Genomic DNA, 72089 nt, shown 5'->3' on the forward strand with positions numbered 1-72089 from the left:
GAGCTAGTTAATGGATGTTTAACAACTTTGACAATTTACCTAGTCCATACCTGCTCATGAGTGGTGTCCAACATATTCCGTAGCAGACTGGAGAAACTTCCAAAGCAAGTGAATGTCCATGGCTTATTGATACGTATAACTTTAGCCTATTTTAATCATACCTACTTAAGAAGAGAAGTTCTTGGCTGTTTGCATTTTTATTTATATCCCAGTTGCAAAATGATATAACTACAGGAAACAAGAATTTTTTAAATTCTTTACTGCACTGAAAAAAAATATCTACTCATAGTGTGTTTTTTAGCAGAATAGTTACAACTTTCTTTTGACCTTGTTGATTGAGCATGACTACTACATATTATGTAATACAAAGCATTTATCATAACAAGGGAACAGTAATTTAAAGTTTATTAAGAACTAAACCTTTTGAGACCCAGTTGCGTTAACAACACCCCCTTAGCATGCCCCCTACAGAATAATTACATCATTCTCTATGATTGCATCTTTTCTACCCTACGCAAGGTCAAAGTTAACAGCTGTCTTTTTAGTGCTTACTGTGAGCTCAGTGTTTTTCTCACTGTGATATGAGTCAACTCATAGAATCTCCTCATGTCTATGTGATTGGTGCTAGTCTCGTGTCCATTTCTCGCATATGGAAACTAAGGCACTGCTTGAGTAACATCGCCAAGGTTCTCCATTAGAGCCGATACGGAAACCTAGGGGTTTTCTCCAGAGTTAGAGTGCTCTCGTCACTGCAGTGCTACCCTGCCACACTCATGGGGCATGGTTCCGAGGGGAGACCTCTTAGAGGAGATTGTACTGGGCTGGGTCTTGGAGGATCTGACCTGGCCTTGGAGTTTCTGCTGGCCAGTCTTTCTCCTACAATCATATTGACAGGAGGTCACTATGGCTGGAAATTGTCTCCTTTTTTTTTTTCATGCACACACTCATATTCATGTCTAGCAAATTTGGAGTTGCTTCCTCCTCTCTGTTTAGCCCTGCTCTTCCCACATCAGGTCAGGTTTTGTGGTGACAGTGCAACACACTCCTCGAGCAGGGCATCGGATGTTTGCACCAGAGTGTTTCAGTCTGATATCTGGTGGGAGGCGGTGTTTCTCTACTGCACTGAATAACTAACACACTATGGCCATGACCGTGGTTCTGTTCAGCTCTCAGTCCTCAGTGCACATCGCCTAGTGCATGAGAACTTCTGGGACCTTCTTCCTGTTTCAAATCCCAAACACAAACATAAGTAAGAGTCCTTGCTGCCCTCTGCATGCTTCCATTCCTTTTTCGGATCCTTTTTAGGATTGAGATATTTATCATCACAAATCCATTTTCTTTTTAATGTCTTTTAAAGTGTTTTGCACGTTTACAATGGAAGAGGAGTGTGATGTCAGGATGCTCAGTAAACACATTCTGCCATCTTGGCTAAAGTTTACGTCATTGTGGTTTGCATTGTATGATGCTTCTTTCTCAGACTTATCTCCATTAATTATAAAAGCCTGATAGATTAGATATTATTGCTTTTTAAAAAATTATGTCTTAATTAAAGTTCATGTACAATATTATATTAGTTTCCGGTATACAACACAGTGATTAGACATGTATTTCCTTTCCAAGTCATCACCCCAATGAGCCTGGTACCCATCTGACACCAGACATAGTTGTTACCGTATATTCCTTATGCTGCGCTTTACACCCGCCATGACTGTTCTTAAAAATGGCAACGTGTACTTCTTAATACCTTTCACCCTCATTGCCCATCTCCCCTCTCATCTGGTGACCATCAGTTTATTCTCTGTATCCATGAGTTTGTTTCTGTTTTGTCTGTTAATTTATATTGTTTTTTTAGATTCCAGTTATAAGTGAAATCATACACAATTTGTCTTTTTCTGCCTGACTTATTTCACTTAGCATAATATCCTCTAGGTCCATCCATGTTGTCACAAATGGCAGGGTTTCATTCTTTTTTATGGCCAAGTAGTGTTCCATTGTACATAAGTACCAGGTCTTCTTTATCCAGCCATCTGTTGGTGGACACTTAAGTTCCTTCCACAGGTAATACTGCTTTTGTCTTAAGAGTTGGAGAGACTGGCTCAGACCCCTTATGGTTAAATCTGCAGAGTGGTATGGCTGGGGCCGAGATACACATCTTCTTACAATTAGGTTTAAGTTACAGTGGTCAGGAGCCTGGGGCAGGAATTCAAACGATGGGGGATTGATTACACTCGGACTCTACTGCTCATTGGCTCTGAGGCCATCAGCATTCCCAGTCAGCACCTCCGTGTTTTCATCTATGAAATGGAGTAATAATTCCTGTGACAGACCACTGCTTATGTGAAATTTTAGCACAATGCTGGGCAATGTGCAAATGTTCTCCAAATGATAATTATTATCAGTTTCTGTAGTCAGCTGTCTCTTCATGTTCATAGGTAAGGGAAATTTCCAATTCAGCCTAGAATCAAAGTATATTAATCTATAATTACTATAGTAATTACTATAATTACTATAAATGTGAAATACTCTTAAAAGTAATACCTATCTATTTCCTTTCATTATTTCAGCATTGAATAAATTCCCCTTGGCCTTTCACTGGCATCAACATATTGAGATTGGTTTTTGATTCAGGGAGATGCAGGTTTACATCAGGATTGGATCTGGGGTCATGAGAGGTTATTTTATGATCAATGGTGACATTCACCCTCCCCTTGCTTTCCCATACAATTTTATGAAAGCTGATCATATTTTACATTAATAATAAATCTTTGATTTGCCATGTGGGACAGACTTGAAAAGAATAATTCATTGGTACATGTTTTTATGTAAATTCCCTTTGTTCCTTAATGGTGCTTTTTAAGCCTACCGTATATTTCTGATGGTCATTAATGATACTAACTTCTGTGTTTCTGAAAGACTTCCTCTAGCCCGGAGCAGTGCTGTTTAATTTAACATGTAGAGGAATCACTTGGGGGTCTTGTGACATTGCAGGTTCTGATTTTGTAGGTCTGTGATGAAATTCTGCATTTCTAACCAATACCCAAACATGGAGCGCAGGACCGATAAGTCCTTAAACTAAGAGCTTTTAAAATACATGCATTCCTGTGTCCTACTCTTGGAGATTCTGACTCAATAAGACTGAGATCGGAGGTCTATATTTTTGAATATCTGCAGAGGTGATTTTAATGGCATGCCTTGTTTTAGAACTGCCAAAAGATATTCCAAGTATGCATGTTTTGATTCATATGGATCCAGTCTATCTTCATAGTCTCCTCTTGTATGCCCTGTTCTTTGTCTACACTGCAGGCACATAAAAGAAATTCCCTGGATATGCCATCTCTTAATGTGCTGTTTCCTTTTCTTTAAAAATAATATTTTCATTCTATTTATTGAGGAAACGACCACTTATCCTTTGAGGTCCAGTTCTGGTGTAACCTTATCTTGGCAAGTACCTTTTCTGATGCTCTCGTCTACTGGTTCTCAAATGGGAGTGATTTGTGTCTCCCTCTCAAGACCTTGAAAGACAAAGGATAATGTCAGAAGATATTTTTGGTTGTTATAGTTTGGGGGGTGCTGTTGGTATCTAGTGGGTAGAGGTCAGTGATGCCGCTAAAATTTCTACAATAAATAGAATGGCCACAAGGGATCATCTAGCCCAAAATGTTAATAGCTGAGGTTGAAAATCCTGTCCTATGCTGAGATAGATGCTCCTCTCTTCCTTTTCTTCTGAGTAATTCTACGTTATTATTTATCAAACTTATTTTTTTTATTATCTATTTTTCTGCTCACCTAGTAACCTGTTATGTCTTTGGACAGCTGATTTTCCTTTTTATTTCTATTTCCTCATAGCCAGTAGATTGTGTGTGTGTGTGTATGTGTGTGAAAATAAATTGTGAAATGTCTCCTAGAATATGTAACTGAATTTAGAAATAAACTCCTATGCAGTATTTTTGGTAGGCAGATGGGCCAACCCAAGATCTAGGTAGATTCATGGATCCTGGTTAGGGGTGCATTGTTACCCCAGCCTGAAAAGTATAATATCAAGTCATCAATCACTAGCTGCAGAGTCAACCTCCTGAGAAAAACCCCATTTATCGTTTGCCAATTGGAAGGAATACAATTGACTAGAACCAGCTGGCTTTGGCCTCTCCATGAGGCTGTGACCCATTTAATCAGTTTGGAATGCATTCATAACTTTGAAGGTGGGTCAGGAAGGGTGGCGAGCATGGACACAGTCGGCTAAGACGAGCCATCTCCCCATTGAAAGTGTTTGATGTAGGAGACACAATGATTAAAAAAGAAAAAGCTATGTGAGTGGGGTCAAGGGTAAGGGTAGGGAGATGGGTCATTCTTTATGATTTTGAAAACTGACGAGCCGTGTTTGGTTTGGAAAGACCTGAAAAACCTCACATAACTCAGCCCGTGCCTCATTTCATCAACCGTGTGGGGAAATAATGAAATCTGCAGTTTCTGCTTTCTGTCTGTCGTCTCAGCCATTCCAGGGACAGTAATCCTGGGGAGTGTCTTTCAGTTGGAGCCCTGTCCCTGGAGACATGGAGTTATTAGTAAGACATACATTGAAAGCACATATACTTTCTCCTACCTGGTTTTGATTTTTCCTCTTCCTAATGCAATTTCACTGATCTCTTGGAAACCAGACAAACACGGGTGGCTCTTCTCTGCTCACGCTTTCCAAATGTGCTCCCCAAATTGAAATGCTATACCGTGTGCAAAACTCAGGTCTAGGAGATTGGAAATAAACTCTTAACATTTGTGTGGGATATTATTTCTGAAGAGCAAACATTACATTTGTGTTATTTTATACTTAACCTCACTCGAACGATTCACTTTCTTTTTCATTACCCCGAAGGGCAACTGGTCCATAGTTTTAATTTCAGGCATCTTCTTTCTTCTCCTGCCTTTAGTGCTCATTTCCTTTAATACCCCAATGTAATAAATCCAGAAACGCACTAAGACTTAGGATCCAGTGATACTGCATTTTACTGTCACTCTTCCCCTCATGACCTCGCTTGATCAGCATAGATTCCAAGGTCCGTTATGCAGTCCCTTATACCCTCCTCAACCCTCTCCTATTCTTTTCCTTTATGGTGTGTTTCTGGCTGAACACCCACCCTGGTTAATTCCAACTCTCTTCCCTTCCCACTCTTTTCCTTGAACAGTTGAAGGTGTCTGGAGAGAATTTCCCTTTCTCAGTCCCCACTCCCTGCCACCACCTCCACGCACAGTCACATCTGTACTTACCAGTTCCTTTGAATTAATGACTGAGACCTTGATGACTCTTAACACTGATTCAAAATCCAACTCAACTCTCTAGACTAGGGGTTGGCAAATGGTTTCTGGAAGGGGCCAGGGAGAAAGTGTTTTTAGCTTTGCTAGCCATACGGTTTCTGTCACGATTCAGTCATCTACCCGGAAAGCAGCCATAGACAGTACATGTGTGAACAGGTGTGGCTGTCCTCACCTGCTCGAGTGTGGACAAAGCAAGCTGTGGGCTGGATTTGGCCCATCGGCTATAGTTTGATTACCCAGCTCTAGACCGTTTAATCTTCCACAATCCTAGATGACTATTTTATATCTTCTCACTTTCCTAAACCTTCTGTGCTCACTCCGCACCCCACGCCAAGTCTTTGCTATTAAACTTGCTCTCTGTTGTATGAAAACATCAAAAAGGATCAGGAAGAAAGAATCAGACCCTCTCTTTTCTCTGGAGGTGAGCCCACTTTACTCTGCACTCCCTCCCTGTGCGGCGGAGGAAACATCCATGGTTCTCTTTGAGGCCAATGCCACCCTTGAGCACCGGGTCCCCTCCCATCTCCTCTACGCAAGGGAAATTTCCAGCAACCATCTTCTCTTTGCTGGATTGTTTATATCAGCCTATAAATATGCTATAACAGATGCCCTCTTTGAGAAAGGAAAGAAGAGAAGAAGATCCCTCAACTTCAGTTGCTCTGGAACTACAGCCCCATCTCTCTGCTCCCCTCACAGCATGAGTTATCTGTACTCACTATCTGCCTCCTCTCTCCTTCGTCCTGTCTTGAAGCCACTCCCATCCGATTCCACCCCATCCCTCCACTATAGCAACTCATTGTGGTTCACCTGCACCAGTTACTTTCTCATCGTCAGCTCCACTATTTATGTTTGTTTGTTTTTTTGCTGTCTCTGATCCTTTTTAAAAACTTTTTATTTTTTACTTTATTTTTTGGTGTTCAAGTACAGTTGTCTCCATTTTCACCCCACTACACCCCCCACCCCACCCATGTCTGCCTCCCACCCTTGAACCTACCCCCTTTGGCTTTGTCCGTGTGTCCTTTAGACACGTTCCTTGATGACCCTTCCCCTATGTCTCCCCACTGTCCCTCTCCACCCTCCACTCTGGTTACTGTCAGTTTGTTCTTTATGTCAGTGGCTCTGGTTCTATTTTGCTTGCTTGTTTATTTTGTTGATTAATTTCCACTTATATGTGAGATCATATGGTATTTGTCTTCCTTTTTTCCCCACATTTTTTATTGTTGTTCAAGTACAGTTGTCTCCATTTCCCCCACCCCTCCCCCCAGCCATCCCCACTTCCCACCCTGGATCCTACCCCTCTTTGCTTTCATCCATGTGTCCTGTATACATGTTCCTGAAAACCCTTCCCCCATCCCCCCATTATCCCCTCCCATCTCCCCTCTGTTTACTGTCAGTTTGTTCTTAGTTTCAATGTCTCTATTTATTGTTATTTCATGTCCCAGCAACATTTAAAAGATGGGTCATTGTTTCCTGTTTACCCCATCACTTTCGTGTAGCTCCTAGGGTTCACTCTGTCTTGTTGACTCCTAGGTATCTGGATGTTCTTCTCTGGCTTGTGACTTCATGATTGGCGGACACCTTCCCTGCTCACCTCACATAAAGCAGCAGTCCCACTGTGTTCCCCCTCCTCTATCTGCTTTATCGTGCACGGGGCACTGATTACCACAAAGCATCACATATGCACATAATTTTGTACTTATTGTCTTTACCTCTCGTCACTAGAACGTAAGCTCCATGAGTGCATGGCTGGTGTTGTGTTCCCCATTGTACCATGACACCCAGATGGTTTCTGGTATGCAGTAGACATTCACTAAGTAGTTGTGGAATGAATAGGTGACTCTTTTAAAATCCTCCACATTTGCAATTACACAAGATGTTCAATGACTCCTCTTGAGTGTGCAATCCTGTTTTTTATTTCTGCAGAGACGCTTGACCCTCAAAGTGGCTAAGCGATCTGTGCTAAATAACATCACAGGTGAGAAGCAAGCATGCAAAGAGAGACACATCTCCCCACTTGTTTGTGTGTTTGGTTTTCAAGAGATGGCTAGCCAACTTCTCCTTAACACCCCCGCGATGAGAGCCTAGCACAGCGGAAGCCTATCCTGTTCAGCCGCTGAGGGGTGCCACCCATCAGAGAGTTCCAGCTTAATGTTCTCTCCACAGCCCCTACTCCAGCCAATCAAAGACTCCCTATTTCTGACTCAACTATTAAAGCCCACCCTAAAATGCATGCCTCAATTTTCATCAGCTGTTTCTGCTGCCTTTATTTCCCTCAAGGTGCTCATTCTTTTCTGTGTCCCCAAAGGACCGTGTGACCTGAGTTCCAGTGTTCAGTCCTGGAATGTCTGCCTGCCTACTAGCAGGGGTGTCTCTAATCTACCCCATCTCCTCTCAAGCTTGGAACAAAGGCTGCTAATAAAATCAATACCTGTAGAGTTTGACACTGTACTTGGCATTTTTACCTGCATGATTTTGTTTAATCTTCACAATGTTATAAGTACAAATACATGACCATTTTATAGATCAAGAGCATGAGGATTAAAAAAAATGCTAGTGTTGTCCTCATGACATCTGCAGCTTTATTAAGGAATAACTGGATAGTCAAAGTGTACAACATAATGATACAATATACAGATACATTTTAGAATGATTATTTAGAGGAAGATAATGCATCCAGCACCTCACGTAGTTAACGTAGTTTTCTTTCTTTCTTTCTTTCTTTCTTTCTTTCTTTCTTTCTTTCTTTCTTTCTTTCTTTCTTTCTTTCTTTTTTTCTTTTTCTTTCTTTTTGTGGTGAGGATGCTTCAGATCTACTCACAGCAACTTTCAAGTACACATTATTGTGTTATTAACTATAATCATCTTGCTGCACATTAGACCCTCAGAATTTTTCTTATAACTGAAAATTTGTACCATTTGACCTGCATCTCCTCATTTTCCCCTTTCCTCAGCCCCTGGCAACTACCACTCAATTCTTTCCTATTTTCTGCTTTTATAAAATAAGCCTTTAAAATTTTTCCTTTTCAATTCCACATGTAAGTGATTCCATACAGTATTTGTGTTGCTCTGTCTGGCTTATTTCACTTAGCATAATATTCTCCAGATTTATTCATGCTGTTACCGATGACAGAATTTTCTTCTTTATTTATGGCTAAAAGTTATTCATACATATGTGCATATGCATATGGACATACCAAAAATAGACATTTTTTCCAAAGAAGACATACAAACAGCCAATAGGTATATGAAAAGGCACTCAACATCACTGATCATCAGGAAACTGCAAGTCAAAACCACAATGAGATTTCACCTCTCATCTGTTAGTATGGCTGCCATCAAAGACATAAGACATAAATGCTGGCAAGGAGGTGGGATACAAGGAATGCTTGTGCGCTGTTGGTGGGGATGGAAATTGGTACAGCCACTGTGGAAAACAGTGTGGAGTTTCCTCAAAATATTTAGAACTCCAACTGTGACGTGACACACAGCCTCACTTCTGGGTGTACATGCAAAGGCAATGAAACCAGTATCTTGAGATATCTGCACACCACGCTCACTGAAACCTGAACCACAGCACTCAGGATGGAAAATGACCCAAGTGACCTTCGATGGATGGGTGGATGAAGAAAGTGCAGCAGCTGCAGCTTCTAAACGCAAGAGCATGGACCACCCGCATCCACCTCTGCTGGACTCTGGGGACCATGCTCTTTCCTACCAAGTGATGCTCACGGTAATTTTGAATCGAGGGAGGCAAAAATAGCCAAACAGGAGAATGAATAAAATACCACGTCTATCTTCCACCATTTGAGCTAGCCTGGCCTGCTGAAGAAGCAGGGAGTGATTCTGCAAAGGAGGAGCTGTGATCTTACCAGATAGCTTTGGAAAAAACTCTTCTGCAAAATCATCTCATTGTCTGGGCCACCACTGGACTGCAGGACTTCCAGCTGGTTGGTGGTTCCAGACGGTGCAATGTCCGAAGGGGCCACTGGGAGCTGAGCTGCGTGACCTGATGGCAGTGGGTCTGAGGTTAAAGAGTGCCTGAGAGCTGGATGGTCCTGAGTGATTCTAGCCCCAGCACCCACTAGATGTCCACTTTGCTCTCAGTGACTTAACTTTTTTGTCAATCAGTTTCTTCATCTGTAAAATGGGGTTAATAACATGCCTCAAGGATCATTAAGAGGATTAAGCTACTTAGTATTAAGTAAAGTGTCTGGTGCAGTGTAAACTCTAATGAATTATTTGCTTCATAAAGCTGCCTTCTTCCTGCCTGTCTTGCATTCGACTTCAGCAATGCAGCAGAAGTGGCAGTGAGTTTTGTGGTAGGTGATTTTTAACTTTTCCTTGGAAAGAGCACAGAGAAACAATTTAGGCTTTGTTTCCTCAGGCCTAGCAGTTTCCTCTGACTGATGTGACCTGTCAATTCAGAGAAGAAAAAGGGGGAGAAAAACTAGTGCACGCTTAGTCATTCGGTTCCACATCACTTTAGCTGACCATTTTACTGATTGATCTGGCTGCCAGTAATTTCTAATTGGCTGCGTGGAAGAGGAGTATCTGTGATGACACCAATGCGGGCAGGACAACCGACCACGTGTAACAGGAAGCTTTGCAATGCAGCAAACACACCCACCCGAGAGTGCCTGACCCCGAAGCACTCATGTCAGGGTGCTTCCGGACCAACGGTGTTCAAATTCCTTCCCTTCTCCTGTTCCTCTCACCCTGATCTGTCAGGAAATACCATTTGTTTTCTAAGCATTCATTTTATTTTTCCATTTCTCAAACAGCAATAATACTGCTACCTGATTTCAAAGCTGTTGTGAGGATTAAATGGAAAAAAAAAAACTACCTGTAGAGGGTTCTGTGATGACACCTGGACCAATAAACAGTGACAGCCCAATGAATAAACTTTATTTAAGGAGGTGAAGAAGGCTTCCGTGGCTGGAGCCTTGCAGGTGAGGGGGCGGAAGCGAAGGCATGAGGTAGTAGACAAGGAAGCCAGCGGCCAGGTTGCGTATGGTCTTGTAAGACAGGACTGTTTGGAGGCTCCGTTCAATGACAAGTAACTGGAGGGTTGGAAGCCAGTGTGTGACATCATCTGATGTAGGTTTTAGAAAGATTGATCTGCCTTGCAGAGGGGAGGGAGTATGAGCACGAGTCATGGCTGAGAGACGAGGTGTGAGATGTCCAGGTGTTAGATGATGGAGCTTGGGCGATGGTTCTACGGTGACAGATGGTCGGAAGTAGTCAGATGCAGGCCACAGCCTGGAGACAGTGATCGGAGGGCTGGCTGAGAGGCTGCTGAGCACTGGGAAAGAAAGGGACCGGGGATGGCTTTCAGGCCTAAGTGAGTGAGTGAGTGAGTGAGTGGATGGGGTGTGATTTACTGAAGTGTGGGCACTGTAAAGGTTCAGATTTTGGGAAGAAAAGCAGTGTTTTTGTTTAGGCATACAAAGTTGTGAATGTTAATTTGATGCATAGGAAGAGATATTGAGAAAGTAAAGAGGCTGAAGCTCAGAGAGTAGCTCAGAACTTGTGATTCCACATTTAGGAACCATGAACATTTAGGTCAATGACCTGCAGCAGGAGGGATTTCCTGAAGTGCGAATACAGGGAAGAGATCACCTCTCAGTCCGTGGATGCCTGCACGCCGCGAAGTGCATGCTGCAGGTCTAGCTGAAGGTAGGGACTTGTACCCCTTAAGACAACACCTGAGGAGGTGGTAGCACCTGGGAGAAACGGCCCACGGGGGCGTGGCAAGGATGGGTCTTCTGTCCAGGACGCCCAGCTAAATCAAGGATTTCTGCACCAGACATGGCAGAGGAACCAAACTGTTGGTGATAGGTCACCAAAGATGCTTGCCTGATGCCTCAGCATTGAGCAAGACCCTGCTCTTAGCCCAACCTCAAGGGGTAGAATTTACCCTTCAAGTGCCATTGGCTCTGCAAGAATGCACCAAGAAGAGCTGAAATTCCCATGACCTAGTCCAGGAATGCCTTACTTAACCAAAACCAAGTTGATCTAAAGAACATAGCAAAGTAAGATTTGTTTCACGTGACCTGAGATTTGCACTCACTGAGTTGTGATTCTGATGGCTGATCCTGTAAACACCCTCCCCTGGAGGGTGAGAGATTTTGCTCATCATTTTCTCATTCCCAGGAAATGCTTGCATTTGCCTAGTGCACCAGTTTGGGAGAATGATCTTCTAAAAATATGTAGTTTCTGCACAGGGACTAGGGAAGGAAACGTCTCTCCCTGCCCGGAGTCACAGACCCGACACAGTCAGCACCGTGAAGTCTGCCGTACATGTAATCAGAGGTGGCTAATTTGATTTTCTAATATGAAGCGGAGCGTCAGTTTGTCATTAGGTCTGAGAAGGGCTGCATTTCCCAAGTCACTCTGCATACCCCAGCAGAGCTTTATTGGGTGTGAATAAGAACAACCTACAAGCATATTGATGATAATGAGCATCTGAGTGTTCTGTAAGGAAAAAAGTAGAAAGAAAAAATCCCTGACAAGCATGCATGGTGACTCATGATGACCAGAATTTTTAAAATTTATGATCATGGCAACATGAAAAATAATTATGAATAATAAAAATCTGTTACAATAATTAGCTGTAATGAATGCTCATGGTGAGCTAAATGAACTGGAACAATTTAAGGCAATGATACATAATTTGCATTTTGTGTTATGTCTGATCATTTTATCATTAGAGAAAGAGGCCAAAGAGAGAAGGGTAAGAGATAGAGGAGACGGAAGGGGAGCTGATGGAAAGAAAGCAAAATCAACTTCTCAGCTTGCTGTATTCCTGCATTCTAAAAAAAGTGAAAAATGCCGCGTTTCTTTTTACATCAGTTTTTGCAGTCATTCCAGCATTTTCTGTGAGGGTGCCTGTCCACAGTGCGGGAGAATAGGTGATAGTCCGTGTAGCAGACATTCAGATCTGACAGATGCGTTTGAGCCTCTGCCTGCTTTTCTGGGCATCCCACAACATAGACACCTTCCTTAACGGACCCAAGTCTCAGTTAAATTCTTAAGATGGAATATAAGCAGATACTGCAGGAAGTCGCGGTGAGGAGTGGACATGTCGCCACAGTAGCTGACTCCCCGTAACTGCTCACTAGGTCCCCGGCACTCCCCTAGATTCCTTCACATGAACTTTCTTTTCATTCCCCTGGTGACCCTGATCAGTGAGTGCTGCAATTATCTCATTTACAGACGAGAAAACGAGACACGGAATGATGGACTACAAATACCAAGGGAGGGTGTGGGATTTGTTACCCATGCTGTTGGTCTCCAGAGCTCGCCTTTGCTGCAGGCAGCCAGCGATCGCCAGCGTCTGTCAGCACATACCTGGGACCCAGATCAATAAAGCCAGGTGTCACCATTTTTCGTATCCCCTTTGTGGCACTGATAGAGGGAGCATTTACATTTCTGAGCAGGCCTTGTTGTAATGAATTCAACTCTGCAGGCTGAAAGGCAACAATCGGGGATGGTTTTCAGGTTCCCCTGGTGCAAACAGTGCTCCCCAGCAGGGACCCCTGCGTTGTGAGGTGCAAGGTGACTGCAAAGTGACTTGCTCAGGTGGAGGGTAACAAGCAGCTCCCAGAGCCAGGTTCGCCCTGACGTTGGGCAGGATCAGAGGGCTATGCCTCACCAAGCCATCACCTGGGGACCTGGGATGATTCCCACCCCACCTACCCCCACAGGGCCTATCTCTGACTCAGCTGGGCAGGCTTTCCTGGTGGCCAGACTCAGTGCCTCTCTTGGTGCGCCCAGTGTGCTAGGGAGGGCTGGAAGGAGGTGTCCTAATTTGCACAAATCTCCTTTTCTCTACTTGGGCATTGTTTGCTAGTCAAGTTGCATATACACTCCCAATCCGTGTCTGCTTAGATGATACTGGAAGAGGCGCTCATGTTATGCCTTCAATTTTTAAAAGCGGGCATTGAAAATAGGGTCCCATTTTCATAACTTTATTGTGTACTTCTTCATTTCATAGTATATCAGGACCTTTGTCAAATGGAAATGTCTTGGGCTTGCAGTATTCTGGGAGGAAGCTGTCCCAGTTTATCCTAAGTGAAGTGCATGATGTATCAGGATACAGGTGGGCTGGCTGGCCCTGTCCATTGTGTTGAGACATAAAATACATGCAAAACCAAAACACAGAATGGGCAAACGTGGAGGGGGATTCTTCATCCTGAACACTGGCCCCTTTTCCTCGATGTGCATTCTTTAGAGAGAAATGCAATGACTGGGACCCCAGCCCCAGCCGCCTCTCCTGTACCCATAGCCCACCTCTTCCCTTATTCCTCCTGGTCCCCTCACTCACTCACTCACCATCTCCCGTGCTTCTGTTTGCTCTCTGGTGGTCTGCCTGCGGGAGGTTATCACGTGACTGTGCACAGCGCTGGGAGCTCCCTTCTTCTGCAGCTCCCTCCGGCCTGCAGTTAGTTCCCTAATTTCCTCCTGGAGCCCTCCTGGAGCCCTCCTGGCACAGGGGTAGTTTGTTTCACTGCTTGTCCCTCCTGAGACTCTGCCTCCACCTTTCAGACAAATGCCTCCAGGCTGTGCAGGAGCCTATAGGAATTCGAGGAACAAGAGAACAGAAAGCAAGAGGTAGAAAAGTTCTTTGTGCAGCATTTTTCTTTTGGTCAAATGGCCCCAGCTCCCAGGTCCCTGCACAGAGCCCACGGAGGCTGCTGAGTTTAAGGCACCTACATCATACGTATCTACAGATAGCAAGTCAGATAGGAAGCTGGCCTGGGCTGTGCACGTCTCACTCACTGAAAGGGCACATTTGTTATCTAGTGGTTGCTAGAGTCTTACATATGGAATGTGGTGTTTGATTATAATCAGAAAGGACTGGGTTTCTTTACCGTGCACGGGGGTCCTTACTCATAGTTGGAGTTAGCTTCAGGCAAAACAGAAATATGGGGAAAAGATAGCCCTGGGTAGCCAATTATCTCAGGGCTCAACCAAGAATTATTTTGCTTTCATTTCCTTGTCTATTGCTTTGTTTGGGGGGGGGGTAGGGGGGAGAGAGAGAGACAGAGAGAGAGAGAGAGAGAGAGAGAGAGAGAGAGAGAGAGTGATTGAGTTAATTGCTTAAAAATTTTAGTCAGGCAATGAGGACAGCTGTTTTTGCCACAGCAATGGATTTAGTGGTCTTCCAGGGACCGAAAGAATACTGGAGATTCAACTTCCAGTTTTGCCATGTTCTCAGAGGACTTAGTGAAACAATTGTATTGCTAGTTCACAAATTGGAGTTTCTTTACAAAGCAATCCATAGTCAGTTTGTTTGAACTGACTTTAATCGAAGGGTTCAGAGTCCCCTATTCCAAGGTCTAGATTTGTTGTTTTTACATTAGTTGTGTGTGCCTACCATTTCTGGGTCAAAGTAGATTTTTGTCTAACCAAATACTTTCGTGTAAGGCAAGGACAGTCAGACATCAAAATATATATTCCCCCAGGAGCAGTTTTAAACTACTTCTTTTGATAACATTCTGCCTGACACGTTCAGTGCCCCATCACATCAAAGCTGACTCTGTCTTAAAAAAACAAAGAGCCAAAATGCAAAACAAAACAACAACAAAAAACAATGAAGAAGCTGTTTAATTTGTTTTTATTAGAAAATGCATCTTGCAGTTTTCTCTCGATTTGTATTTTTAAAGCTATCGATGCACTTACCAAAGAGGATAGTCAATAACCTTGAGGAGACCTGTGGAACGCACAATTCTTGTTTTGAACGCACAGGACCTGACAGATTTAGGGAGGGTTGTTAGAGGGGGTCACTTTGGGGCGTTTCTGTAAAATGTTTACTGCTGACCTCAGTGGCCATGCGCAGAATGAAAGCCTTCACATCCCCCTCTCTCCTCGGACAGTGATAAGTTGACATAGTGCCTGGAGTGCCCCTTCCTTTCTACAGTCATTGCCAAACTCCTGAGTTCTGTCCTTCCGATAACTGAGCCATCAAACGAGGTTTTTTATTGTATAAGCAATGGATCGCTGAAATCAGAAGCAAAGGAATTTTTTTTGGAAGGACCCACAAAATACTGATTAAAATGTTATTATTCATGAAAACACATTTAGGATGAAAAGTACACAGGTGGAATGTAGGTTTATGTCCCTTTGTATTTTGTCCAAAATGTCTTTTAGAAGGTTGGCTTGGAAGTGGGATTTCAGGGCTGCTGCAATGTTTGTACTTCGGTGGAACTAGTGATAATAGCTGTGGTGAAATACGTGACCCGCTGCTGAGATTTCTTGTGCTTATTGGTGTCGTACTGGTTTTCGAGCATCTAGTAAATGCCAGGTGAATAGTGGGGCTACTGACATGAATGCTATAGTTACTGTCCTCATGGGTCAAAAAATCTGCTGGGACAGGCAGGGAGGAAACTGTCCGCTGTTCTTGTAGAGATATGCTCAAGGGGTGCACTTTCAAGTAAGAGAGTGAGGAGTGATTAGGAGGGCTTCGTGGAAGAGGAAGCCATTGAGTCTACTTTGACATCTGAAGTATCCTTAGGGAGAGCAATATGCAAGGTGGGGCAAAAGTAGGGTTACAGTTGTTCAGATGGAAAATAATGCAAAACTAACAAATAGTAATTAATACAAGAATAAGCTGTTTTGCATACTTACAACTGTAAACAATTAAAAATGTGATTAAGTTGGTCAGTGTGGACAAGTTTGCCTCACAAGCTCAGTTTTCACTCTTTTAGCTAAAACTTCCCTAATTTAAGCATGAAATTTGGGAAAGAGACCTGGGTTTGCTTTCTTTCTTTTTCTTTCTTTCTCTTTCTTTCTTTCTTTCTTTCTTTCTTTCTTTCTTTCTTTCTTTCTTTCTTTCTCTCTTTCTCTCTTTCTCTCTTTCTTTGTGTGGATGTGCCCTATTTAAACCAGGGGTGGCACTGGACCCAAGACCTGTCAGTGTTGAAAAGAGTCTCAGTTGGACCCTGGGCGTCTTTATTTCTCCCTCTCTGTTCCCTGCCCAGGTTGCTGCTCACACACAATGTGTCTGTCATTGGTTGTGTTTAGGTGCACGCAAGGATCTCCAGCCCATACTTCTTCTCTGGGTTGCAGACAGATACAGCCTACCATCTTGTCTCCAGCTCTTCTTCTCCAGAGAGTCTTGGAGGAATCTTTACAGTCAGGCAGAACTCATTTTGACCCGAGTCAGTCTAATCCAATTAGGGTCAACTAGAAATCCTTGTTTTGCCTTAACCCACTCATTCCCAAGTTTCTTCCACATCCAGTTCATCACCAAATTCTGTTGACTTCACTTACTAAATTTGTCTGAAATTTGGCAATTTTTCTTAATATCTCTCACCAAGGATATCCAACTTACAATAAACCCTTGCTGGTTTGAGTATGAAATTGTTCGTTGTCCCTCATATCAGTCATAGTTGTCGGGATTCTCCAGTGAAATATGTGCACATGTATATGAAGGTGTATGCACTTATTTTGAGGAATTGGCTCTCACAGCTGTGGGGGTTGGCAAGTCTGAAATCCAGAGGGAAGTCCAGTGGCAGGCTGGAGACTCAAGCAGCGTTGATGTTAAGTCCTGAGGCTGAAATCTGTAGGGAAGACCATCAGGGTAGATAGAAACTTAGGCAGCAGTTCTATGTAAAAGTCTTGAGGATGAAGTCATTACTTTCTAGGAAACCTCAGTTTCTTCTCTTAAGTTCTTCTAATGATGAGAGGAGACCCACGCACATAGTGGAGGGTAACCTCCTTTACTTTAAATCAGCAGATATTAGATGTTAACTACATCCACAAAATACCCTCATAGCAGTGCCTAGACTAGTATTTAAGTAACTGGACACATATCCTAGCCGAGTTAATGCATCGAATTTAACCCTCGCACCTCCAATGCCTTCTAATCCCTTCTCAGTACTGCAGCCAGAGCTGTGTTTTCAAAGCATACATTGGATGATACCACTGTTAACTTACACCTGAAAAACATCAAATGTTACAGTTATTCTTCCTGGTCTACAGAGTGGAACGGGCTACACCTGGCTGAGCCATAACTTTGCTTCTCACAAGCTTACACCCTGGGGACCAGTCCCAGTGGGTTTTTGTATTTCTTTGGTTGAACCCCCTTTCTCCTGCTGCAGGGATTTTGCAGACTGTTTTTTTCTGCTACATGCAATGTTCTTCCTCTCCTTGTCGGGTTCCTCCTGTGCACCTGTATTTCAGCTCAATTGCTCCATGTTCAATAAAAATTTTCTGACTTCCTCGACAAGGGCAAGTGCATTAGGTGCTGTACAGTGCTATGAACTTCTCCTTTACAACGTGTTCTGTATTTACCTATTCAAGTTTGCGTGATTCCTTGACTAAAGTCTCACCCTCCTCTAAACAGTCAACCTCAGCACTTCTCCAAGAACAGAGACTGTTTCTGTGTATGACGGTATCCTGTGCATTCACGCAGTGCTAGATTAACAGCAGATGGTCAGCAAATACTTATGGAAAGAAAGAAGAAGTTCATATGAATGAATAATTTATTGGGCAACTCTTTCCCAACGAACATTGAGTTCTTTGTGGGCAAAGACACTTCTTGGTTTGCTATTTTATCAATATCCCAGGATTTTACTAGAAATGTGAGAATTTTCCCCTTGAGAAATTTAGCTTAGAGATATTGATACAATAGTCATTAAATGGCTGGTCCTAAGACTGAGAGTTCAGTACATAGAGTTGTAGTTGTTGGTAATGCATTGCCTTTAACAAGGCAATAGAATGAGTTGAGGCAGCTGTCGGGGAGAGGGATGAGTTGGACAGCTGATACGGAAGGGACCACGTGGCCCTCAGAGGTGAAGGGAGTGGCAGCTTCAGTTGACACATTACTGTGGTTTTTTTGTTTTTGTTTTTTAAGATTTTATTTATTTACTTTTTTTTAGAGAGAGCAAAAGAGAGAGAAAGAGAGGGAGAGAAACATTAATGTGTGGTTGCCTCTCGTGCACCCCCTACCAGGGGCGCACAGGCCCTGCAACCCAGGCATGTGCCCTAGACTGAGAATTGAACCAGAGACGCTTTGATTCTCAAGCTGGCACTCAACCACTGAACCACAACAGCCAGGGCATTATTACTATGTTTTTAAAATTTTCTTTGTTTTAAGTCTGGAAATACTTTACTTCAGTACTTGGATTCTAAGAAATTTCCATATCCCTGTAATAAATCTCAAACCTACTCATCCCTTTTAATATTTAGTTTGTTTATCTGAGTTTTTACTTCAAAGGAACTCTGAATTACACAGCGTGCGTCTAGCGGATGCTGACTGGATTACTCTCTACCCTGCCTTTCTCGACTTTTTCCTCTTGTCCTTTACCCCCTTCCCCATTTTCTGTCGAAAGTGCATATAAAGAACAACAGTATAGGGTAAATTTTGTTGGCCTAGTCTAAGAATGAACAATGAGATTTGTAGCTAGATTTAAACAAAAGTGCAATAAGCTTAAAAATCCACAAAAAGAAAAACTGCTTATTTATTGTTTATTGGTTCCTTGCATTGTGCCTGGTACTCTGCTAGGTTTTCTTGAGAACTTCCCTGACTGTGGCTCGCCCTCTACCCCTGGTTGGGTTGGGTACCCCTCTTAGCCTTTGTTTCCATCATATTTGCATACTTACCAGTGTTATTTTTTTAATTTTGTCATTGCTATTCAATTAGAGTTGTCCTGATTTTCCCCCATTGCTCTCTCCTGCCCTGCCCATGCTGCCCCCCATTCAATCCTCCTCTCCCGTTGTCCTTGTCCGTGGGTCCTTTATATACATGATCCTTGACTTGGCCCTTCCCCTGCTTTCCCCTGTTCTCTCCCTCCCCCTCTGTAATTGCTCATCAGTCATTCTCACTATGTGGTGATCTGTTTTGAATTCGGAGACCCTAACACAATCATTTTTAAAGCCCAAATGTTGAATCTGTCTTCTATTTGGATAAACAAATAGGTGAAAATACATTACCTGTAATAATTTCAACAGAATTAACATCTACATAGTACTTATTAGCTTCCAGTTAGTTTTCTAAGTGCTTTTAATCTGTTAAACTAATTCATAGAGTCTGTTTTTGAACTGCAATGTAGGGGTTTCTAGATTCCTAAAGTGGTAGTCTTTCCACCAAGTTTTGTCTCCTTGAGGAAGCTGGATTTTAAATTATGACTCTGTGCCTTATTTGTTTTGATATTGGGTGTATCACAGTTCTGCAAAGAAACAAAATGAATAAAATATATCTATATAGATCGATATAGATAGATAGATGTAGAAATAGATATAGATATAGATAGATATATAGATATAGATACAGATAGATATATAGATAGATATATATAGGTAGATATACAGATAGATATGTAGATATAGATATAACTGGTATAGATATAGACATATAGATACAGATATATAGAAAGAGATTTATGATGAGGGATTGGCTCACATGATCATGGAGGCTGAGAAGTCTCACAATTTGATGTCCGCAAGCTGGAGGCCCAGGGGAGGTGGTCGTGTAATTCCAGTTCAGATCCAAAGACCCCAGAACCGGGCAGGCCAGTGTCTTGGGGTAGGAAAAAATAGATGTTCCAGCACAAGCAAGAAATAAATTCACACTTGTTCTGCCTTTTTGTTTTATTGAGGCCCTCAGCGGATTAGGTGATGCCCACCTGCACACCCGAAGGTAATCTTCACTCAGTCTACCACTCAAATGCTAATCTTTTCCAGAAACACCCTTACAGACCCACCCAGAAATAATGTTTTTCAGCTCTCAGGCATCCCTTATTAGCTCAGTCAAGTCAGTATGTGAAATTAACCACCTCATTGAGCAAGTCACTTAATCCCTTGAGAATCAGTTTTCTCTCAATAAAATGAGAATTGAGTCACTCACTTCTCCGCATGCTGGGACGGTAGACTTGTGTTTTCCTAGCTCTCTGTGCCAATGACGTATATTATAAATCCTCAACATCCTTCACCTTCATTTTTCAGATCAATGTAACAAAATGATAAAAGAAAGAGGCCAGGAAATTCGGGGTATAGAGAAAATAACGACTGTGGCTGCTGAGCACTCGCAGGTAAAGAAGAGCGGGAGTAGGATCAATGGACCGTACGTAGGTCATGGTGCTGCACAGGGACTAGTGGGGAGCTGGAATACTAGACCGAGGACGCTGGGAAGAAAGGAGGTGCTGGTCGAAGTGGGGAGTGCACAGACTGAAGATTTGGAACAGTCACCGCAGTCGGAAATGACGAGGTTGAGGTGGAACCACGGGGATGAGGGGCTGTGGTAGGTGACCTGGCGTCAGGGCTGGAGGAGCGGTATATACAGGGGACTGAGGGCTAAGGAGGGGGAGAATAATTTGCACAAGGAAACTGGAATTATCTAGAAGACAAAACAAATACCTTGTGTTAGAAAGAGTATAAGCGGCCTTGGAGTTTCTGTGGTCAAAAATGACCCACATATTTCTGGTGGATAATTACATCATGGAATCAGAAAACTCGAACCTCACTTTTTCCCTCAGTGTATCTCAGTTTACATTACAGTGAGTTGCTTCATTTTTATTTTTTTTTCCTCTAGCTAGGTTCAGAAAAATACACACGTTTGCTTACAACCTAGATAATCTTCCATTGACAGAAAAATTCTATTGTGTCCCAGGTTCAACATCCTACCCTCTTACTCAATGACAAGACACACCTGGTGGGGTGGATTACATGAAATAGAAAAAAAGCAAGCAAGCAAGTAAACACACAAAGTAAACATAATCATATTAGAAGATTTGAGCATGCAGAGTATTTCTAACTAATTATAAAAGACCTTGAGTTATGTATAATTTTATATAATGTTTTAATTTTGTACTTTGAGTCAAAGATCAATAAAATTAATTGTTTTGTAATTGTCATTACTGAAAGTTATGACCACTCTTACAGATGGAACCAAATATATAAGGCTCTGCTCTGATGATAATTTCAGTCTCTAAGATGTCTGTATTTGCCAACAAATGTTAAATTCTTACAGAGCAAGGGGTATGCCAATTTTGTATTTTTAGTCCTAAGACTGTACACAATAGGTCCTCAGTAAATGTTAGTTGCTTTTCTTTAATTAAATTTTTTTAAAATTTTAATTGTTGTTCAAGTATATTTTTCTGCCTTTTTCCCCCATCCCAGCCCACTGCCCCAGCCCTCTCCACCTCCCTCCTCTTTCCACCCCCACCTTGTTATTGTTCATGTGTCCTTTATACTTGTTGCTGCAAACCCTTCACCCTTTTCCCCTGAAATTCCCTCCCCTCTCCCCTCTGGTCTCTGTCAGTCTGTTCTTAATTTCAGTGTCTTTGGTTATATTTTGCTTGTTTGTTTGTTTTGTTGATTAGATTCCTGTTACAGGTGAGATCAATGGTATTTGTCCCTCACCACCTGGCTTATTTCACTTAGCATAATGCTCTCCAGTTCCATCCATGCTTTCACAAAGTGTAGGAGCTCCTTTCTTTCTGGTGCATAGAATTCCACTGTGTAATTGTACCATAGTTTTTTGATCCATTCATTTACTGATGGGCACCTAGGTTGCTTCCAACACTTGGCTATTGTGAATTGTGCTGCTATGAACATTGGGGTGCATAGGTTCTTCTGGATTGGTGTTTCAGGGTTCTTAGGATATAATCCTAGCAGTGGAATTATTGGGTCAAAAGGCAGATCCATTTTTAGTTTTCTGAGGAAGTTCCATACCGTTTTCCACAGCGGCTGCACCAGCCTGCCTTCCCACCAGCAGTGCACCAGGGTGCCCTTTTCTCCACAACCTCTCCAACACTTGTTTGTTGCTTTGTTTATGATGGCCATTCTGATGGGTGTAAGGTGGAATCTCATTGTGGTTTTAATTTGCATCTCTCTGACGGCTAGCGATACTGAGCATCTTTCCATGTGGCTCTGGACCCTCTGTATGTCCTCCTTGGAGAACTGTCTGTTCAAGTCCTTTGTCCATTTTTTTAATTGGGTTGCTTGTCTTGTTCGAGTGGAGCCATGTGAGTTCTTTATATATTTTGGCGATTAAACCCTTGTCTGAGGTATCATTGGCAAATACATTTTCCCATATGGTTGGTTCTCTTTTTATTTTAATACTGTCTTTTTTAGCCATGCAAAAGCTTTTTATTTTGATGAGATCCCATTTGTTTATTCTTTCCTTTATATCCCTTGCTCTAGGGGACATATCAGTGAAAATATTACTGCATGAAATATCTGAGATTTTCCTGCCTATGTTTTTCCTCTAGGACTTTAATGGTGTCACGACTTATATTTAAATCTTTTATCCACCTTGAATTTATTTTTGTGATGTTAGCTGCTTTTAATTAAATTAAAAAACAGATGGAATTTATTAGAATAAAGTGATGTTTGCATTGAATTATAAACCTCAAACCAAAACAAGTTAACACTTTAAAAATATTAAAATACTGGTAGCTGAGGCCACCTGAGTGGCCGCCACCACAGACACCTCTGGAGGGGTTCGGCTGAGGAGGAGGCAGAGGTGTTGGTCACCCCAGCTTTGGATTCGGCTCTCCATGGACACCCAATGGGGCACTACAGTACGCCCCCCTTTGGTGCTGAAGGAGTTGTTGCCCACACCAAAATGAGTCTACAGGGTGCTGGTGGGGGGCATAAAAAGATCAAGACACAGACATCAAGAGATAGACGAAGGTCAAGTGACGGATCACGAGATTCATCCCATGAAAGAACAGAATCTGAGCTCACTCCTAGTATTAGAAATTTTATTTCTCCAACACAACAGCAACCATGTTGAAGGAGAAAAAGATCCCAGTTTCTCTTGTCCGAACAGTCTTCTTCCACCAAAAGCATCTCCAATGGTCCCAGTAGCGGTGCTGGGAACAACAGCAGATACATTAGTCAGTCAAGTTCAGACCGTAGCTGTAAGATGTCTGGGAAGGCGGTGTTTGTATATGAAAATGCAAAAGAAGGAGCTCGGAATGTAAGAATGTCAGAATGAGTGACACTAATGGCGGTACCACTAGATGTGTCGTGGACCCACCCATTTCTATTGCACAGCCAAATACAGTGTTGGGCAGGATGTTTGGATCTAGCAGAGAACATAGCTTGACACATCCCCATGAGAAGGGAGAGTATGAGGTGGCAGAGGGAATTGGCTCCAGCTATTCTGGATCACTCTAAAATAGGAGTCACCTGATGCCCTGGTGGCTTGCCTGCTCCTGAGCTGAGAGAAGCCTGTGACTCTCTTTGTGTCTGTTTTGAATATAGTAATAAATGTAGAGATCCTAATGCTCTGATGCAGGAGCTATCAAATGATGGTGCTCGTAGACCATTTGGATGCTACCTAGAAATGATTCTGCCTCTCACGGGAGCTAGTGCCCAGAGGGGGGAACGAGAATGCCACATAGCAGTGCTTACGGATGATGGTGTGGTTGATTGAGATAAAGAGTATCCACCCTAGCTGGGAGAAGAGTATTCACAAATTATTTATAGCACAAGTTATATAGATTTTTCAAGTGCCAGTACATTGAAAACAGAGATATGGTCAAACCAGTTTTAAAAGAGAGGGGTCTTAAGAAGATTAGATTCAGAACAGGAGGTTATCCTGCCTATAAAGAAAAGCAAAGAGAAGGTCTGGGGGCCCCCCAGAAGTGATGTACAACTATGTATTGTCCAGAGACCCTTGATTCGCATGTGCTGGGAGAAGGAAGAAGGAAAGAGTTGCATGTAGCCTTTCAGTGTGTGAAGAGTAAATCTATCACCAGCCTTGCGGCAGCTGCCTGACATTCCCCGGGAACGGCTGGTAGTCGTGCACCCAGCTCCGAAAGTAGATGAGCTGGATATCCTCCCCATCCATCCCCCTTCAGACAACAATGACCTTGATCCTGGTGCACAGAATCCAGTGCTGTGCTGCTGATGTTCCCTGAAACCGTAGCATGCTGCTCCTCCCAGTGGCACTGCCCTCTCCTCATTCTGCACTTCAAGGCCATTCTCTTCATGGCGAGATGCACACACATAACAATGTTTAGGATATTGCAGTGGAGCCTTCTGTCAAGAGCAAAGGTAGCTGAATTTTTTTTTAAATATCAGCATTGTTTTTTTTTAAGATTTTATTTATTTATTTTATTTTTAGGGAGGGAAGGAAGGGGAAGAGAGAGAGAGAGAGAGAGAGAAACATCAATGTGTGGTTGCTGGGGGTTATGTCCTGCAACCCAGGAATATACCCTGGCTGGGAATCGAACCTGGGACACTTTGGTTCCCAGCCCACGCTCAATCCACTGAGCTATGCCAGCCAGGGCTTGAATTTTTTTTTTAATGAGTACAACTCTAGCAGCCTGAGGTTCCAGTTATATAAATGTAGCTGTTCACTAGTGGGTTTGTGAAATTGGTTCTTTGGATGGGGGACAGTCCTTGTTCATACATCTAGGTCTTTTCAGAAGTGGTGGAGACTGGCAGCTGGGCACTTTCAATTTAGACTGATGTTTGTCACACCCCAGGTAACATGCCGAATATTACATAACCACACTTTATAAATGGTGGTTAAAGGGGACTTTTCAAGCCATTTTTATAGTTGCGATGCACAAAGTAACTTAAATAAATGCTTCTATCAAAGTTTTCCTTCAGTAAAATGTGTATATTTACTGCCCATGATGAGCAAAACAGTAAGTATCTATCACTGGGCTTATTTGAATGATTAGAATGAGATTCAATTCTCTTAACAGTTCAGTTATTGCCTGTGCCATTTTCACCCTTTTAGAGTGAGTCACATGCAGGGAATGTGAAAATTACGGGTGCTTTATTATCCAGCCTGCCTCACCCTTAATCTGTTCACAGATATTTATTTACTAATGATTTTTTCCTTAGGAGTTATGGGATAGGAAAATGAAGTGTTTGCTCTTCATTTACTAAATGACTGTGAACTCGAGTTTTCCATCAAAATAAAATTCTATTGTTTTCATGTTTCTAGTCAACGTCAAATAATAAAATATGAAAATAAGTATTATTTCTAAATTAATCTTATAAAAACCATACATCAAAACTGTAGTGTCTCAAGTAGTTTTATCTTTGGTTTTGAAACAAGCCACAGCTATGCAAAATGTTTCTAAATGTTAAGAACATGTTTATGAGGAATAAGTAATTTACCATGTCTGACATTGCACGGTAGTTTAGCTGACCCCTCCACCCTTCAAACATCTGGTATGTCTCCCATAAATAGGGCGGTGTAAGAGGTAATAGAGAAGAAAAACCCACTCAGGGGGTTAACGATGTAAGTTTGTTGGGCTGTGGGATTATGGATGTATGTGCTTTTAATCATGAAAGATTATGGACATATAATCAGAACGTTTTTTATTAAAAATAGAAATAGCTTCTGAACAACAATTGGAACCTGTAATGGAAGCAGTGAGCTCCAAGGGCAGTATAATTTTCTTAACAATAAGAGCGTCCATTGGATAATAATTGTTATTTCTCTGGGCATGGTGATAGGCAAGCTGAGTTCGTTACCTTTCACCCTTAAAATCATCTTAAAAGATAGTTATGGTCCTCCATTGAATCATGAAAACAGCGCAGTGCCAAGAATTGAACCGACCCCCGGGGCAAATCACAACCTAGACTGGCAGAACAAGATTTGATTTCAGGTCTCACAGATGCTAAGGCCCAAGCTCTTCTTGTTACCTGCCCTGTAGAGTAGTTGTGGGACTAAGATGATGATGCTGTAAACGTTTTACACATATTAACATAGTTAGTCCTTTCTGCTGCCCTAGGGAAAAACTAAGGAACAGAAAAGCTAGGTGACTTAGCCCAGGGCAAACAGCTGCCATGTGAGACAGGGCTCTTCAGCACAGAAGTGCACTGTTTTCTTGAAATCACATAAATTGTGGACAGCTCCTTGCTCAAAACATGACACATCTGACACAGCAAATAAATGTGAACTCCTTTCTTTCTGGATTTCTAATGCCTACCGTAGCGTGAACACTTAATGTTTTGTTAAATGAATAATCAAAATGATATTACATGTATGTTACATATAAATATATCTAAAAACAAACCAAACACTAGGTAGATGAAGGATAGCCCCCCAGACCATTGCATGATTTGATATTTCAGTCTTCCCACTTACCAGAGAGTTATGATTTTCTGTATTTTGTAAAAATATCTGGCACAGTCATCACTTTTGGGTTATGTCTGTTTCATAAACTCTTGTAGTCGGGACATTTTCATCTAAATGCCAGGCAATGTATGATTACTCTTTGTTTTATGACCTTTCAGTTCGTGTGCAATCTCTTTGACAGTGCTCATCCAACACCTAACGCAATTTCACCTAATACGAAAGCAAGTTTTCCTGAGACACTAACTTGGGCCTGAATAAATCAAATACAATCCAATACTTCTGCAGTGCTTCTTTAATCAACGTATCTTCAAATGGCACTACAAAAAGAGTCATGTTTTCTGGCATGATTTGTTTCTTTGGAAATCTATGCTAATTCCAGCTCATGGTCTCTTGCTTTTTCTCCCCTATAACCATTTTTATGAATAGGTAGTTCATCATTCTAGTGAAGCTAGAAATAAATATGCCTATGAAGAGAAGAGTTTCATGCCATCATCATGTGGCAGATCATTGAACTTCATCACTTGCCTTCATTTAATCTAGATAAAATTGGTAGGGAGACTATTTAGGAGATTTTTATTTGGGTTTTAGTCATTTTTCTGCCCCTCCTGAACACACATGCAATTGAGGATTTGTGTATATATTCTTTGCCTCCCTTTACATACTGTATCTGTTTGCAAGAGTTTCAGGTAATGCTCTTTATAACTATTTTATTAGCTCCTGCGCCTAGTACTATAAGAGGCACATAGTAGGTACTCAGCAATTTTAGTTGGTTCATGTTCTCAGTCAAGTGAACCAACGAAAAAGAAGGAAGCTGTTTTCACCATGCACTACTTAATAATATACCTCTCTATTAAGTAAATTACCATCCCAATAATGTGCACTTAAAATAGTTTCTGTTGGAGAGGTATGTCTGTGTGTATATGTGTCTATATGTGCGAATATTTAATCTGGCAGTTTTTCACAGTGATAGTGGAAAAGGTACTTAACCTCTATTGAGCCCTATGATCCTCATCTGTAAAATAGAATAGTTACTTCTGACTCACAAACAATAAAATGGTTGAACCCCCATGACTTCTTAGTTTAGATTCTTGCCCTGGATTACCCTGGTAACTCTCATATGCAAGGCATTTCTGTGTTTGGGAAGTATCATGGCTGCTTATGGGATCTGGACTACATGCTTTGGTTTCAGCATGGTGAAAGGCTCTTTTCCACCTAAAGTAAAATTTTACTAAAATAGGCAGGTCAGAGTCTCAACTGCATGAGATTTCTTAGGTATCCACAGTCCTCGCCTCTTGTTTCTCTGTCATTCCCCGGGATTTTTCCTTGTCTGCTTGACAAAGTTGGTTCACCACCCGAATGGCCACAGGCCAGCCCCTGGGGAAAAGGAAAGAGGACAGAGAAAGTCAGAAATGTCCTTGTAAGGACACCATTCAGGAGTTTAACATTCACAATCCACTGACCAGAACTTAGTCAAGGGGTCTTAACTAGTTGCTAGGGGGTCTGGGATAAGTAGCCTTTAACCAGGATGCTATGCTGCACCCCAGAAACTTAATTATTTAAAGGAAGAAAGGAAGAATGGATATTAGGGGGTAATTAGCAATCGATCACATGCATGCATTCCCAACAGTTCTCTATGGGTGACCTTATTGTCCATCATCAATGGATAAGACCGTTGTAATTTCAAGAGAGGAGATTACTTGTCAAACACACTTAAATGTGTAGATTGAGGAGAAAGGATGATTACAATCAAGGCAGAACTGCACTAGGTTTTCAGCTATCAAAACAGAATGAAAAAAAATTTGCTACTTAATGTTGCTTTGCAATCTGTCAGAAAATAGGTAGCAATGATGTGCAGGAGCCATTGGCAAGACTGTGCTTTAGGGACAATCTTGTGTGTGAGATGACATAACAGGAGGGAAATTAAATCACTGAAAGTAGTAGCTAGAGTTAAGTCTTTAGGGTGGGAAAAACAGAAGCATGATTTGTTTTCAATTACTTGATTACACAGGTCTGAAAGATTCTCCTCTATGCCTTAGGTAGTTGAAGTCTCCATTCTTTTTAAACATCAGCTACGGTTGAATTTTTAGTTTGAGAGCACAACCTTGGAAACACAAGTAATATGAATTTACACACAAAACAAATTCAACCCTGAAAATGAGAGGATGACAAGATAATAAAAAATGTAGGAGCAAAAACGATTGGACAAAGCCTATCTATTTGCCAACATTTTGAAGTCAGATGTCTACAAACCATGAAACTGTTCTGGACAAATAAATATATGTTTGGAAGAATTGCTTACACAATGATTCTTGAGCTTTCTCTCTAGGAAAATGACAAGAAAATTTAGGAGAGAGAAAAAATTCTTTAGGGCCAGTATCATGGATACAAAGAAATATATCCATGCATACAGATGACTTATTCAGTGACACAAAATCACTGCTCTTACTTCCCTCATTCATGGGAATAAATTTCTTTTTTTTTAAAACTGTCTGTGCATAAATTTTTGTATTTTTAAAAATTTTTTTTTAATTTATTTTTTTAGAGAGGGAAGGGAGGGAGACAGAGAGAGAGAGAGAGAGAAGCATCAATGTGCGGTTGCTGGGGGTCATGACCTGCAACCCAGGCATGTACCCTGACTGGGAATTGAACCTGTGACACTGGGAATAAATTTCTAAGCAGCCTCAATTATTCTAAAACAAACTTAAATACTTCTTTTACTCATTAAATTTTTTCAGTCAATCACTTAAATTTATTTTAGAGTTCTTACCTTTTTTTTTTTACTATATTAGAAAGATTCAATTAAATGCTGCTGGTATTGACATTCTTATTTTACCTGATAAAAAAAAATTCGCCTATAGGCTTTGGTGGTAGGTAACTTTGGAGGGAAGTAGAGAGATTTTGCTTGGAAGTGACAAATATTCCACAATAAGAACCTAGAATTTGAAAACAGAAAATATTCCTATATATTAAACATCATGGTTAGGGAACCTCAATAGATTTCATTGGCATGTAATGAATTGATTACAGCAGCAACAACAAAAAGAATGATACGATCTCAGCATCTCAAGTTACAGCCATCACCCTCTGCAGATTCCTTCTTGCCTGTTAACGCCCTTGCACACCAAAAACTGGTGAATAAAGTCAGAATCCTGGTCTAAGGAGCCTTTGGGGAGTCTTCTCTCCTTGGCCCTCAGTCAATGGCTGAGTAATAAACACCCAGCAAGACATGTAATGCATTAATTGTCTAGCATGCAGAAGGAAGCAGAACATTTAGCTATGATGATGGAAAAATGAAGTTAGACTCTATAAGACGAATTTTAGTAATTTATAAAATGCACATGAGAGCATGGTATATTTACCTTGGCTTTGAGGACATCTGAAATTCCCACCGTTTTATTCAGTGCTTTCGGTAAGGCTGTGTGTTTGTCTGCTCAAGCTACCACGGCAGAACACCACAGATGGGCTGGCTTGAAAAACCGAAATCCATTTCTCTTTGGTACTGCAGACTGAAAGTCCAGTATGGAGGTGCCATCAGGGTTGGGGTCTGGTTACACCTCTCTGGATTGCAGACAGTTGCCTTTTTACTGCATCGTCACATGGTCTTTCCTTTTGTGTGCATATGAAGGGGGGGGGTGAGATGAGAGAGAGGGAGGGGTGGAGAGAGAGAGAGAGAGAGAGAGAGAGAGGGAGTAACTTTAGTCCTATCCAACTTGCCTCTAGCCTCATTTAACCCTAAGTAAAGGTTAAATGTCCTATCTCTAAAAACAGTCACATTGGGGGTTAGGGGTTCCAACATGTGAATTTTGAGGAGACCCCGTTCAGTTGAAAACCAACTGTGTCCATGAAACACTGTGAGAAAACAAATCTATAGCCTGAGTTGGAGTGGACTGTTTTATTATATGTATTAGCCATCATTTTAGAAATCACAAAGCAGGATTCTGGTAGTATGGGTCCTGGTACAGAGCTTTTCTTTTTTTTTTTTTAATTTTTTTAAAGATTTTATTTATTTATTTCTAGAGAGGGAAGGGAGGGAGAAAGAGAGAGAGAGAGAAACATCAACGTGCGGTTGCTGGGAGCCATGGCCTGCAACCCAGGTATGTGGCCTGACTGGGAATCAAACATGCGACACTTTGGTTCACAGCCCGTGCTCAATCCACTGAGCTATGCCAGCCAGGCAGAGCTTTTCTGATAGCGGTGGTGTGATGGCCTCAGAAAAGACAATATACCATTTGTGGGTCGGAGAGGTCTCATAGGGACCCAGGTGGTAAGAAGTTGAAGTGAGGAGCGGGGACACAGAAATGGGCCATAGGAACCATGTTTGACCCATTCTTGCTTCTTTGGCATAATCCATCTGCCTCTCTACTCCTTGGCTAACATGGAAAAAGTGAACTCCTAAAAGTACCTATTGTGGTTTACTGTCACTATCTTCATCCCTTTCTTGGGTCTTGTTGTCCAGGTGGCCTCAATGTTCTTGATCTCTGACATTTGATCCTAGTAATTCTCATTGTTCTCATTTCTTGGGCATGTCGGCTGAAACTTCTGTGAGATATAATATTAAAACAACAACTTAATATGCTCATTTAAATATCATAATTGATAGTATTATTATAAATATTCATCTATAAAAACATTAAGTGATATTCCCTGAGAATTTACCATGTGCTAAGCTCATTGTATTCTGAACACTAAATGCTTTATTACCTCCATGTTCTTCCGGTAGTAAAGCTAGATTCAGCCAGTATCCCTCGTTAGTTTGCCATGTGCTTGTTTCAGGGTAAGCGTCTGTGCCTATCCTTTAGGATATAACCTACGATAGAAAATTGCAGAGACACAGAACGGAAGAGTGCTTCAAATACGAGTCCCCATAACACAACGGCGCCACAGCAGGTGGCCAGTTCGGAGAAAACATCCATCAGACCAATTTGTTTGGTGCTAAGTAATGAAGACAACTGCTTGATGGGGTGGATTTTCCACTTGACATTGGGTCGTTGCTGTTTATCACTGTAAGGGAGAGTGTGCATGAGTGTTTCTGCAGATCTGTCATCTCCTCTGACAGCACCTCTAACCTGCACGGTGCCGTCTGCTCATCTGTTGTATCGTGGCTCAACAGCCAGGGCTCCCTTTAGCTTGAGTGCTCAGGATTTTTAATGCTAAATACAACTGCTTAGAATGAAAGAGAATGAAAGGATGCTTTAGACGTGTAGTATTGTGCTTTCAGATTCTTCATCCATTTAGAACTTATTTCCTTGCTTATTTAATCCAGCTTGAATCAGATTATTATCAAGTTGGTTCAATTAAATGTAGCCTACAACTCATTTTCAGTAACTATATTACGTAACATTAGTGTATAGTATTTATGTTGAATGAGTGCCTAATGTGTGTCTGACATTATGCTAAAATGATATACTATGTAATAATAATGGACTATGTCATACAATCAGAATGTTAAATATTTGTTACCTTCATCAACGATGCAGAAACCCAAGTGCAGGAACGTGTGTGCGTACTCACACGTCTTTTCCAGAGCTACGGAGCTTCTGGATGGCAGACAGTGCTGGGGTTTGAAGCCACGGCTAACAGACCACAATTGTGACATGTTCTACCACTATCCTACGGTTTCACGAATGATTTAGGCTTTTCCAAGTTATGAAATGTAGTCACAGGTGACCACAGCCGCTGTGCTTAATTTCTGTCCTGGTGTAATACAAAAGTTCTTCACTATTTCTGCTATTTTCTAATGACTGGTCCAACTTGCTTTATAAGTTTATGATAGAAGTAAAAAAAATATGCCTTCTTTGTATACAGTGGTACCTCGATACTTGTCATTAATTTGTCCCAGAACTCATGACAAGGAGTACTGAGCAAGTGGCGAGTGATGAATCCTTTTCTCTTGCAGGGTCATCATGACTCATGCAAGTTCTAGCAAGCGCGATACATCCCAAGCAAGCGCTGAGTGCTGCAACATTTTTTTTTCTTGTCAAAATGCATCAAGTATAGGGTTTGACAAGTTCTGAAGCCAACAACCAGGTATGGCTGTTGAAGGTATGAATGTATATATTAGAAGTTTTCCTCGCTTTGAATAAAAGAACACTAGGACACATGCAGATTAGAATTTTCTTGAACCATGTTAAAGAAAAATAGAAGATACTAATTTGTGTCATTTAGGTTTGAATACACTTCATGCTCTTTTAGGTCAGGGGTTTGGTTGAAAGCCTTGGCCCTGCTTTGCTCCTCAGGCTTGTCTGTGTCCTCAGAATCGCTGTGCAAATTCCACGAGTGGGCATACTTGGGTGTTTCTGAGAGTTTGCTCGTCGGTCTCTGGAGTTTATATCTGTGTTTCTGAGGGGGCATTTCTCTGTGAGTATTTATGAGTCTATATTATTTATTTTTCCCCCCACAGGGATTATTTTATTTACTATGAGACCTGACATGCAGTTAAGGGTATCTTCTGATATTTAGGAGAATTTAAATCCTGCTTTGAGAGACTTAACGTGAACCCTCTGCACGCTGATATTCTACCACCCCAGACCCCTTTGGCTGCTTGCTTTATGACTAAAACCATAAGCACCCTCAGAGCCAATTTCCAAAAATTTTACTTTGAAATTTTTATTTGATCAGCAGTCTCAAGATCTGAAGGGGATTACATTTTTCCCCCTTTTCTTATTTCTCGAAGTAGCATAAATAATCCTCTTTGTGATAATACCGACTCCCAGAGCGCTTGTTTATCATAAGAAGACTCTTGTTTCCATGGACCAGTGCACTCAGAAGCTTGGCTGACTTTCTGATGCAAATGTCAGACAGGAACCGCGTCTTTGCGTTTCCAGCCAAATTGCTTCATTTTTACAACACTGTGCTTGATTTATAGGGGTCTTTGAAATATTGAAATTGCCCCCTGCACGAAAGAAATGCAACGTGTAGGCATTTTAGTATAGAAACATTAATAAGAATAATTTATAGGGGAAGTGGGTTGCAGGGTTTTGGAAAATACTCAAGTCTGTGAGCAAAAGAGAGCAGTGTCAATGAACAACGCTGACATTCTAAAGGGAGGCGCGGGGATGGCGGGATAACCGGAGGCAATCCCAGGAGAATGTCATAATTTCCTCACTGGGATTTAAATGGCCATTATAGAAATAGCAAAAGGAAGAAAAAGCAACATAAGTAATCGATTTGTTTTTGTTTTTCTTGTAGTATGCTTCATTTTTAAGTTGATAAACGGTCCTCCGTGATCATCAGCCATGTGCTTCCTGAGAAATAGGGTTTGTGTCTCAGTGAGGCATTCACCTGGGGACAAAACCCCTGTCTATATAGGCAGTAGGGAGGCTGGAGAGTGGGAACTGATTCATTGTACGTGTTCAACACGCCAGGAACAGAGACAGACAGCTCCTAAGTCCTTTACAGGATCGATCATTCCTTCCATGTGATGGGAGAAGCCGGTGAATGGGTGTGAGTGCTCACATGTCCTTGCTCGCAGTCAGAGAGGTGAAGCGACACTCCCCGTGTTTCCCGGTGAGTTGGCCTTGGGTGGCATGTGCAATTAGGAGAACGTGTTGATGAGAAGAGAATAGAGTAAAATAATAGGTTCGTTTGAAAGCTTATTTATTTTACATATGTGTTTTTAAAACACCAAAATACTGTGACATCCAATGAGTCAAAAATCACGTTTTTCCAAAGACATGACATTATTTCCACCCCGATTGGTAGGTTAGTGTTGTGGGGATGGGCAGTGCATTCTGGAAACATGATTTTCATGCCTCTTCAGAGTAGTTTCATATGGTATTAAGTATCACTTAAATGGTTTTATGGCCATTTAAACATTATAGGGGATCTTTCAAGATGCTTTTATGAAGGGCTGTCTTTGACAAGAGACACATGGCAATAAAAACTAAAATAGAAAGTAGAAGGGAGAGTGAGAAAAAAGTAGGAATGCAATGTAAGAACAAAGAAAATGAGAACATTGAGGAATAGAAGGGGGAAATGTTGACTAAATTTAATGCCCTAAAGACCAAGACTGCTACTAGTTCTGGATAATTTTTATTTATTTATTTTATGTTTAATCATTTTCTTGGGGGGGGGTCATTATTTTTTAAATGCTCTCCATGTACTAGACTTTGTTCTGAACAATGAAGGCTCAGAGTTTCATGACCTCAAGGAGCATACAGCCTACAGAGTATGCCAAGATGAGACCACTGGGGCTTACCTTGAGGGAACTACAGAGGACCCCCGACCCAAAGTAAAAAGGTCCGGAAAGGCTTCTAAAGGGAAGTGACAGTTACACTGAGTTGAGGCTAGGTGTGTAAGGGAGAGTTAGACAAAGATAAGAAGCTACAGGCAAGGGATATCAAACTGTTCCAGGTGCATTCTGTTTTTTGTTTTTGTTTTTTTTTTTTTTTTTTTTTTTAAGAGAAGGAAAGGAGGGAGATACAGAGAGAGAGAGAGAAACATCAATGTGCGGTTGCTGGGGGTCATGGCCTGCAACCCAGGCATGTACCCTGACTGGGAATTGAACCTGCAACACTTTGGTTCGCAGCCCGAGCTTAATCCACTGAGCTATGCCAGCCAGGTGACACTGTTGATTTTTTTAGTTGAGAAGTTCAACTTGCAAAAAATTAATTTTTTAAAAAGAGAATCTAAAAGTTTTCTGCTTCATATTTAGTTTTATAAGCAGATTTCTTTTTGTTTTTCTGATATTGTAAAATGTGTTCAATGCAACTGTGTGATAGAGTTTCTAGGGAATATTAGGTTCTGTAGCCTCTGCCAGAGGGAGCTGACTGGGTATATATAGTAGGCAGGTGGAACTGCAGGTGCTACTGGAGGCTACTGTTTTATCCAGAGCAAATGCAGCTGGTCAGAGAGGACATCCCGCCATGCAAAGCTTGAAATCTAGGTTCTAGTTTAACCACCTCACAACCCCAGACTTGCACACCTGGAATGAGTTGGATTGTAATTTAGTACCCATCCAGAAGAAAATAATTTTCTTTCTTGCTTTAAAATGTGTTGAAAATTTAGGATTACAGAAATAAAAAATAAGAACTTATAGAATTTATTGTTTCCAAAGAGATTTGTAAGTGAATGACTTCTGTCTAACTTTTTGATGGTTTGAAACAACCAGCATTAATGTATGCACTCAATGATTAACAAACACTGTTACCTTAGGACCTTCAGTATGACCTAGAACACAGGTGGTAAACACAAGGCCTGTGGGCTGAATCCAGCCCTCTACCTCGTTTTATCCAGCCCGGCACCTTGTTTCTACCCAGCGGCAGTATTGAGCTCTTGCTTAACTGTTAAGGAGCAGTTACATGTATACAGTCCTAAAATTACATTTGGCCCTTTGAAGACAACCACAAGGCTGATGTGACCCCAGGTGAAAATGAGTGTGACACCCCTGCTTTAGAGAGTATTCGTCATTGAGAATAAAACACGTGAGATTTAGCCCTGGATGGTGTGGCTCAGTGGACTGAGCACCTGCCTGTGAACCAGAGGATGGGTGGTTCAGTTCCCAGTCAGGGCACATGCCTGGGTTGTGGGCCTGGTCCCCAGTAGGGGGCACGTGACAGGCAACCACACATTGATGTTTCTCTCCCTCTCTTTCTCCCTCCCTTCCCTTCTCTCTAAAAATAAATAAAATATTTTAAAAAAGAAAACTATAGTTTCTAGATTCTAGAATATTTGGTTGAAATACCGTTCAACACAGATATATGTAAATTAAAATAATTAAATACACATTTCCCCAACATATTCTCTTCTGAGAATAAGTTCTACCATATCTGGCTTTAGAAGTACATAGAAAGTGCTTTGGACAAGATTATCTTCAATCGCATTAAGTTTTTTTGAAGACAAATGATGATATCTCTTAAAAGGAAACAAGCTGTTGTCTTCTCAGACTGAAAAGGTGTGCCTTTTAATACTGTGGTGGTTTTCTTTCCCTAACCCAAACATTGTCAGAAGAGCCTTAAAATGAAATTAAGTTGCTTTAATGATAATTAAAATTTATATCCATTATCTATGTTTTGCATATATGTTTAGATATTTGCATATACACCAATATGCATATAGAGTAGTAAAGTTTCTTATAACAAACTGTATGCTGGAAACTTTGAAATGAAGATGAATGAATGCATGCCTGGCCTCGATAATATATTGTCAGTAGAGAAGAAGCACATTTTCCCAGCTGCATTAATTTGTCACTTTTGTTGACAGACTGGGTACAATAAATTTCCATGCAGAGAAGATCACTCAGAGGCTCACTGCATCCGGAAAATGCCTGCAATCCTTTCTTATACACAGTGTTTGCCGTCACCTGAAGAAGAGATTTTGGCTGATATTTGCATCTTCAACTGGCACCTTTTTTCTCTTGACTTGCTTTAAAACAGAAGTGCAATGAGAGAGTAGATACACGCTGTGGATTGGTAGAAATATTAATGCTCCAGGTGTGGTTGAATATAAATGGGGTAGGGCAAGATATCCACTTTGAAAACAGCAAAAAGCTTTGTATCTAGAAACACACACCCAGTGATAACCTTCTAGATAAATCATGTGCATGATTTTTTTTTTCTCTCACACATCGATACATGTGCATGATTTGATTCACTAATCAAATTAGGGGAACCATCACTCAGATTGGATTTGTTTTATTGGTTACCAGCTGGCTGAGATAAGACCAGTAAGCCTGGTTTATACATAGTATGATGACAGGAGATGCAGAGGATGCTGTGTGAACTATTAAATGAACTAGTAAAATAAACTCAGCTTTTTTCTTTTTTTAGAAATTTCTTTTTATTTTCACTTTTTCACTTTTTATAGAATTTATTGGGGTGGCTTTGGTTGATAAAGTTACATAGGTTTCAGAGGGGTACATTTACACAATGGAATACTACTCAGCCATAAAAAGAAGGAAATCTTACCCCCTTGCACCAGCATGGGTGGAGCTGGAGAGCACTGTGTTAAGGGAAGTGAACCAGTCAGAGAAAGACAAGTACCGTGTGATTTCACTCATATGTGCAATCTAATGAACTCAGCATTGTAGGTGTATGGAGTGTTATTCTTACTTGAGGTAGGGCAGACTTGTGAAAACAGCTCCCTACGTTTCCAAGTTACTCTGCATCTTTAAGCGTATGACTTCTGAAATAAGAATATAAGGACTAACAAGTGTGTGCCTCCCTCTTTTCTACCCATTGTCAAGTGATACGCTTTTCCAGACATTATAGATTTGATGTTAGGGGAGGTAATCAAGTGGAGTTTTGGACCAAGTTGAGAACCCTGATCTTAATTTTTAAAATTACAATGCATAATTAAAAATTATATAAACTTTAAAATTACTCTCTTTTAAAAACAATATTTTAGCTGTTTTCATGAAACTCTGGATCATGACAGGATGCTCATGGTGTTATATCTACCGTGTTGGGTTTTGTGTAATCTGGAGAATGCTGTTTGTCTTGGTGCCCGTGAGCAGTAGACAGTTGCTATTGTTGATTTTGCACAGCATGCGAGAGCCAGGAAAGACTTATGAACTTTTTTCAGAAGAATTCAGTGAAACAAAGGGGTGCATGTATTATGATCTTATTCTTATAGAAGGAGAATTGGACTCTCAGAGAAGTGAGTGATTTTTCTTGAGTTTACTAACAAGAACAGAGGATAGACTTGAACCTGTATCTTTTGGTGTTTGCATCTTTCAAAAATATGCTGTTTTTCTTGAGGACCCCCTCTTTTTTAAGGTCCATAATCCTGATGTGTATCAATCCCAGGTAATTTCTGAAAGCAGATTGCAAAGACTTTTATTTCCAAATAGGCCCATGGAAGGTGAAAAGATTGCATAATGCTTGCTACTCTGGCCTTCTTGTGTTTACAATGTAATTTTATGTATGGTATCTCTGAGATGCATTTATCTATGGCATTATTTTCATATCCAAATCCAATACAGTGTGTGGAGACTTAAAAAATCCATGAATCTGTCATATTCATGTTTGTGTGGGTGTATGTATAAAATGCTAACTAATAACGTTATCAGTATCCTTATTATTTTATGATGAAATTAATTTAAACCTTTAATAAGCATAGTAGTTTGTGAAAAGAGAAACACTGTTGAGGTAACATTCAATATGAAATCTCTCCCTTGGCTTTTGAATCTCAAGTTCATCTGGAAAATTCATTTCAATGGCCTAAACCACAGCACTCTCCTGGGAATCAGAACTTTTTCACAAGATCCGATTTTGGCTTCAAGTTTAAGAAATTTAAAAAATTACGGGTAACTGATAACAGTCAATGAACTTCTAAACTTTTGTGAGTAGGATTCTGGAGACATCTAAGCCTTTATTTCCTCCAAACAGACCTTTAATGCTCTCAAATAGTTATAAAATATCTAAATATCCTACATAAAATCTATGTAAGTTGTTTAACAGCTAATTGATATACCAATTATTATAAATAGCCTAGGCTTTGGGTTAAAGCTTCTTTCTTAAACAAACAACAAAAAGAAACTTTAGAAATGATAATTGCACGAATCATATTGAAATGTTTACATTTCAAGTGTGAGCATTTGCATTTTTTTAAATTTTGAAGTTATTTCCACTCTTACATTGTTAAATATTTTTTAACTTATCTGGCTTAATAGTTTTGATTAGCAGTTTTCTTTATAGGGAGATCCTGTATCGGGGTATTCAGCCTTTTGGCGTCTCTGGGCCACACTGGAAGAAGCCTTGTCTTGGGCCACACGTTAAATACACTGTGACACATAATCACACAAAAAAGCTCATAATGTTTTAAGTAAGGTTATGATTTTGTGTTGGGCTGCATTCATAGCCATCCTGAGCTGCATGTAGCCCATGGGCAGCAGGTTGCATACCCCTGCTAGGTTAGGTAATGTCATAGTTTTTATACATTGACATAAATAGTTCTGATAATCTGGACAGTATGTAATCTTTGAATCTTGTCGGAATAACTCATGGAATTAAAATAGTCCATCTGTTTGTGGCAGGCTGAATAATGGTCCCCAAAGATGTTCCAGTTCCCTGAACCTATGTTATCTTATTGGCAGAAGAGACCTTAGAGTTATGATTAGAATTTTTGAAATATGGAGATTTCCATGGATTATCTGGGTGGGTCCAGTATAAAGACAAGTGTCGTTATTAGAGGGAGGCAGAGGGAGATTGGACCGCAGAAGAAGATGAGAGGATGATGGAAATGGCTGTTGCCGGGATACATATAAGATGGAGAAGGGGCCATGAGTCAGGAGATGTAAGCGTTCTCTAGAATGCAGATCAAACAAGTAAGCAGAGTCTCCTGAACCCTGCAGAAAAAATGCAGCATCCTGATTTTAGACTTCTGTCTTCTGGAACTATGAGAATAAATTGTTTTTTAAATTAATTTTTTTATTATTGCTTAAGTTCTTATAGTTTAGGAAAGAAATTTGTGTTGTTTTAGGCTCACACACTTGTGGCAATAGGGAAAAGAATACACCACTGTGGTGAAGAGCTGAAAGTATACCTGCTTTTTGCCCTTCTTCCTTTAAATAAAATGTTAGTTGAACAAAGGACAAAACTGAAATTGGGTAGTTTTCAAAGAAGGGGACTAAGGAATTTTACCCTTATAAGGGTTGCAATGGCTGTGACCTCTGGAAATGGGGTAAGGAGAACACTGGGGGGGGGGTGGGCGGAAACGCAGTGAGCACGTCCTGGTTATCTGGGGGCCGATTAGCGTGGACTTGTCCTAACGTACGAGGCGACCAATGCCTCCCTTTGCAAAAGTGACTGACCGCTGTAGCCGCTGTTAATAAATGATACTGGCAGTGATACTCGGCCACTTTTTCATGTGCTTTCCAGTCTTCACATTATCCACATTTTGGTTCTTTCCACTCACTCATGAACAATGCCTAATGCACCAGAACATTGCATTAAGGGGCTATCTGGCTCTCCATATAAGCATTAAAATAAAAGAGTCATCAGGAAGGAAAAAAAAAGATTATAGCAGAAAGAAAGGCCTTTTGTAAATTGCTTTCCAAGAGCTAGGCACAATTCCAGGAAAATGAAGGGCACTGTTCAATGGACTTTAACCTTCTCTTGGTAGTATTAAAAGCCCTTCCTTGGGACATTATATAAGCCAATGGTGAACATTTTGCCAGAAATTTTCCATTAAAATTGTAATCATTTAATACTTTGAGGTTAGCCAAAGAGATTTTATTATATAGAGAGTGATCTTAAAATTTGCACTTTAAGTTAATTACTATTAACAGAACAAGCTTGTCAAATACTTCTCCTTCTGGGACTCATCCAACTATATGTTATTTTTTTCCATATATTTGTGCCAGAATATCAAGAATTCCCATTGAGGAAAAGAAATAAGTGGTTCTTTTAAGAGGAAACCTATGTTTTCAATATTATGATTCCGTGGAAGAATAAATATTCCTGACAGGTAAAAAGTGATAGAAATTTAGACATGAGAACCTAAACATGCCATATGCCTTGCCCACCACAAGCATTTAAAATTCGACACAATGAACCACAGAAAAGTGCTGACTAGCGAGGGGTAAAGTGAAATACAAAGACATGTAAAATGCATGATTATTTCATACTCATTAATGAAACACTGGTGCAGAACCACATTAGGAAAGTTTATGTGCAGGTTAAACGATGTTCAGGGATCACCGTACTCACCTTATTCTTTCTTGAGTAAGTGAACTGACATGAGACCAGGTGTAGCAAAGGAGAGAGCAAGCTTTCATATTACTCTTTGCTGTGTGCACATGTGTTCTACCTACCTCACTTACACACTTACACACTTGCACAATTACAATTTGGGTGAACCTCGTGTCATGCACCGCAGGAGCAGAGAAGCCCTGGAATGGACCTTACTTGGGATTTTGCAGGTAGCACATGACAGAGGTAAGATGGGAAATTAAGCCTTTTGATGCAAAGACTATGCTTTTTCCTCAAATAGAGGGAATTCTTAAAAAAGGGGGGTCAAAAGGGGAAAGGGAAAGCTCAATTGAATTTTTGTTGCTGGAGGAGACGTACGAGGGATGGTGTGTCGAGGTTTGTTGAATTATTGTACGACTCTTGGTTCTTTGTGCGTGTGATACTTTCCTGTATGTGACAGCCTGGGAGCTCATCTGCATCCGTTAATGGGGAGGCTCAAGACTTGCTTTTCACAGTCCCCCAAAATAGTTTTGCAAAGCAGAAATAATTAAAATGAATCTGTGGATCCAACCAAAATGGATCTATGACCCTATTGACAGTCTCACATTTACAGAGACACAGAACTTACAAGGAAATCTCATGTACATCATTTTTCGTAGTCGTGTCTGATCTTATCTGGGAGAAAAGTCATGTAAATGTCATTTTCTGAAGGCCAAACATGTATTCATTGACCTATGGAGACAGTATAGGGTACCAAAAATGCTTGTGTAGAAACAGTGTTAGAAAACATTTCAAAAGTTATATGTGCCAGAAGAACTTCTAATTTCTTCAATGCATGCCAGCATAATCCTTGCAGTAACTGTCTCACAGTAATCCAGCAGCCACCTTATGAAGTCATCGCAATTGTGGCCTCCACTTCACAGACCGAGGAACTAAGCACAGAGAAGTCCAGTGACCTGAACAAGGTGTCACTCGGACTGCAAAGGGCACCTTTGGAATTCGAATCTGGGTAGCAGACGGCATGGGCTCCTGAGCCTACATGCCTGAATATTTAATTTCTAATTGGAACTGAACAGATTGTCTTACATATTAAAAAATGGAGGATAAAAAAGTGCAAGAATAAAAAAAAATCCTAGAGACAAGTTTCAATATGAATCATCAGCACAAAATAGCCGGTCCCTGTAGCACTGAGCATGATGAATGGAAAATGCCCACTGAAGCACAACCTTCAGGAAATTTCAGAACGTGGAAGATACTTCAAAAGCTCCCAAAATAGGCAGAGACAAAAACAACAAGCTGGTTACTTACAATGAGATGAGAATTAGATTGGTATCTGACATCTCATCAGCAAAACGGAATGACGGGGGGGAAAAGTTATTCTAAGTTCCAAAGGAAAAGGCTATTCCATGCCAAAATACCAAGGGCACGTGCAGTGGCGAGAGAAAAGATCTGAGATGTTCTCACTCATGACAGCCAGCCAGAGAATGGGAGGAAGAGAGAGAGATCCAAGGGGGATTCATCAGTTAAGGCCACCGGCTGAAACCAGCAAGAGACCGCTCACATTTCAGAATGTATGTTGGAACTCAGAATCAGCCTCCAGGTGGCTGTTTCAGCTTTTCTCTAGAGAGACTAGCTGATCGCCAGATACCACCGCATCTTGCTTAGGCAGGAATTCTCTGGACTTTTGCCCATAACCAACCGAAAAGCAGCAAATGCTTCTTCCTTGTGGACTTTGCACCTATCCCGAAACTTTGCCTTATCTTCTTCTGTCCCCTTCATCTATAGCCAATGTAAATTCTTTCTGAACTTACAGCTTTCTTCTCCAAATGCGTTGTGTGAAGAGCCCGTTCCAGCCCAGGGCAGCAGACCTGTTTGTCTCCTCACCTGGCTCTGCTTCTGGTGGCTTAGCTCCGTGCCTCAGGATCTGGTCCTCTTCCGGCTGACGTGTGGCTGAATACAGCCTTTGTTTCAAAAAAAACATCAGCCTCGAACATTTTTATTTAGCAAAAGCATAAACACGTACTTAGATAATGCATAGATTCATAAAGTTTACCCCCCATCTCTGAAAGTGATTTTCTAGAATGTATGTCAGCAAATTTGAGACAAAACACAGGAAAAAAAGACACAGGATTAAAAAATATCATGAAACATGGGACCCCTGGCTGGCATAGCTCAGTGGATTGAGCGCGGGCTGCATACCAAAGTGTCGTAGGTTCAATTCCCAGTCAGAGTAAGTGCCTAGGTTGCAGGCCATGATCCCCAGCAACCGCACATTGATGTTTCTCACTCTTTCTCCCTCCCTTCCGTCTCTAAAAATAAATAAATAAAATCTTTAAAAAATCATGTAAGATTTGAGTAAAATTTAAAAAACCCAATTGTTAACTGTGCAGTTGGCTTAGAAAATGAATGAACTAAAGTAGAACAGAAAGTCCAAAGTTTTTTTAAAAAATGACGCTACAGAAGAAAATGTATTCCCTGTCACAAATAGGCTGCTAGAGAAGTTAGATCACCTTAGTGCAGTTTTTTCGGTGTTGGCACCGTTGTCCTTTTGGGTTAGATAATTCCCCGGCAGGGGGGAGGCTGTTCCGTGAATCACAGGATGTTCAGCAGCAACTGGAAAGTGACGAAATGCTGTTATCTTTGTGTAACACATGTTCAGTAAATATTTGTTAACAATGACATTTATAGAAATCAAAACAAACGTTGAGAAATATCTATGGAAAAAATAATGGTGAATAAAATATAGGAGAAGAGGGGCCATTATATCTGCTTACATCATGGATAATCAGAAAAATAATGTTTTAAGCGGACAGGTTATAAAATAAAATTTAAGTAAATATGCAGATCTGTGTAGATAATAAATAGGGAAGCCGAAAATAAAATCTGTCATGATTTGAGAAGAATGGGGCATATACGAACACAACAGAAGGTAATTGAATCGTGACCATCATATTTTATATTAGAAAGACAATATGCTATCAATTGGAAAAAAAGAACATATATGAACACTTTGTGTATGGTTTTCGAGATACTTATCAAGATGATTAAAGTATTTTAAAAACAAACATAATCACACAAAATACAAGTAAACAAAAATAAGCATATTTATGAGAAAAGAGTCTTAACAGTTGAGAAAGAGAATCTTTGTTTTTCACTTTCTTATACTCTTTAATTAATACATTTTAATTTACTTTTTAAAACAAAAATTATACATTTCATAGAAGAGATTTTGGAAAATAATCTCACATGTAATAGGCTACTTTCATATACAATCTAATATCCTCTTCAGGATCACTGAGTGAAGAATGAGAAATGGGAAGATGAAGAGTAAGGAGATGCCCCCATGGAGAATTCCAGACCAAGGAAAGGTGCAATAAGACATGTTTTAAAAATAACACATGGCTGTGTGGATGATGGGTCAAAGAGGCAATAGAGGTCAGAGTTCGATTAGGGCTTTATTTTCCGTTAGGAGCTGAGAGTAGTGATGGCTGTAAGTCAACAGCATCCTTGGTTTTGGAGGGAGGGCTAACAGGCGGATGAGAAACGTGGGGAACAGGAAGGGCAGGCTTTGAGGACCAGTTGCCAGATGAGACAAAGGAAAACAAATGCTTTGGATAACCTCTGTGGTGTTCCACTGAAAGACTGGATGAATTTTGGTGCTGTTCACTAGAAAAGATAATATAGAAGGAAATTTTATCTGGGAAAAAAGAAAAAAAATTTAATTTTGAGACATGTTGAGAATGAGGGCCTGCTGTTAATTCATGACGATGTTGGAAATACAGGACTGAGGACGCAGAGGAGTGAATTGGAGATACACACTGGTCGACAGTTTTCAGCCTAGGGCAATATTCAGGATAGTGTTATCAGTGTGGGAACTGGTACGCTCATACGCCAGTCAGGGCTCTGGCACTTATATGTGTTAGCTTGGAGAAATTGTGTCTTTTCCACACCGGTAAAATGGGACAAAAGTAGGGTAAGGTGATGTTAAAGACAACTTGTGATTTGGGGAATTTATCAAACCTGCTTATGGAAATTAGTCTGATTTGGATGGTTAGGTTTGTAGTATCAAGACCAGGTCGGTCAAGACTGAGCTGTAGTCTCTACCTCCGAGCAGGGTGCCTTCTCATCAGCTCCTCTCTGTAGCTGACATTTTCCATGACCCTGGGAAGAGAGGGAGTGATGGACGGAGGCAGGAATTGTCACAGCTGCGAGGCCCTGATTTAAGATCACTCACTTTTTGTTTTATTGTTGTGCTCATGGATTATATCTTGTGTAGTGGTGCCTGACATGTTTCTGATTTGCAACAAAGCATGTCTACTATTTATTTTCGAGACATATATGATAATCATTTTGTCGTTAATTAAAAAATATCTTTAGGGAAGATGGTCGAGTTGGGAAGAGATATGCTCTGAGGTTCGGGAGGATCTTTAGAGGATAATGTACATGTTTCTGGTTAGAGAAATGGAACTTTGGCCTGAGTAAATTTTTGTGGTTCAGATTGATGAGATCTTGTTCAGTTTATATTTCCTGGTTTTATTCTGATTGCCTGAAACACAGTTAATGTTTCCCTTGTTCTTTCTCTGCCTCCCCAGTCTAGCATGGAAATATGACTTCTCTAAGTGTTTGGGAAATAGCCCAATATGAAACTCCTTCATCAAATCCTAGGTACAGCATTTCCCTGGGAAACATGCCAAAATCGATCACTTATGCCAGATAGGAAAGCTTCAGCATGCTTTCCAAAGTTAAAACACCAGGATTCTTCCAGCAGAGATCTTTGAAGGCCAAGATATATGAGTTTTCATACTTTGATTTACAATACTCAAACTGATATTTGATTCACCTTGCTTTTTATTAAGTACCAAGAAGAGAATAAAATAATCTTTTCCTAGAATTCAGCATAATCTGCTTCCAACTGTATTCTGTGACTATGAAAGCATTTGGAGTGATTGAAAAATAACCTTGGATTTGTAATTCAGTACGGTGTGCATAATCACAGGGCAGCTGACCTAAATCACACGTGTTGTCTTATAAATAAAGGACTCAGTTGGGAGGAGGGAGAAACTTTTAGATTTATAAAATACAAGATGGAAAATGAACAAATTCCAGGTTCTATTTTAAAGCTTACGTTTTGGAAAAATGCTTTCTGGTTAATGCTTATTGGCTTATACAGACTAGTTTAAACGGTTTGTCCTTTGACTCGACACTCTCTTGTTTTGTTTGCTTGTTTTTTAGTAACACAGCCTAATACATCAGTCCGTGGTAGAATCCACAGTTTTACTGCCATGGATTAATTAACATTTAGTTATTTTTATCACTCCGTACTAATACAAGTTTGAAAACTGTATATAACATACAAATTGGTCCCCTGGGGAGAGGGAGGGAATTAGCCTGTGGTCTGTCACACAAATTACACGTGTTTGCATCTTCTTAGCTGCGCCAGGGAGGCTGTTTTCATGCAATCTAGGAAATCCAAGAGAGAGAGCAGACAATAGACCATTCAGCTTGCGTTAGGTAAACATCATTATAAGCCCCAGAACCTTGAATGACATCATGGGCAATAAATATATGCAATTTTTGGGCTGGATTCACCTATACTTCACAATTATCAGGTATTTTTTTTAAGTTGAGCAAAATTAATCTCTTGATTACAATAATGTGTACTACTAAAAGATGTACAAATATAGTATAATTTGGATTCATTGCTCCAAATATATCTTAAAGATAAATAACATTTGAAAAATATTTTTCTAATGGGTGTATTTCCTTCACTTTTAATTAAATTTTGTGTGTGGTAGTAGTGACAAAAAAAATATCCTGTTTACATAGCAGTTCATGGTGTAATTTTTGGATCGCCCAGGACTTCCCTCCAAAAATAAATATAGCCACTACAACAACATATCAGAAGTATCACAAACAACATCTATAATAAAATTATATGAACGACTATTCCCGTGTGTGAGGTCTGATCACAACCAGCCATAAGAACTATATGGCTTCAACAACTCTGCAAGAGAAAAAGAAGGGAATAAATAATTTTAAAATGACCCATGGGAGCCAAAACCCCCAGAAATTGGCCCAATTGTTTTAGGGAACTTGATGGGCAAATCTAGAACAGACAAATTAGGAGGGTTTCTCCAGAGGCTTAGCTTTGGAAGGAAAACTGATGGTGACCGTGAGCGTATCAGCCGGTGCGGAGGTGGCCTAGGCACTCAGCATCCTTGCAGCTGATGGAATGCAACTCACTTTGCAACGGAGCACCGGACTTAGATAAAACTGCTGTAAGTAGAATCAACACTGAACAGAAACATAGACTTAAGGTACAAAGAGCCCTGGCTGGCGTAGCTCAGTGGATTGAGCGCAGGCTGGGAACCAAAGTGTCCCAGGTTCGATTCCCAGCCAGGGTACATGCCTGGGTTGCAGGCCATAACCCCCAGCAACCACACATTGATGTTTCTCTCTCTCCCTCTCCCTCCCTCCCTCCCTCCCTCCCTTCCCTCTCTAAAAATAAATAAATAAAATCTTTTAAAAAAAGGTACAAAGAAAGAGCATATAGTCCATACAAAAGTCAGCACAGAAAATGCGGTCAGCACATCTCAGCGATGCAAGGCCGTATGTTTGAACCTTACGTGGAAAGGATAGAGAACATTGCTGTGGAGGCATGTAGTTAAGTGACAGTTTAGCCTACCCTATGCTTCTAAGAGTCCAGGGAACTTTTTCTCTTAGGAATTAACAATTGAAACATAGTGCAATGGAACACTGTATTAAATTTCTTTAAGAAAAGAATATAATGAGCAAAATAACCTACCTATAGACATTTAGGTAATTCCAAAAAGACATGCACAAAACAAGCTAAAATCTATCAGCTGCATTTCAATACTGCCAAAAAGGAATTAAGGAATCAATAGAAATCAGGATTAGAAATCTTGACAGTAGTTGATTCAACATATGTGGATATGCATGAAACTAACAGAAATAATAAAAGTACTAAAAATGAAAGAAAAAATAATGTCAGAAGTAAAGTTGAAACAAGAATTAGCACCACAGATAATATGATAAGGGACCCCAGTAATGGAAAAACAAAACAAAAAAAGAAGATATAAAAAAAGAGAAAAAAGATTTTATGAGAATTATATAAAAAGAAAATGATGAGGCAGCACCTGTATAATGGTACTGAAGAAGAGTAGCAAAATAATAGAGTGGAACAAACACTAGTAAATAAAATCAAATAACCTTTTTTTAAATACTAAAGACTTAAAACTTCACATTAAAATACATACTGTGAAAATTGACCCAGAAAGATAAATTTCTAGCACAATTAAAAACTTTAGAGAAACAAAAATTCCTTAGGCATCAACCTCAAAAGATGAAGTCATTTCTCAGAATATGAGATGGTTATCAAAATTTAAGAAATTAACATTTAATGCCAGAAGACAGCGTAAGAAAGAAAATGTAAGCCAACAATTGCCTATTGAGCCAAATTGATGTTTAAATATAAAGATGATTTTACCTAACATGGACACACTATTATTAACAGGCATAATATCAGTTAATATTTTTCCATGAGTCCTTCATAAGAAATATACTAAGGAAGGATCTTAAGGTAACAGAAACCCCCCAAAATACACTGTTATGCATATTTAAAGTAAGCATTGAATGTAATTTTACCAACAGAACTAATATAAGTTTAGGGAGGAGTTGGGTTGAAAAAGAAAGCAGAATGACTTTACTGATTGCTTCATGGGTATAAACTGGGAGTTATAGCATACAGTCCGAGGACAAAGACAGGAAGACAAAGAACTTCTACCTAATAAGCCTGCTTATAGTACAAAACAGATAGTATTCAAAAAGAGGGAAAAGAAGAATGATGAAGAATATTATGTAAAAAGTTAGTATAAATGTCTATCACAAAAATACAGACTTGTCTAAATATTAAAAATATGCAGCCAGAACAAGAGTGAGAGCAAGGATGGAAGAGAAAGGGGGAAGTGCATGCGTGAGAGAAAGAGAGAGAGAGAGGCACTATAGCAAAGTGACATTGGAAGGTCAATGTAGGATGGAAAATACTATAGAACTCAAAAGGCCAAATTAGTCAATGTGCAGTCAGGAAGACAGGGGCTACTATATATTCAGATAAAATTGTTTTAATGTAGAATAAGGAGCTTAAATATTTATTTGAAAAGCTGGAGGGGCAGAGAAGCTGCTGAAAGTCAGATCTCCTGAAAACCAGAAGTGAATACTAAAGTCTCAACCCAAAGGAACAAAGTGGATCATTTTCAAAACAGGGAGCTGCTGCAATTCTTGGGAGTCTGAGAATCCCCCTCCAAATATCTCAAGCTGCATTGGAGAAGCTGGTAATTCTTAAAAGGCGTAGGGAATTTCTTCTGTGCCCCTATGTCTGTCTGGTTGCAACTGTCTCAAGAGCATAATGTCTGCTCTTCCAGTTTGATCCTTTAAATTCATACTTTTTTTTTCCTTTAGGCAATCTTTTACCCATCACTGTACAGAGGTGGATTCGGGAAAATGCTTTGCAGTGAAGTTAAGTAAGGGACATGCTGAGATGACAACTTATAATCCATCACAGTTAACAAAGAAAGTCACATAGTATGCTGTACACAAGAAATGCATCTAAAAAAGAGGTTCTCATATGTTTAAAATAAAATAGTGGACCAAGACATCCTGGGCAATTGCAAATTAAAGAAAAAACAAGAGTCGTGATTCTGATATCAGACAAAGTCGAACTGAGGCCAAGAAGCATAAAAAGAGACAACTAAGAACACTTTGTGGTGATAAGGCCATGTTTAATAACAAAGATATAAGAGTCACTAATATGCATGTATCCGATGACCCAGCAATGACTCCCATAAAAATAAGCTGCAGGAAATACTAGGAAAAAATAGGCAACACAAAACTAATATACATAACATTCCCTCAGCACATAGCTATTAATAGTAACATTATAAAAGGCATCACATGGCTATTACATCCTTGAGTTACTATTAATATTGCAGGTAAACCATATATTTTCATTTTATACATAAGACTGTATATGTTTTAAATTTCTAATTCTGTGAACTGTTTATTCATGCCTTTGTACCTTTTAGCTGTGGGTTTCTTGGTCCTTTTACGGAAGTTTTTGAGGAGACCTGTACTGCTGCATGCTGGTAGCTTTGGCTGTGGTCTAAATGTGTTACAGAACTGTATCACGGCACTTGAGCAGCTACGTGTGTCTGAGTGAGTTTACTAGAGCCAGAGTTGAATATACTTAGCTTGTTCTTATAATTGAGTTCTGGCTGCTATGTAAATGGGCCACTCCATTCCTGTGGCTTCTGGCTGGAATTAATTTCCCGATCTAATATATTATATATCTCTTCTAGATGTCTTTCATTTCTCACCATTGCTTAATATTTACAACCAAGCTTGCAGCTAATTCACTTTACCTCTTGATTTGCTTCAGCCTGTATTTTTACTGCCTCACGGGATTCTTTATGGTTTTCAGATTTTTCTATCTGGCTCTAGGCTTCCATTTTATTGTCATTTTGACACTGTTTAATTTACTTCAGAATGATTTCCAAGTGGTAAAATATATACTTCTAAATGTATGAACTTCCGCTTCCATAAACAGCCCATTATGTGAATCTCATTCCTTACTTGCAGAGAAAAAAATGTGTTTATGGAATGGGTGGCTTTGGTCATGACCACATTTCCATTTCTCTCCCTTAGGTAAGAAAAATCATAACCTGTGAAAAACCTAACCTGTGAGCCTCAGCAAAGATTTTTTGTTCAATGATTGTGTCATGCAGATCTGGGCCTGAGAGTCCCACCTCTTTTTATGTGTGTTTCAAAGAAGTAGAGAATACATTTGTTGTACTACCCTTCTTTCCTCCTCTTCTCCTCTTTGTCTCCAGGAAGCCCAGTCTCATCTCAGAAGTCTGGGCAAAATCTGGGGCTCTACTGTGCCAAAGAAAGATCTCCTGAATGAAAACGTTTCCTCTGAAACCTACATAATGCTACCCCAATCAATGCAATTAAAAAATAATAGCTTCTTGATTCATTCTGATGTTAGGTTACTTGGGTACCATATCCTGTTGACCTAACTTTAATTCCCCAATTATCTTGCCTACCGTAGGTAGACGTGACTCACGTCAGGTATTATTTCCACCTTCTTCATTCAGACCTGCACGTTTATCTTTCAATTTTTATTCTGTAAGTATTCTACGTTTGGCCTAGGTGTTAGGCTTTAATTATTTTATGCTAAAGTTTCTGCCTTAGGATATGTGAAAAATAATCAGCTTTCAAATTCCAAAAGAAAGGCAGATCTTGAAGGATAAGAAGGGTTTAGACAAGCAAGGAGAAGGGAACCAATATTCACTGAGCATAAAATTGTTTTAAATGAAATATGGGTGCTAATATATACAGTATTTCATACATAATGTAAATGCCCTCTTCATTGCATTTTACCTTCTATTATTGTCTGTGTTATAGCAGTTAAAACTTGAAATGCACACATCGTATGATTCTATCAAACACATAGTTTACCATAAGGAGTTCTGGGTGATGGTATCACTGATTCATGGATCATGATTGTATTTTCTCTGGACCCTTGTCTAACAGCTGTAAAGATTGGGTTAAGATCAGACTCTGGAAAAACATTATTTGAGTTTGGATTGTGTTTCTACTACTTTTTTATAGGACAGTCTTGGTGAAGTTATTGAACCTCCTTCTGTTTAATTTGGTTCATCTATGAAAAAGCACTGTTATGCCACACCCACCTCCCATGGATGTTGTGATGATTGCATATGTCAACATCTTAGAACAGTGCTGGCGTCACAGCGAGGGGTATGAAACCAAAAATCATGGGCAGGAGGCAGATGGTAGACATGGATGAGGGCCATTTCAAATTATTTTCAATCATTAGTGGCTTCGTTACTCCCATTTCCATTTCTAGTTTTGCTTCCTCCATCTAAGGTTGTCTATGTCTCAAAGTAGCAAGGATGTTCTAGACTGGGAAATAATATTTGCAAATCGAAGCAAGGTTTTATCATGTTGTCTTTCTATAGCTCAACAGCAACTATTCTAGGTTGTCCTATGAAAGTCTATAGAGCCTCCCTACAAAATAAATCATAAGCCAAATAATCCATGTACTACAAAGTTAACTCCCACATAAAACTTAAGCTAATTTCAGAGGATGTTAGTTTGACTTAGCCAAGTAAAGATTAAAAAAGAGAAATCTATTTTAATTAACATCTCAAGAAAATACACTATAAATACACTATGGCTTAAAATACTCCATTTATTTTCTCTTTGTTTGATTCATTATCCCAAACTCTTCAAATATTTAAGCACTGTGTTTGGAATAAGATATCAGGCACTTACACCATCAATTTTAATATTTATCTTTGTTGAAAGCTGTATTTGTGTATAATAACATTTATAGAGATTAGAGAGACTTTTCATATCTTTGAGGATGTCTGATATGTAACCAAGTTAAGAGAACATTAAGCAGGCACTTAAATGCCAGAGAGAGCTGCTATTATAAGAAAAACATTTATGCTATCTAATGTAATATGCTCCCCATTATATTCTAAATACTGAAGATAAAGCTGATAAAAATGAACTGACAATTAGATCAATGGAACAGAATAGAAAGCCCGAAAATGTTCCACATCAATGGCCAATTGATTTTTGATAGCAGGGCAACCTGTATCTCTCTTTTTATATCTATAAATGCAAGATGATTCATTCTAAAAGTATAAGAACTTTATAGTAAAACATAGAGGGAAATCTTTTTGACTTTGGTTTAGGCAAAATTTTTAGGCACTACACCAAAACTATTATTCACCATAAACATTGATTATTGGCACTTGGTCAAAATTCCAAACATTTGGTGTGCAACAAATTTCATTAAGAAAGTGAAAAGACAAGATATAAACTAGGAGAGAGTATTTGTAAATTTCATATTCAACAAGACTTATATCCAGAATATGTAAAGAAATTTCAACAGTAAGTGAAGTAATGACCAGATAAATTTGGGGGAAATATTTGAACTGACTTATCACAAAAGACAATGTAATGTTAGAAAATAAGCACATGAAAACATAGTCAATATCAAATTAAAATGCATATTAAAATATTGAGATACCCTTGCATGAGTACTAGAATGGCTAAAAGAGAAAATAAACACACAAAAAATACCAATTGCCAGCTAGAATGTGGAACAACTCAAATTCTTAGCCACTCTGGAAAACAATTTGGAAATTTCTTATAAACATACACGTACTATATGGTATTTACCTTAGGTATTTACTTTAAATGGCATGCTGTTTACCCTAGGTATTTACTTTAAACAAAAGGAAACGTGTTTACCCAAAAACCTGCATAGAAATGTTCACAGTGGCTTTATATCTAATCTCCCAACATTGGAGAAAACCCATATGTCCTTTTTTTTCTCTGGCTTTATTGAGATGTTATTGAGAAATAATATTGTATTGGTTTAAGGTGCACAATGTGTTAATTTGATACTCGTATGTTGCAAAGTGATTACCACAATAGTGTTATCTGTATCGTGTCACACAATTACCATTTCTTTTTTATGGTGAAAACATTTAAGACCTACTCTCTTAGCAACTTTTAAGTAAATAATACTCTGTTATTAACCATAATTACTGACGCAGACACTGGCCCACAGTGTCTGCAGCATCACGGATGAGACATGAGACTTTCACACGGACTACTGAGTCCTGTGGAGGAAAAGGGACGGCACAGCTACCCTCTCAAGGGGACGGTGTCTCGGAGGGGCCTGGCCACTCTCTCAAGAGGAGAGCTACCCAAGTCCTTGCCCGAACAGGCTTTTATTAGGATTTTTTGGATAGTTATACAGATACAGCTTATTAATCATTGTCTGGCAGTGAGGATCAAATGATAGATAACGTTCAAAGAACTAATAGGGCTCACACTGAGTTGGAGTCTATCATCTAAAAAAGCTACAAAACTTAAGGGACTAAACTCATTTCTTGCCCCAGCCTTTATAATCTAATTAAGGGCATCCTCAGCAAAGCAGGCTTCACAGGGTTTTACATATCCTTTCTGAGGCCTCATCACCCCGGGAAGCCCACCATTTCCAGTGCAGGGTTGCACCACCCCTTGTCATTGTTACAGGCTTGAGTCAGGCAGAGGAGATGAGGCAGCTGAGAGACTGGAGACTTCTCTCAGGCAGAATGAGGACTCAGACTTTGTCAAAGCCGAGGGGCGAGCATCGATCACCCTCTTTATCCACAGTCCCCCAAATCCTTCCCTGAGGGCCTTCCCATGTGATCATGCCTGTCTTAGGTGGTTCCCCCCTTGGGGAATCTTACCCGTCATTAGCTAACCGACCAAGCAATGGGGGCCAGGCAAGGAGCAGAAGCGGTGCTCCTGCCAGGGAGATAAGCTTTGTCTCCTTGGTGGCTTCTGGTCCGGAGGTCTCTCACTCAGCCTTAGCCATGGGGGGTTGCAGCTCCTGAAACCAGGCAGGGAGGCTCCCAACAATTACTATGCTATACATTAGATCCCCAGAACATATTTATCTTAAAGCTGGAAGTTTGTACTCTTTGTCTGATATGTCCTTCAGCCAGCACCTGGACACACAAACAGTGGTATATCTACACAATAGGACAGTATTGCACAATAAAAGGAGAGAATTCTTGATACCTGCAATGACATGGGTGAACTGAAGAGACGTTTTTCCAAGGAAAAGAAGCCAATATGAAAGGGTTATACACTCTGTGATTCCATTTCTATGACATTCTCTTAAAATCAAATCTGTGGGTTAGAAAGCAGATTTCTAGTTTCCAGGGGTTCGATGTTTTCTGAGAAGATTTTAGGGTTCAGGGTCTTTGCAAGAAGGGAGTCTTGGAAATAGGATCTGTTTTGTATCTTGGTTGTGGCCCTCAACACACAAATCTGGTGTTAGAAGAATTAAAACAGTATACAACAAAACACTCAGAAGTACTTTTATTGTATGCAACCTTAAATTATATTTAAAAATAAAAATATGCTAGTGCGAGCTGTAGAACAAATTTGCTTAATGCATGGAGAAATTCTGGGGGGACATTTCTAAGACTATAGAGCACATGTATCTCCCAAATCAAGGGGAAAGGCTCCTTCTTAGAACCACGGTACCCAAGTCCGTCTCTGTCTGTGTGTGCACTGGGGGTGTGTTATTGCGATCAGTAGGGATATAGGGCTTCACACTTGAGGGACTTCTGAGTTATGGTTGCTTTCTATTTGCCTCTAGTACAAGAGGATCCCCACAATCTTCATGATAATCCTTGCTATGAATTGAGCTCCACTCCTTGCTGGAATTATAATTATGGATCTGTGAGTGAGAGGTCTTAGAATCCGAAAACTTCATCTGTCTTCAGAAGAACCTCAGGAAGGTGGAGCTCCGTGTTCTTTTAGACACTGGCGAGTTCCTGGGTTGTGTTCAATCTGTTGTCTTCATCTGCTTCTGCTTCTCAGAATCCTCCCCACTCGTCTCAGGCCCGTGGTCCCCGGGAATGCGGCTTTGACCGCCGCTCCTCCTGCACGGCTGCGTGGAGTCTACGTCTCCTGCACAGCTTGGCCATTTGGATGTAGCCCTGCAGTGTTTGTTCCCTCCAACAGATAACTGTCTTTTGAGGCTACCACGCACCATTAGTAATAGATTTTACATCACTAAAGTAGATAGAGCCTTCACTCATTTCCTAGCCGTGTGTTTTGCATGCCAAATACACCAGGAACTGGAGTTAGAAAGAAGAATATTGCAGAGCACAGGCGCACAATGTCAACAAGGGCTTGTTTTCCAGTCTGTGGGCATCTTTAAGCACATCCACTCCCACCGCACCATTCCTTACTCCTGTCTAGAATAGAATCGAAGACTGTCGGATACCAAAAGAAAAATAAATATCTAACTTTCTCCTTAGGGTTAACATGCAAGCTATCTAAAAGGGAGATTTTGCCAAGCGCACTCCCACTTTTCTGAGGAAGAATGTCCTGGCAGAAGGGACAGCAAGTGCATAAGCCAGGTTAGGACTCTACCTGGAACACTCTATGAGGAAGGAAAGACAGGTTTCATAGGAGCAGGCAGGGGAGTTTTAAGATATGGTATAACAGGGCAAATGGAGACCAGATCATGCGGTGCCTTCTAGGCTATTGCAAGTATGCTGGCTTTCATGCTGAGAGAGATGGAGTGCCATTGGAGAATTTGAAAAGAAGAGTCATGTGCTCCCTTTCCCTTGGAGAAAAACAGACCTTCCTGGGGCAAACATGTAGCAGGGACATATTGGGAGACCATGGAGAGAATCCAGGTGGGATAAGACAGTGGCTTGAGCAAGGGCATAATGACAATGTTGTTGACAATAGTTTGATTTTGTATGTTTTTAGAAGCTATTTTCTTTGGTGCAGAGTATAACAGAAATAGAGGATTTGGGAATGACTTGGCATGAGTGCTTAGAAAGCTGGAATGGCCATTCAATGAGATGAAGGAGGCTGCAGGAGAAGCAAGCCTGCTGGGTGAGGGAGGAGAGACTGGGTATCACTTTTAGAAACGTTTAGATTCAAGTCCTTATCAATCATCCGAGTGAAGGTGTCTACCAGGTAGCTGTGTTTTTGAGTCCAGGTCTTGGGGAAAGGCTTGGACTGAAGACATGAATTTGGGAGTTGTCAGACTGGAGACGATATTTAAACACTTGGATTTAGAAGAGTTCACTTAGGGAGTAAGGACAGACACAGCGAGCCTGAGGACTGGCACTCAAGACTTTTCATGGCCTAGAGATCCAAATCTGTGCATACATTAATAAAGGAGATGAAGAGAAGCTGCCAGTCCAGGAGAGAGAGAACCAAGTGAGACATTTTCTGGAAACCAAATGAATCAGTGAGTTTTAGACAAGGGTGATTACCTGTTGGACATAGCTAGCAGGCGATGTAAGATGTAAGCTTGTAATTGAACAGTTTCGGTGGAATCATGAGTTGGGAGTTTGATCAGATTGGGTTCAGGAAAGAATGAGAGAAGACGATTTGAGAATATAATATTCAGGTGCGTTTTCTGAGAAGATTTTCTGTAAGGAGATAGAAAGTTGAAGCGGTTCTAGAGTCAAAGGAGAATTTCCTGTTGGTTTTTACAGAGACGTTATCACAGCATACGTACATGATCCAGGACAGACTAGAAGGCGATGATTTCTCAATGCTGGATCAGCCACGGCCCTGAGGAGGTGAGAAGAGATGCGTTTAGTGCACCACCACTGGGGTGGTCCTCATACACACGGGCAGCGAGTGCATCAGGAGCGAAATGAAGAAGGCGTCTGTGGAGGCAAAAGTGATTTTGTTGTAGATGTTTTGGTCAGAGCATGTGGATGATTCATCTTCTGATGGTTTCTGTTTCCTCAGTGAAATGAATCCCATGCTAAAAGCTGGGAATGGGGAGCTAGCGAAGGTGTTGGAAGTTTGAGGAGAAAAGTTATAAAACAGCTATCTAGGAGAATAGTAAAGGGAATACATTCTCACTAAAATTTCTAGGCCTCTGAAATGGCCTTGGTGAAGTTAGAGTTGAGGCATGTAAAGTGAGTCTCCTTAGCATGATTTTTCTGGACCCAATTTAGTTACATCAGTACAGGGGGAGCGTACCTGGAGAGCTGGACTCTTACCAGGTAAGTTCAACACTGAGAGAGGGGCAAGGGAGCTGGTGGTATATACGGGTGTCATTAAAATCATGGATCTTATTGGAGGGCAAACTGGCAAACACTCTGTTGTGTGTCCCCCTAATCAGACCTTGATTCACGGTTCCAATACGAAGGGCGCTGGCATCATTATCATTATGGATGAAGGTGCATTAAGACATACCTGCATCTCCCATGACTGTCTAACTAGAGAAGCAGTCAGTTGGATTCCTGTTCTCCCAGAGGGCATCCAGTGATGCCCTATGGGGAGGAGACCATTTGCAGACAGAGGAGGGAGTGGAAGTCAAGACAGAAGTGCCTCCCCCAGGCCCCAGACAGGGGCTGAGCTGGCGTCAGACCCATTGTATCTTTTCCCGGGGATGTTGTTCTGCCTGCTACAGCACGCAGCCCCAGCCTGCGCCTCCGGCCATAATTTAATTCCATGTTAGTTTTAGTTCTGGTTTGGAATAACTGTTATCTGACTTGCAATTTCCTTTGTACCTATTAGTGAAAAGGTCAAAAGTTTTGCCTTTAACTGAAACTCACCTCTAGTAAATGACAGGCCTTCTTGTTAACTTCCCTTGGTCTTGGAGCAGGAGCTGTAGGATACAAGATTGCAAAAGCCTCTCTTTATGCAACAGAAATTGCAATAGAGAACTGAGAAAGTTTTGGAAACTAAATCTCAAAGGCAAATACGGGGTAATTAAATAACCTATTTTGGGGGTCAGTGTTTATTTTCCCCTAAAACGTGGCTTACTCAAGGAAATAAAAATTAAGAAAATAGCTTTTATCAAAACATGAAATGGAAATGTAATTTTAAAAGGAAGAGATGTCTCTGTTTTTCACCATGGAGGCTAAGATCCCGGGAATTGCTCTGCTGAATCTGTGATGCATTTCTTATACAAGTTCTAGTTCCTAATTAAAAAAATACACAAACGGAGAGGCATTTTTCTGTACATTGCTCATGTTAAGCTATTTAGAAATAAGTTACTTTGATTTGTAACAATTGGAGCTCCGTGATTACAATGTTAAGCGTAAGCTGTTTTGCCAGGTCAGTGTCTGAACTTTCTCATTCAGGCTCACGTGGCACTCTGAGAGAGTTGCAAGTGGTGGCATTTTACATGTGCAGACATCCAACCCCGTACCTACCATGCAGTGGCATATGCCTCAAGCATCTGCAGTGGAACATATTAAGATTGATCTCATGTGTTTCTCCCATCAAGCAGCACCCTGTCCGGTTATTCTTGGCATCTCTTAAGGAGTCCAAGAAAGATATCTGGGATTTACTCTGGGCCCCATTGCCCATTAGGTAAGAATTCAGGCTCCAGAGCCAGGCAGACATGCATTCGAACCTTGACTGCGCATGTGTTAAGGCTGCCCTAACACGATATGCAGCTTCCACAAACACTATGTTGCTCCTCTTCAAAAATAAGAAAACAGTGGTGGCTAACCCGGAAGGTTGTTCTGCAGATTAAATAACATAATACACCCAACAGATGTGTTCTGAACCCCTACTATCCAGCGTTGTGTGCATGCACAAGGGCACAAAGTATGTCAAGTTATTTCTTTAAAAGCTTAAACACTCTAGTGGGAAAACAGATATTAAATCAACACATCAATAAACAAGCATGAGTAGATCAAGTAATAAATGCCATGATAGAAATGAAAGTGGGTGACGAGAGATATTTTGTCATTAGATTGACAGGAGAGGCAAGATTTTTGCAAGAGGGTGAAAATAGAAACCCAGCAATGTAGAGATAGGGAGAGAGGATTTCAGTTGGAGGGGAGGGAGCAATTATTGCAAAAACACTGAAATAGGAGTGTTCTTAAGATATGTTTAATGAGAGAAAATAAACCGAGATCATCAGAAAGGAATGACAAGGAAACCAAAAAGTGCAGATAAGATCAGAGTGATTGGCAGAGAACAAATGAAATAGCTTCTGAAAAGTTTAAAGTCAGTGACAGTGAAAATGCAACACGACAAGATTTGTGGATTGAAGGTAAAACTTAGGGGGAACTATGTATTTTTAAGTGCTTATATTAGAAAATAAAAAAAGATATAAAGTTGAAGGCATACATTTTACCTAAAAACATGGAAAACGAATTTATCAAAAGTGTGGAAGAAAAACAAATATAAAGAACATAAAGAAATGGAAAGCAGAAAATGAGAAAATTTAAAGAGCCAATACATCATTATTTTAAAAAAATTTTAAAAAAGAGATTAACTTCTGGTTAGACTGATTACAGGAGAGACAGAAAGAAGTGACGAGGTTGGAGTAGGGAGAAGAAATGCACCAAATATATCAGGAATGAAAAGAAGTTATTATCTCAGATCTTAGACAAATTTATGTGAACAAATTTAACAACTTGGATGATATCTACAAAACCATTAAAAATAATATATCAAAAATGGATACAAAACTCTGATATCTCTATACTTATTAAATAATTCAGTTTTGTTGTAAAAAATTCTCAAAAATAAATCTCCTGGCCCAGACGGAGAAAAGCTTCATTGTGTGAAGTTTATCAAACATATAATGAAGAAAGAATACCAAATTGAAACACACGTTTTCAGAATGTGGAGGAGAGGTCAGTACCCAAATCATTTTATAAGGCTAATGTAAATCTGATACCTAAAACAAATAAACCAACCCACAAACAAAAACTTACAAAAAGAAAAGACCACTATCCCCCATGAACATAGATGCTAAGTTCTTGGAAACATATTAGCAAATCAAATTGACAATAGGAAAGATAATAAATCATGAAAATGTAAGGTTGATCCCAGATGTGTGAGATTGGTTTACCCTTTGAAAATCAATCAATGTTGTTCGCCATATTAAAAGTAACATGGACATTTTTAAAAAAATATAAGTGAAAGGTAAAAATAAAATATGATTACTTTAATTGTTACATAAAAATCATGTGAAAGCATTAAATAGCCATTCAAGATAAAAATATTATGAACAAATTAGAATTACCACAAAACTTTCTCAATGATAAAGGGCATCTATTAAAATTCCCCAGCCTAAATTATGCTTGATGATGAAAGACTTAATTATCTTCCTCTTGAGACAGAAAACAAGACAAGGATGTCCACTATTGCTATGACTATTTAACAGTGTACAGGAGATGATAGGCATAGCAATAAGGCAAGAAAAAGATATAAAAGGGCTAACAATGGAAAGGGAGAAGATAAACTCTATTTGCAGGGCATTGCAGAAAATCCCAGGGAACTTACAAATAACTACTAACACAAAAAAGTTAAATTTAACAGTTTCAGGTACAAGGTTAATATAATATATAAACTGTATTTGTATATACTAGAAACAAACAATTGGAAATTCAAAATTTAAAAATAACCCATTTACAATGATACCAAACCACAAATTACTTAGCAACATATTTAACAAAACATGGCCAAATCCTCCACACCAAAAACTGAAAAGCATTAATGAAATTGTAGGAAACCATAATAAATGTATTGATCTATGGATTCTATAGAATTAATAGGTTTTAAATCTATGAATTGGAATGCTCATAATTAAGATGACAAATTTTAAAATTATTCTAAAGATTCAATAGATGACAAAGTTTCAGCACTTATTTTATAAACCTAAAAGAATTAGACATGTAAAGAAAACAAAAATATTTACTACTGCAACGTAGGCTAGGATGGATTACATAGAATACAAAAATCATGAAGCCTAATGTAAAAAAATAATTAGTTGGTTCTCACTAAAATTTTAAAAAATTAATATTGAAACAGTTAATTAAAAAGATATAAATGAAAGCTACATACTGGTAGAAATATATACAATATAAGGCAAATGACTTATTTCCAGAATATATAAAAATGCCTATAACTCAATAAGGTAAACCATCCAACATAAATTAGGCAAAAGGTTTGTGCATTTTACAAAAGAAGAGATAAAAATGGGAAATAATGATATGAAAAGATACCCAATATCATTAATTGTCAAGGAAATGCAAATTAAATCACAATGAGATACTATTACACATTCATTTAATTTTAGAATTACTAAGATGAAAAAGAATGAGCATACCAAGTATTGGCAAGGTTTTGGAGGAACTCTCATATACTGCTGGTGGCAACATAAAATGGTACTACAACCTGGCATATTGTTTACATAAAATATTAAATGTACACTTAGTTTGTGACCCAGCCATATCTATACATTTAAACATATCATATTACATACAAATACATGTATTTATATATTATATATTTGTACTTAATATATAATTATCATATATGTATATTTTATATGTGTGTTATATAATGACTTGTATGTGAATGTTCTTAGCAAATTTGTTTGTAGTGGTCCTAATGGAAAACAACTTAAATGTCCATGAATAAGTGACTAGAAACTCGGCCATGAGAAGGAATTAATTATTGATATACAGGGTATGAATATCAAAATCCTTACACAGGGTAAAAGAAGCCGGGCAATGAAGAGTTCATACTCCATGGTTCCACGGACATACAATTCAAGGCCATGTAAACTAATTTACATTTTGAGATAGCAGGTCAATTTTTTCCCGGAGACAGGGATGGATTGCAGAATGCATTGCATATGGGCATAAGGAAACTTGGATGATGCTAGAAATGTTCATTACCTTAATTCTGTGGTTGATTTCATATGCATATACAAGTGTCAAAACTATTTATATTGTAGTATTCAAATATATGTTATTTACTTCAATGATAACTCAATAATGTCAGCAAATATTTAAAAATCTGACAGTAACAAACATTTGGGGAAATAGGAGTGTCATTGTCAGCTGCTCAGAATTTAAGTAGACACATTTGACATATTCTGATGAAATTGGAAATAAACATATCTGAACTCATATATTCTAATTCTGCAAAGGAAATTAGAGAGGATTCTTACTGTAGCATGATTTATAATAACTAAGATATTTAAACTAGCAAAATATTTATTAGCAGGTGGACGATTGAATAAAATGTGACATAGTTATATAAGACACTATATGATGCTATTATACAAATAAACTACATTTTAAATAGAAATATGCTTAGTTGATGTAAAAACATCGTAACTGAGTGAAAAGAGAAACATGGTAGAGTATTATATATATAATATTATATAATTTATGAAAATTAAACAAACATCAAAACTACATATTGCATACATAAACTACATGTGTTATGGATATCCATATATACACTTATAAAAATAGGCATATATATACAGTCAATATATAGTATAAATAGTATAAATGGATATATATTTATTATATGCAAATGCCCTTTACTCATTATATGTTTTTTTCTTGAAGGTAAAGTTAGTGTATAAGGAAAGAAAACTGGAGGCATCTCAGAGCTTAGGAGGCTTTACTTTTATCCAGAATACATCATTCCCTAAAATATCTTGAACAAATATTAATTTCACAACTATTAATTCTGAGTGCTTGGGATATGGGTATTTGTTATATTATTCTTGATCATTTTAAAAACTTCTCAAATACACTAACAATACCTTGTACATTTATATGTTCATGTATGCAAATATGTATGTATCAGTGTGTGTGTGTAAATGTCTAACACATAGATTGAAAAGGAGATAAACAAAAGCTATAATAGTTCTTACTTTAGACAAAGAAGATGGGATTTAGGATGGGCAATTTGCAGTGAGCAAGAAGGGGTCAGTTAGTCAACAAGGATTTTACTTTTACTCATGTTGTTCAAATTTTGACAATGAGAATAACTGTATTTGTGTTTTACCTGTGCGTGTGAAATGAAGGCCTCATGGAATGAAGTTAATGATAAAATGGCAGCAGCCTGGGTCAAGTGCTGTGGTACAGCCCAGCATATGCCACCTTCAGGGTCCTGAGGAAGGCTGGTGATGGAAACAGAATGGTCCCTTAGAGCTTCTGAGAAGGTGACTCCTGAAAAAAATCAACAATTTAACTTGGCTCTGTAATTCAGGAATCCATAGGGAAAAGGTACATTCTCGATTTCGCTAGCATCTAACCAAAATCTAGCACTTCTGTCAACTGTGAGTGAGAGCATCCACCCTCATTGGTACAGACAGCCGTGGCCTCTTCTTATCGCCCCAAAGTCATCATATATCAAAACACCATTAACTCATCATGAACTGAAAATTATAGCAGTAATTTGATTTCTTGCAAGGCCTGGCTATTCCAACGTGTTAATAAAAAGGACATATATTGTTTTAATCTGGAATTTGTTATTTTTAGAAATTTTAATAACTAACTTCTTTTGTGTTCATGCATATATTACAGTTTTATAAAAAATGTTGTTCCGAGATGGGATAAATACGTTTTACTAAACTTCCCAGTGAGTCCATGACAGATAGAAAATGTTAAGAAACTCTGTGCAGAAGAAAGATTCACAGAAGGGTTTGTGATGGGCAGGTGGACTGGCAGGTGGATGGAGGAGGGGCACGGAGCAGGCGAAGGAGCTGAATTGAACTCGGGGCGTGAGAGCGTGATGGGATATGGCACGGTGGACCTCAGCTCATCAGTGACTTTTCCTGTTGCAGATACAATTTTTCCTCCATAGTTACCCTAAGGAAAATACAATTCTATCCTTATCAGTCTAATCAGCAGGTGGTTTGATTCAGGCAGTGAATAACTTTGGAGCATGAAAGCATATCATGAAAAAAAAAACGCTTCTTGGATCCTATTCTTCACCCCACATTACATGAGAAAGTTATTATCCTCAGAGTTTAAACATGAGTTCATAGTCTGTAATTGCCACAGGATACACTGTTAAAAAACATCCCCTGAGATGCCCATGATCAAACCTGATCTGATTAGCAAATTGGGGTGTCTCCATGATTGCCAACATCCACGTGGAAAATGCATTTTGTCTGGATCATTCAATATATTGTCTTCAAATGAAATTTACTTGGGACTGTAATATACAAAAATAAAAGCAAAGCTGCCCTTCTTGGTAAGCTAATGGGAAAGTAGGAACTCTGCCCACTTTTCCGTCACCTTGTCTGTCAAGGTGGCCCTGGAGGGTACTGTGCTCAGCCTAAGGCTCCACGTCCATCAGCATCTGGACACTTGGAGGCACATCTTTTTCTCTGGAATGGCTCTTTTTAATCTCTGCTTTTGAAAGTGTACAGCCCCAGCTCTCTGCTTTTAAAGTATTATCATCATCACATATTATATATATAATATCTATTTCAACTATATATTAGTATTTCAATATGTAACATAATATATTGCATTGCATTTATTATATACAATACATTGTATCATTAATATAGCATGTTAATGATATTTTATGATATATATTTTATATATGACTCAATTTTTCAATTTTTGCTTTGAGATTGGTACCTCTTCAGCATAGATCGGGGCACTGTGCAGAACAGTAGGGAGGGGAAAATCCTGTCTCTTCTCTCGTGTATTCATTCATCTTACCTTCTGCGTCACTGGCCATGAAAGAGTTCTTAGAGTTCTTTGGTAAGCATAACCTCAATTTTAGCTCAATAATATTTTGCTTAGTTTATTAACATGTAGGTTTTTCTCAACTTCAATACCTTCAACTCTTGAGTAATCATTCCTTTCATACATCAGAGGTTGATACTTCTACTTGGCCTTTCTACATTGAATTCCAGCCTTGCTATAACAAATTACAAGTGAAAATTTTGAAATATTTTATGTTGGCATTAGCTGCCACTCAATAGTTCTACTTTGGCCATTTCACCAGGATATATTTAATTATGTAACTTTAATACTATATATTTTATTATATTTTGTTTCATTATCTTATAAAAGTGGGGAGAAAAACAAGAGATTCCTATTGTATCGAATACAGTTATACATAGTTTGTAGAAATGTCAAAGGCACAGCTCTCCTTTTTCTGGATTGGCTGGCTACTCATTGATGATAAGCCTCTCTATACCAGTTCAATTATGGTAGAAAGATCAGTTTTGTGAACTCGTAGAATTAAATTGTATTATCAGCCCTGGCTCATATGGCTCAGTGGATTGAGTGCCAGCCTGTGAATCAAAGGGTCACCAGTTCGATTCCCAGTCAGGGCATATGCCTAATGTTACAGGTCAGGTCCCCAGTGGGGGGTGCATGTGAGAAGCAACTACACATTGATGTGTCTCTCCTTTTCTTTTTCCCTCCCTTCTCCTCTCTCTAAAAATACATAAATAAAATCTTTTTAAAAATTATATTATTAAAGATATTTAGTTAGGAACACAAAACATTTCCTTATCTGTCACCCTATAGCACATGTATTACTCAATCAAATTCTGCTCTTTCAACAGCTGTACAGACAGCAAAATGAGGAGGCATCCCATGCAGTTCCTGGTTTCCCACTGTCTGTGTACTACAGTGGTCCTGCTTGCTGATAGTGCCACATGCTCTGTAGCTCCGAACAAAGCACTTAAACCTTCTCAACCTGTCCCCTCATTCATGAAACGGTAAGGGTTTGACTAGCTGATCTCTAAAGCCCCTTCCAGAGCCACTGTTATAAGACTTAATAGTCAATGGATTGAGTCAAGATACAGTCCTGGCCTTCCCGCAGCGGTTACATAAACCAGGAGTTAGCCCACGCCTTCGGCTGTCTGTGACTCCGTATACACCGTATTTTAGTGTATTGATTGGGTGACAACCTTTTCAAAATAAGACATCCAGTGGGCTGCCCTTTTATATCACATGCTGTTTTTACCTTGGCGCTTTCAAAGCCGTGTATTCTCTTTAGATAAAGTATAAACTTATTTTATTATACCTGAGAAATTCTGACATTAAAGTAAAAGGTTTTCAAAACAAAATCAATAAGCATCAACTTTCCTCCAACACAATGCCTTAAAATGAAATGCCAACTAGTAATTTAGTCCCAGATCTGTTCATGACTTTACCAAAGTAGCTTCAGATGACTTTTTTTTTCCAGCTAGGAAATTGATGTCATACATTACATCTAAATAGTTTAAATCTGTGCACCACTAGTAAACTGGCTGAGGAAGTCTCCAGTCTGTGCAATATTAATTCAGATAAGCTTGAGATTTGTTAGCATAATAATGAGGTAATAGTTTGTCTAATTTAATCTTGACACGGTGATACGTGACACTTCAATAATAGCTAATGTGACCTTAAAGGTTAATGGTGGCATCACTCATCTGAAGTGACAGACTACCTCAGGTTCTCCTGCAGTCGATCTTAATTCTTTTCTTCTTTATTAGGTTACTGGCGTAGTAATGAAGCTTTAGTGAACTGTTATCTAGAATTGCAAACTCAGCCAAATTAGTTCCAGAGGTCACATGATGAGACACTTCATTGCAACAGTCAGTGGCAGCACTGTTATGACAGTGGACACGAGGAGGCAGAAATGTTACTACGCAGATCTCAAGTTCACGGGAACACTTAGGGGGGCTTCGGTGTATGGATCTTCCTCAGCTACAAAGATGAGGTGTTCTCAGGCTCTTGGACTAACATTTACACCCTTCTCTCGCTTGCGCAACAAGCACACGTGGGGCAGCTGCCCTGCATAAAACACAGGGCTTGGTGGTGGGAAGAGAAGTGAGATGGACCTTGCCCCTGGCTGGTGTAGCTCAGTGGATTGAGCGTGGGCTGCAAACCAAAGCATCACAGGTTCAATTCCCAGTCAGGGCACATGCCTGGGTTGCAGGCCATAACTCCCAGCAACCGCACATTGATGTTTCTTTCTCTCTCTCTCTCCCTTCCTTCCCTTTCTAAAAATAAATAATAAAAATAAAATTTTATAAAAAAAAAGAAGTGAGATGGACCTCAGTGGGCACTAGGCTATAATGAATAAAATCTCAAAGAACGACAATGAATAGACCAATCACTGGAACAGAAGGTAATGAGCACCGTTGCCTTATGAGAGAAAATAACACAGTGCTTTCCAATTCACGGGAGGCCAGGAGAAATTTCTCCCAAGGAGAGGCCTAAGGAAAGCCATTTATTCCCTGGGTCACCCTTGGAAGCAGGGGAATTCAAAAATGTTCTGACTGAAACACACCTTACTCTTTCTGCATCCTTCTCTATTATCTCTGCATCTTCTGTTACTCTACGGTGGTGACGCCGGAGAGGGAGAAAGAGAGAAAGGGAGAGAGGGAGGGAATAAGATAAATATAAAGGGATGGGATGGGGTACAGAAAGGTAGTTTTTGGTCATCAAGATATAGAGGGACTAGCTTCAAAAACATGGCTGTCTAAGCAGCCTGAGAAAGGAAATCCAGGTGAATGATCCTGAGTGCAGAGGCGTGTGTGTGGGTTCTTCCAACCCGTGTTGGGAGGCGTAGTAAGGAGCTAGACCGTCTTTAGAGTGGGAAGTTTAGAAACCCGTGGAACGCGAACTAAACATTATGCTTCGGATACCCTCTGGGGTGCTCTCCTTTTTGGACTCTTCTCGTGTGGTTCTCGAACATTCGGCCTGTCTCTTCAGCGTTAAGAAAGCCAAGGGGGGATTTGTGTTGAGTCAGGAAACAATGGACAGTAGCGCCCCCTCCCTGACAGCTTCACTTCCTGCAGTTTCAGTTAGGCTGAAAATATTAAAACAACAATTTCCAGAAACAAGCAATTTATAAGTCTAACGTCGTGCGCTGTCCCGAGTCCAGTGATGGAACCGCGCGCCACCTGGCCCGCTCTGCCCTGCCCTGCAGGGACACGCAGGGCCCCGCTGTCCAGCGTGTTCAGACTGTACCCACAGGACAGTGTTGTGAGAGATGGCGAGGGGCCATATTTATGTACCTTTCATTCAAGTATATTGTTATAATCATTTTATTTTATTATTAGTTATTATTGCTCATTTCTTACTGTGCCAATGTATAAGTTCGACTTTATCACTAAGTAGGTAGGGGATAGAAAGAAACAGCATGTGCAGGGCTTGGTTTCAGGCACCCTCTGGGGGTCTTGGGACACGTCCCCACAGTTAAGGGCTGGGGCCTACCGTATCTTAACGCTCCCACTCTGTTTATCGGTCAGATTTGGGAAGGCCCTGCCCTGGAGGACAAAGACCCCATTTACTCACTTTTGGGTTATTCCCCTCACACACACCCCTCCCTCCTCCCTCCTGCTCAGTTCCTGGATTGATTGAAAGCGTTCAATAAAGTTTTGATTCAAGAGAAATGAATTGATTGGGCTAAATTATTCCGTGCGGCTGCCACGTGACCTTCAAGCCACCGTTGAATGTATTTTTGTAGAGAACTCAATTCATTTATATAATGTATCAGCTCCCTCTTGTGACTATCCGGCAGCCAATTTTACAAAGAGGAAATACAGACACTTTTTCTTTATCTGCTTCCATTTCCTTAGTTCATTGCTTAGGAAAGAGTTGCTGCTCAGGGATAATTACACCCTCGTGCAAAGAAAAACCTAGGTCCTCAAAATCAGTGAAACTGGGGCCCTTCATCTCAGACTCCGAAGGCCTGTTCTTACCCACGTGATTCCTTTTGTAAAGGCCTTGTGCAATTACTGGCAGAGGGAATGCCCTGCCAACCTGTAGATACCAAGTGCACGATTCAGCTCCAGTGCTAGCAGGTGAGCTCACACAAGTATCACCTCAATAATACTATGGTGCCATTTATTTTCCAGTGCCAATATTTCTCAGAGTCCATTAACACCATCTAACGTCATTTTCTCTAAATACCAAGAATAAAATAAAAATAATAGAAAAGCAGTCATCAACTCTTACCTTTTCCTTATCATCTAAATATATCTTTTAAATCCATCTATTCATCGTATCTTAAATGAACTCTAATCCATTTTATTTTGTAGAATAACTATGTCTTTTGTTATGCCTTTTCTCGTTTGCCTCACCTTGTGTTCAGCCTGGGAGGTTGATGCTCTCGTCACTACCCTTTGGCATAAGCAGGGGCTATGGACATGGGAATCTCGGCAAAGTTCATTCTCAGCTAGCAAGTGGTGAAAATGAACGTAGGTCCCAGTCCTGAGACCCGGTTTTCTGACTTTAGGACCAGCGTTTTTCATTTATACAAGTGCTTTCAAAGACTTGAAAGAGCCACCTGCCGCTAAGCACATTAAGGTCACCCAGGCACTCGCAGGCTGCGGCATCAGGTGCCCACAGTAGCCTTGTTAACGCAGAACCTCTGACTTCCGCTGTGGTCCTTCACCCATGTGATTTCTGTATATACTTCTTCAGTGCTCACATCTTCATCCCTTTCCCCTTCCGATAAAAACTAATCCTTAAACTAAGTTTAACGCAGTTATTAAATAGTCTTCCATGCAACCGTGTTACAAATATTTACTGAAGTCCTACTGTGTGCCACACACAGAGCCCAGGAGGCTGTGACAGATGAGTGAGTTATCGTGGTTGACATGCTTGCTTGCGTTGTCACTGGGGAAATCAGCCATCAGACTGATTAGCCTTACCATTGGCTTTGGATGTGCGGGAGGCGTTCAAATTGAGATTAATGATTCAATCCTTTTTCAAAACAGACAAGTCTCTCAAAAGAGAAAGTCAAAGGAACAGAAGGAAACAAGTTGTTTTGATAACCCAGTGAGAAGCGGGAGGAAGAAGACCTCAGGTAGTCCAGACACGCCACGCAGGAAGGCTGAAGCGGGAAGACGACAGGTCAGAAATCCACTTAAAACCGTCTCACTGTGTACCCAGCTACCCAGCCCGGTCCCTTCAGCCCCCACAGGTCCCTTTTGACGGGAACTCACCGTGCGGCAGGTGAGGGAATTTGCAACAGAGCACGATCAAAAGCAAATCGGGTAAGTGGGGGAAAGCAATTACACAGGGAGATCATTAATTGGAGGGCTTATCTCTTCAGTGAGTTTGGAATGTATAAGCTGCCCTGCTGGGCATTGAATTTCATGCTCTCCTATTGTTTGCGGGGAGCTGGCTGCGTGTGGGAGGGGCTGAGTGATTTGCCAGAGTGTTGTAGGAACACCAGCAATCAAAAAGCCAGTGGGCTCTGAAAAGCCGGGAATCGAGTGAAGATGAAAAGGCATGGAGGCTGAAGCGAATTGGGACTTTTTACTGAAATAGAGCTCGAAGCCGAAGAAGTACAGTCAGTAATAAAGGGCCGTAAAGAGAGAGGCAGGCCAGAGGGTATTGGGAAAGTTCTCGCTGAGATCTCATTTCATCCATCAAATTTAGATGCCTGCTGGGACGAGGTCTACCTGGGCCTCCCGTAAAAGGTGCTCTGAAGTTCAAAAAGCGTATAAAAAAAGGGCCTGTTAGGAATCGCACACATATATCGTGGGGAAATAAGAAGCCATTCTAAACCGTTCACATCTCTAGACAGAGCAGGAGGAAACATGAGGAAGCAGCGGGCCCATTAATTTAGACACTCATACTCCATTCTTTTCTCCCAGGTGCTCACCTGCTTGGAAATCCAAACCCCATAGCGCTCTCCCAGCAAGCCGTGCCTCCTCTGCCCTGCTTTCTCAGCCTGGGCCCAGCGTTTGAGTCCTGGCTCTGGTGGTGATTTGCCTCTGAAACGGGTCAGGTTGGGAATGCTTCATGATGGCAGAGTAGCATCTGCCATAACACCGCCCCGGGCCCCGCCGAAACTCGGCAGCTTTGCCTCATGCTTTTCTACCTTGACACATGCTACGATGTCTTTCTCAAGACTGTGAATCCCTCTCCAGCCTTTAGAACTTTCTTCAGATGTGGGTTCCTCAGGGCGACCTCCTCTGACCCTCAGGTTAAATAGCCTGGCGGCAGCCTGCGTCTCTCATTTGAAACACCGGTTTTTGGACATTTATCTTCGTCACAAAACTGGATGCTCAGTGCGCGGAGGGCTGCACCTGCGGCGGCCTCTGGTGGCCCTGCTTCTCGGCTCAGTGCCTGGCACTGCTGAGCCCCTGCTGACTATCTGCCGTCTTTGCTCTTCCTTTCCAGTGGGTCGTGAAATCCACGTGGTCCAGGCCTCCGCCTTAGATTTGTTTCCTTAGGTCGTAACAACTTATTGATGTGAAAGCGTGTTAAATAGATATTAAGTGTGTGTTTAATGAACAAAAGCTAGAAGAGAATGTCCAGGGCAGGGTTTCTCAATCTAGGCACTACTGACAATTTGGGCCACATGGTTCTGTGTTGAGGGCAGCCATCTGTGGCCTGTAAGATCTCTACAGCAGCCCCGGTCTCCACCCACTAGGTTTCAGTGGTAGTCCTCACGATTGTGAAGGCCAAAAATGCCTCTGGGTATTGTTAGGTGTTCTTGGTGGAGCTGGGGCAGTGGGGGTGGGGGTGCAATGTCACCTCAGGCTTTGAACTGCGGATCTAGAGTGCACGTTTTTTAAATCACTCCAAATTGCCAGACATGGGGGGAAAAAGTGACCCATGAGGTATGGATAACAATTATAATATTTATGTATGATTATTTGAAGTTTATTTTCATTGAGTCAGGCTATCATCTAAGCTGTTTAGGCAGTGAGTTTTTATGTAGGCAGGTAAAGGAGT

General features: G+C 40.2%; 1 pseudogene; it reads left to right on the plus strand.

Moving 5' to 3' along the window:
- The first annotated feature begins 22899 nt into the window (after positions 1-22899).
- LOC114491554 lies at positions 22900-24236 on the plus strand (annotated as a pseudogene).
- Positions 24237-72089: the final 47853 nt, after the last annotated feature.

This window comes from Phyllostomus discolor, chromosome 1 (genome assembly GCF_004126475.2).
Source record: "Phyllostomus discolor isolate MPI-MPIP mPhyDis1 chromosome 1, mPhyDis1.pri.v3, whole genome shotgun sequence".
In the NCBI taxonomy this organism is placed as follows: Eukaryota; Metazoa; Chordata; class Mammalia; order Chiroptera; family Phyllostomidae; genus Phyllostomus; species Phyllostomus discolor.